This window comes from Babylonia areolata, chromosome 18, assembly GCF_041734735.1.
Source record: "Babylonia areolata isolate BAREFJ2019XMU chromosome 18, ASM4173473v1, whole genome shotgun sequence".
In the NCBI taxonomy this organism is placed as follows: domain Eukaryota; kingdom Metazoa; phylum Mollusca; class Gastropoda; order Neogastropoda; family Buccinidae; genus Babylonia; species Babylonia areolata.
Genome location: NC_134893.1, coordinates 37,933,656 through 37,990,875, shown reverse-complemented (window position 1 = coordinate 37,990,875; position 57,220 = coordinate 37,933,656). Strand labels below are relative to the sequence as shown.

The window sequence follows — 57,220 nt, the reverse complement described above, 5'->3', positions numbered from 1 at the left end:
TTTTGGCCTCCATGGGAGCGCTTGCCATATTGGAGTTTGCCGTACAGCAGTTTCTTGGGGAGCCGGTGGTCTGGCATGCGAACTACATGGCCTGCCCAGCGCAGCTGGACCTGCATCAAGATGGTGTAGATGCTGGGCAAGTTTGCATGAGTGAGCACCTCTGTGTCAGGGATCTTCTCTTGCCACTTTATGCCGAGAAGTTTTCTGAGGCTGGTGGTGTGGAAGTGGTTCAGCTTTTTGGTGTGGTGTTTGTAGAGTGTCCATGATTCACATCCATAGAGCAGTGTGGTGAGAATTATGGCCTTGTATACTTTGAGCTTCGTCTCCAGGGTGATGCCTCTCCTGTTCCAAACGTTCTTATGGAGTCTGCCGAAGGCAGAGCTGGCTTTGGCGAGTCTGGCATTCACCTTGTCGTCGATGACAACTGTGTGAGAGAGTGTACTGCCCAGGTATGTGAACTTGTCCACCGCGTTCAGTCGTTGCCCGCTGATGAAGATGTTTGGTTCAACGTAAGGCTTTCCTGGAGCTGGCTGGTGTATCACCTCAGTCTTCTTTGTGCTGATTGTGAGGCCAAAGTTGTCACAGGCAGCAGAGAACTTGCTGACGCTGTGTTGCATGTCAGCTTTGGAGGCAGCGTTAAGAGTGCAGTTATCAGCAAACAGGAAGTCGTTGATAGTGTCTGTCCTCACCTTGGTTTTTGCTTGAAGCCTCCTGAGGTTGAAGAGTGAGCCATCTGTGCGGTACCTGATGCCAATGCCTATGTCAGTGTCTCTGAAGGCATCAGTCAGCATGGCTGCAAACATGAGACTGAACAGGGTGGGGACAAGAACACACCCTTGCTTGACTCCGTTGGAGACAGGGAATGGTTCTGAAGTCTCTCCGTTGTCTTGGACTCAGGCCAGCATCCCATCATGTAGTTGCCGTATGATGGTGATGAACTTTCTGGGACATCCGTACTTCGCCATGATTCTCCAAAGGCCATCTCTGCTAACAGTATCGAAGGCCTTGGTCAGACCGACATAGGTGGAGTAAAGGTCGGCGTTCTGTTCCTGACATTTCTCCTGGAGCTGCCTGGCAGCAAGTACCATGTCGATAGTCCCGTGTTCTTTCTGGAAGCCACACTGGCTCTCTGGTAGGAGACCTTGCTCAAGGTGTGCTATGAGACGGTTGAGTAGCACTCTGGCCAGAGTCTTGCCTGCCACAGACAGCAGGGATATTCCACGATGGTTGTCACAGGCCTGACGATTTCCTTTGTGCTTGTACAGGTGTATGATGGAAGCGTCTTTGAAGTCCTGTGGAACTGCCTCATGCTGCCAGATGAGCTGGAACAGCTGATAAAGCTTCTCAGTCAGCGTCATACCACCTTCTTTGTAGACCTCAGCTGGAATGGAGTCTGAGTCAGGGGCTTTGCCATTGGATAGCAGATGGACAGCTTTCTGGGTCTCCTCCAAAGTTGGAATGGCATCCAACGACTCACTGACTAGCACCTGGGAGAGTCGGTTCGATGGCTTCATCATTGATGATGGAAGGGCGGTTCAGTACGCTGTCATAGTGTTCAGCCCATCTCTCAAGGATCCCGTCCTTGTCAGTGATTAGGGTAGAACCATCAGCACTGAGGAGTGGAGCAGATCTGGAGGTGGTGGGACCGTAGACTTCTTTCAGGCCGTTATAGAAGTTCTTCATGTCGTTCCTGTCTGCAAAGCCCTGGATCTCATCAGCTTTGTTGCTCAACCAGGAATCCTGCATCTGCCACAGCTTCAGCTGGATGGTGCTGCGTGCACTCTTCAGTATGTCTTTCTTTGACTGTGACTTGGGATCTTCAATGTGGGCTCTGTAGGCTTGGCGTTTGTCTTCCAGCAGCTGCTTGATCTCAGTGCATCAAACCAGTCTTTGTGCTTCCTGGCAGAAGGCCCCAGGCACTCCATGGCAGTGTTGTACACCGTCTCATGCAGTGCGCCCCATGCTGCCTCCACATTCTGGTTGTCCAGCACGGTGGACTCAAGGCGTTCCTCCAGGGTGTCAGCAAAGCTCTGCTTGATGTTGCCTAGCTCCAGCTTGTTGACATTCAGGCGTTTGGGTGCTTTCATGCCCTGAGGCCGTCTCTTGGGCTGGATGCAGAGGTTGAGTTTGGAGGCGATAAGGCGGTGGTCTGTCCAGCACTCGGTGCCACACATGGCCCTCGTGACTCATACGTCCTGCCTGTCCCTCTTCCTGACGATGACAAAGTCGATGAGATGCCAATGCCCAGAGCGAGGATGCATCCATGACGTTCTGTTACGGGTAGGGAGGCAGAAGACGGTGTTTGTGATAAGAAGGTCGTGCTCGGCACATGTCTGGAGAAGTAGTTGACCATTGCTGTTACAGTTACCAACCCCATGCTTCCCAAGCACGCCTTCCCAGGAGGTGCTGTCACTGCCAACTCTCGTGTTAAAGTCACCAAGAATGATGAGCTTGTCTGTGTTGGGAACAGTGGTGATGACAGCATTCAGGTCCTTGTAGAACTTGTCCTTGATCTCATCCAGGTTGGTCATGGTGAGCGTGTAGGCACTGACAATGGTGGTAAACTTCTTCCCGTTACATAAAGGGAGTTTCATTGTCATCAGGCGATCATTCACTCCTTTCGGGGGGCGAGCCAGCTTGCAAACGAGGGTTGTCTTCACTGCAAAGCCAACTCCAGCCTCTCTTCAGGTCCGCGACCACTCCAAAAGGTGGTGTAGCCTGCACCTCACTCACAGAGTTCACCTTCTTCTGCCAGTCTGGTCTCACTTACGGCAGTGATGTTGATGTTGTACCTGGCTAGTTCACTCGCAATGAGTGCTGTGCGTCTCTGTGGTCTGTCTGAGTCGCCTCTGTCCAGAAGCGTACGCACGTTCCATGTGGCAATGGCCAATGGGGTGCTCCTTGTTTTCTTCTTTCTTTCCTTTGTGTGTCGACCGCTTGAGTAGGGTCCCCATCAGCCGCGGTATGCTGACTAGGGTGGTGTGGAGCAGGCAATGTTTAGGGCACCTTTTCTAGCCCCTTCCTCAAGCCATGGAGTTGAGCAGTGCTGTCCTGAAGAGGGCTGCTCAGTTGCTCAGGGGGCTGCCAATCTCCACCGCTGCTCCAGTCAGTGAAAAACGACCATATGACCTGAGCCGCCTGTGTGCAGTGTACCCACACCTGTCGCTTCGTCGCTCGCCTGTTGCCACAGGGCTTGGGGAAAATGATGGTATGGGATGAAGGATGACTGATGACTTGCGCGATGACTTTGTTTATAGTGAGGAGGAGTTGCGCACCGTCGACCTCACTCTCTTGTCTGAGACTGTCTGTATCCAGTGGCAAGACGAGGTCAAGACGATTGGAGATGGAAACGGATGCAGTGGATGACCAGGATGTCCTATGTGCCTCATCCTGCCCTCAGCACTCCACAGTGCTCTACTGCAATCGCCTTCCTCTCCGTTGAACCATAAAGGTTTCTTCCGCAGAGTCCGCTGGATCCAGCCTTCACATGCTTGGGTAGACAAGCCCTAACTCACCGAGGGTTTGAGACCCGTCGGCTACCCTCACCTAGTTTAGCCAGCCTGTCAATGCCGCTGACCGGGGGGTGGGCACTGCTGCATGCTAGCAGCTTCTAGGACCCATAGGTGAGAGCTGGGTGCCGGTGGGGACCAACAGAGGACAAACCACTCCTGGAAGAGCGTGACAAGCCCCCCTCTAGAGGTACTACCCCTCCTGTGCACCCCGTAACCCCCTCACTAAACGCCGACATGGATTATGGAATTTAAAAGTGAAAATTTTATACACATGCTGAGCTGGGAAGAACAGGAAAACAATTCCATTCTTTATCCACAGGCAACAATGTGAGGATTGAACCAAATACCCTCAGATTAAACGTCCAGTGCTTTAACCATTCAGATATTGCGCCCATCAAATACTATTATATAATGATTTACAGTACCATTTAAACTATCTTGGGTCCAAAATACAGAATACAGCTTTTTGTGACTGGTCTATTGTAATTGTGGAAGTGCACATGATTGTTAAAAGCAATTGTGGAAGTGTCCCGTATGAAATGATAATAAATATTCATTATATTAGGTCAGCATAATTAATTTCATCTGAGAGACCTCTTCTATCCACTTTGTGCTTATGCATATATTCTCTCCTTGGTGCTTCTTTTTTTGGAGGGGGTTGGGGGGGAGGGATTGATGTTAATGATCAGAGGCCAGGTGTATCCCAAGGAGACCATTAATATCTACTGCTTTTGACTGCAGTCAACATAAAACATTGTCTCCCATGTTGGGGATTTGGGCACCCTTGGAGCAGGGTTTTTTTTTTGCAAAGCCTTTTCCACTTCCATTCTTTCATTTGAACTGGATGAGGAAGGGGACTCTGGTGATGGAATTTATGTGTTTATGTGTGTGTGTGTGTGTGTGTGTGTGTGTGCGCGCGCGTGCGTGCGTGCGTGTGTGCACATATGTGTGTGTGAGTGTGAGAGAGAAAGACAGACAGACAGACAGGGAGATACTGAGAGACAAAGACAATGACATTTTTGTATTGGCAAATAGTGTTTCACAAAATCCTGGGCCAAGGGGGGGGGGGGGGGGGGGAGGGTAATTCAGCTAAAATGCAACTTTTTGTTGCAAAAACAACGAAAAATGATAAGGGATAATAACAAGCAACTGACGTACAAATTCATAAACAAACAAAAAATCATATATTCACACTAACAAAAAATATATATTCCATTACACTCATGCATGTCAGTCAATTAAACTGACATTCAACAGTACGGACAGGTCACCATCCAACTTAGCAGCTGAACCTCTTTTTTTTGGTTAATCATCTATCTTGTGTTACCTTTTATTTTAATCTACATATTTATATCATGCCAACATTATCTTGAGGTTAATATTTCCCTCTGGTGTTATATGCCTCTGCAAAACATTTGGAAAATGAAAATTTAATGTCTTTATTTCATGATGAAAGAATAGCTACTTTATAATGTCTAAGTGCAGATAGATGTGTATAGAATCAAAAAAGAATTCCAAAGAAATTGAAAACAAACCTCTTTTTGAAAATTCTGGCGACATATAATTTATCATTACCTTCACAATTTTCAACAAATCATGCTCCATTTGCATTCAATTTCAACCAAAGTTCTGGATCAAAATTGGGCAAGAAGACATTGTTGCTGTTTATTTATGACTGAAATGTATTTTCAAATAAGAGAGAGAGAGAGAGAGAGAGAGAGAGAGAGAGATCGGGGGAAGAAATGTGGATATTACTGGAGTTTTTGTTGTTGTTTTCAGATACTGGGTTCTGGGTTCTTAATAGTTAGTTTTAGGTTTAAGACAGAGAATGGAATAATATACCATTTTCAAACTGATACCGTTTTCTAGTTTTGGATGTGCTTATGCCTTGCTACTGCCATCATGTTTCCTTGACAAAAGTGTTAAAAAAAAAAGAGCAAAAAAGCCTACATTATGTCAGAGTGAAAATTAAATTTTAGTTGCTGTTTTTTTGTTTTTGTAATCAACATTTAAATTTTTTTTCTTTTACATGTAGACAAATATGCAACAACAAAAACAACAACAATTTCACACCATATTCTATTGTAATAAACTAAAGACATTAACAATAGTAAGTAAAATAGGATAAAGCAGATAGGGCATAAATCAATGGATGAGTTTTGTTTGAATCAGCAATGACAGTTTACCCCCGAATTAATCACATAAAAAAAAAAAAATTGAATTGATAAATATTACGACAGACATTGACCCGCTGGAACGATTCCAGAGGGGTGCAGTGCACTTCATCAGTGGGGATTACCGCTCTCACACACCTGGTAGCATCCACAGGCTACTGAAGAAGCTAGATCTTCCGACCTTACAAGACTGCAGAAAGCAGCTCCGCCTGTTTCTTCTATGTAGAGGGGCTGGTGCCGGCCATACCTACTCAAAATTTTCCGACTCCTCAAAAATCAGGCAAACTGACCCACTCCACCAGAGACCCGGGGTTTGTGTCCAGGAACGTCATCGACACATACATTAGAAACGACAGGTGCTTCACTATCACGCCCTGTAAAACGGATCAGTACAAAAACTCTTTTACCGTACTGCTGTTGAATGGAACACCCTGGACAACAGTGTCGTTCACGCTGAATCAGCCGCCAACTTCAAGAGGCTGTTAACTAAAAGGCTGGCCACCAACCACCAGTAGGCCAGCTGAGCCCCCACACCCCTTCCCCGCCCCCCTGTGTCGCCACTAACGCCAGTCATCTGGATTCTGCGACATTAATCTACAGATACAAATACAATCTATACACACACACATACACAATATTTGTGTCTTCGGACAGATTTAAACAAGCCTTGCTGTTCTAATCTATGTAGTCATCTTACATACAATGCAGTCTCTGGCTGGTTGAACCAAATTTTCCCGCGAGATTGGAACCGCAAAGCTCTTCACTTCCGAAACACACATTACGTCACTAGTTTCAGTTTCCTGCGGAGGCATGGCGAAGAACCTTCCAAATTTCAAAGACATCATCGCTCGGGCAACCTCTACAGGTATGGAGAAAGTTCCAACCGAAGCGGCAGCACCGATGACAGAAGCGAAAACGGCAATCACCCGTAATGACGTCGTCGCCAAACTGATTTCCACATTCCTCGGGATTGCTGCATCATTCACGATCACCTACTTCGGAGTGAAATGGCTAGTGAATGCCATGGATCCCACCCGGAAAGAAAAGCAGGCTGCTCAAGCCCGGGTATGATTCCAGTTTCATTGATGACAGTATGTTTACAGAGGAATGAAATATGAAATGGCTGGTAAATTGCTAGTTTCCTTCGCGTCTCTGGTGATATGTTTATGGAACCAGTAAGTGGATTGGTTTGTTGCCTTTAGTTAGGTAAACTGTACTGAAGTAGTAGATAATTGTGTGAATGATGAAAGGTCATTCCAGAATTACTTCAGCTGAGGTGTTAAGTGCAGACATTAGAAATAGTACATGCAGGTCCTTGCCTTGTATGTTTTACAAATACACTGAAACCAGTGAGAAAAGTGTTTCTTACAGTAAAACATTGACTACAGTTAATGAGTTATGAACTTAATCATGATATTAATGAAAATGATAGAATGAATTCATAGATGATCATCATATTATTAATGATAATCAGAAAGGCAGTTACTATTTAGATGAATTCCATGTGAACATTTTGATGTAAGTTTCACTGGTTTGTTTCACCTTTTTCACAGGCTCAGAAGATGCTTGAGCAGCTTGGAGTTGACAACGCAACGAAGGTACATGCACTTTTTTTTTTTTTATATGTTCCTCCCAGTCTTGTGAACAGACAGTGCTTCCCAGGATTATGCATACAATAAATTACCCATTCAGTTTTATTTTCGCCTGAAACCATACTGTGGCATACATGTATAAAATTGTCATTGTTCCTTATACTGTTACAGTTCGGCTAACATCATGTACACAGTACAGTTATGTTTTTACCAGTAATTGCATTACATTGTAAAGCCAGCAAATTGTTTTACTTTTAGTATTGAATTCTCACTGTCCACTGCATTTGCACATTTGTGTTTCTCACTCTCTAAGACTGTAACAGTAACAGTGTCAGTGAGTACTTTTTTTCGTTTTCTTTTTTTTCTTTTTTGGATGGTGAGGAAGATGAATAATTTTGATAGTTTCAGTACTTCCTGTTATGAAAATTCTGTCATCACACATTCACTGTTGATGTTCTATAACTGTATAAGTTACGTTTAATTCTGGTGATTGTATTAATTTTGATAGCTGTAGTTTACTCTTTTGTCTTTTGAAAATGCTGTAATCATATGTTTTTTTTTTTAATTTGTAATGATGAAGTGACTATTGCATTTATTGTCTGAAGTAACTTTCTCATTGATTTTAACAAAAACAAAGACTAGAATTTTTCCATCGATAACCCGGTGTTTTTCCCGGTCTGACACTAGTGACAGACAAACGAGCAAACAACAAAACAAAAGCGGGTGGGAGGGGTGGAAAATAAACTTACTGGAATTATTTCTAAACAGACAAATCAAAACATGCTTTCTGTTACACACTGAAAACATAAATGATGTTACCTTGTGTATCATACAAACATCAGTGCATGGTAAGAACTTCACCTTAAAGTTTAACCACCTGGTCTTTATCCATGGCATACCTGTGGTGCAACACTTTGTTTATATCAAAGATTGACATATGCTTTCAGTTGGGCTAACCAGTAACAGCATAGTGAGAGCTATATGATCAGTGGTTTCTCCACTGCAGTAGGAATTCATTTACAGATTAGTCTCATGTGAAGGACTATGACTCTCAAACTAAGAAGCAAGATTGCACTGGCTCTGTGTTGTGTGGCCTTGGGGGGCTATTTGAACCATCCCAGCACCTACAATCCTGAAGCCCTCTTGGCTGAGAGAGTGTGGACATAACTTGGACAAAACACTCTCTTCACTGTATTCATATCTTATCCCAGACAGTCATGACAGTGGCTGCCTCCACTGCTGTTCTGAGGGTAATAGTTAGAGATCATGTGACTATCATATATATCATTAAATGAAAAAAAAACAAACCCACCAACACCTGTGGTGCAGCTGTCAGAGTACGAGCTGTGCATTGCGTCCAACCTGGTGGACCCCCAGTCCATGGAGATCAGTTGGTCCAACATCGGAGGCCTGGAGGACATAATCAGGGACATCCGGGAAACCGTCATCCTGCCCTTCAAACACACTGAACTCTTCCGGCATTCCCCCCTTCTCCAGCCTCCCAAAGGTGGTGTAGTCTTCTTTTCCCTGTTGTGGGAATTGTATGTGAACGAATGTTATGGGTAGGTAGATGGTTGGCTTTATGGATTAGTGAATACATTCATTTTGTTGAGAAAAACTTAATGAACAGGTAAATTTTGTTGAGAGAAACCTTATTCACCCACCTACATCATGATGATCATGCTTACTTAACTCTTTCCAGACGAAGCACAAAACGTATTCGGACGAAGGAATGGAATAGCATTCTCCGAAAGTAAAATTCCATCATGCGCTGTACACGTGATTTTGTGATTAGCCAAGCAGAGTGTGCTATTCTGGGTCACTCCACAATCGAACAGTATGATTGGTCAGCCTGGGATGTGTGGCCCGTCTCGCACGCATGCTGACAAAGTCACTGACCGGTTGTCTGCTCGTGTGCCAGCCTGTTAGCAAAGCGGGCTCTTCTCAGAATGTTGTGAAGTGAACAAGGCAGTGACGGCAACGTTTTAGGGTTGCCGAAGTACTTGAAATGCTACAAACTGAAGGGTCAGACATGGAAGAAGTGGATGATGACAAAGAAGAAAGTGAATTTAATGCAGAAAGCGAGCATGGATATGGTGATTCGGGATGAAAAATCGGCAGTATTTTCTACATATGGCAAAACTGTAAAAATAAGAGGAGAAATTTGATTTTTTTTTATATGTAATAGCTCAACATGTAATAAACCAGTTCTGAAAGTTTCATTTTCTTACACAGTATTTTGTATTTTTTGTAATTTTTTTCAAACCCTTACAAATGGGCCATCAGTGGGGAAAAGCAAGGGAGAAAACTTGTCGTCCCGAGTGAGTTAATGCTTTCTTCTAAACTTAATAGATAAAAGTTTTATTGAAAGAAACCTCGTGCACTCACCAATATAGCATGCTAAGTATATGCTATCTTCTGTTTGTATGGGCCAGATGGTCTGCAAAACTTGGATAGACCATTATTATTTCACACACACACACATGCACGCATGCATGTACATGCACATGCACGCACGCGCGCGCACACACACACATACACACACACCACACGCACACACATTCATATGCAGCCCACATCTTTGCAATACAGTTACACTTACTGACTTAGAAGGATATAAAATAATGAGATTGTGTCTGTATACTTCAGGTGTGTTGCTACATGGACCTCCAGGATGTGGAAAAACAATGATCGCCAAGGCCACAGCAAAAGCTGCTGGTAAGATTTATGTTTAAGATAGTGTGAAAGTATGTATGTACTTGTATGAAAAATTGGGAAGTCTTCTTTTTCTTATCAGAGGGAAAAAAAGGGAAGTGAGAGCGATGGCTGGTTATTTTGTAAGAATTTATGTAGCTACCTTGTAGATTTTGAGTAGTTTCACTGTGGCGTATGATATATGCCTGTATTAGTTCTCATAACATCATTCCCTTGGAAACTGAAATCATGTGTTATGACTAGTCATTGTAGCATAGGACAAGCATGAAGACTTACAATCAACTGATCTTGAAAGTTAATCAGTTGCCTGAACGACCTGTTCATTTCTTACCATCTCTCCAGCTGTCAAAATCATGTCCTCTTGTCATCTAGTGAATGGTCATTCTCCTGGATAAAATGCTTTGTAATGTAAAATGCTGTGATTTATTTATTTGAAAATAGTCTTCACATGTGTATACTGTATGCTTGGAAAGTCATTTTCTACCACACAATACTAATTTAAACATAAGTTTTTAAAGGGAAGTTGTTGCTTTTTTTATTTTTCAGGTGCAAGATTCATTAACTTGCAAGTGTCATCCCTGGTAGACAAATGGTATGGAGAGTCTCAGAAACGAGCAGAAGCCGTCTTTTCTCTGGTGAATTTGATTTATTACCTGTATTTCCTACTTGCTTGTTCTGTCTCTGTGTATGTCTGTCACTCTCTGTGTGTCTTTCTCTCTTTTTCTTCTCTGAGGCTCGGGCTCTGTTTCTGTATGTATGGTTATGGATGAGTGAAAGTACATATTAATTTTATGAATATGATTTTGAACTCCATTTCATTGTTAAACATGTGGGCAAGACTGATGATGTTATGCATCGAAACATAAAATGTTAAGTTGACATGTCAAGAAACACTAATGCAATAATGTATAAACTCAAGAGCATAACAAGTCCGTCATGAAAGAACGCAGAAGTCAAACTCAGTTACTTAGTACATTTATGTATGTCCATGGGTTTGTAACCTTGTCATCCTGTTCTTTGCTTACCATGTATGAGTTCATTGTCATCAGACTTTGTATGACAAATGCATGCTTCATTAGCACTTGAAAAACTTATTTTTAATCAAAGCGATGTTGTTCACCTGACATTTCAGGGAAGATGTATCAGTGTATTTGAATTAAGATAAGGATGATATTTTAGGAAAATAAAACATAACGTTTTATCATTTGAGGAAAATAAAACATAACGTTTTCAACATCTGAGATTTCATGTAAGATGTTTCAATGTATTTAAAGTGAGGAATTGTTTTTGTGGATAACTCTACAATTTTGAAATGAATTGCTTTTTATAACAAACTCCCCTCAACTTGCTTTTTCATTTTATAACAGGAGTATGATATTCCTTACCTCACTCCGGACGATGGAATGCTATAGCGTTCCTGACGTAAGGTAGTGTTCCGGACGATGGAACGCTATAGCAGTTTCAACAGTTAAAAATTTGTCCATGTTTTCCTCATGGGGTAGCATAAAAATCGCAGCTACACTAGGCATTGTGAATGTGTCAAGGGTCGAATGGAAAGTTTCTTCATGAGGTTTCTGTGACTATACACTCTCTGGCCAGCCGTTAACCCTGGTACCCCACATGACAAACGAATCTGCATATGTATTGAAAATGGCGTCACAGGCAATAGAAGTGGAAATTTCTGGAGCAAACTCGATCACGACATCGGTTGTTTACTGCTGCTGAAGTGATTGAAATGCTTCAAACTGAAGGTTTCGACATCGACAAGGATGATGAAGACGTTGAATAAAGTATCTGCAGTGAAGAAAGCTACCAGCAAGAAGATACTGACAGTGACTCAGCTTCTTAGGGCTGTGAAGAGAGGGAGGGGGTAGGGCATACACACAACGGTAGAAGAGGTGTCAGTGGGTCAAGTACAGAGAGTTTCATACAGTTACTTTGTTTTTTGTATTTTTTGTGATTTTTTGCCTAACCCTAACAGATGGGTCGTCTGCATGGGAAAGCAAGGGAGAAAACTGTTTGTCCGGAGTGAGTTAAACATGCACAAGGAAGGTTGCATTTTTGATTCTTTGTTCAAAATGTCTTTTGGTTAGAACACTGACTGCAGAATGAATGGACTTGAGATCAGAGTTAGGATTGTGTTTTCTCTGTTTGCAGGCCATCAAACTGCAGCCAACAATCATTTTCATTGATGAGATAGGTGAGTTAAAACACAACAATGTTATGTAAAATATTGTAATTGCTTTAAAGATGTTGTATTCACGAGAGAGAGAGAGTGTGTGTGTGTGTGTGTGTGTGTATGCATATGAGTTGATGTCTCTGTCCTATGAGTTTTTCATTAAAGAATATCAATTAAGTTGTTGCAAATCAAATCTCTTCTTGAATATTTTGCTGATCTTGCTTTTAATAATGAGATTTATTCTAACTCATATTATTTAACTTTCTGTCATCAAATTTAATTTCTTTTTCTGACATTCATTTTTTTTTTCTTCTTTTTTGTACATTGATTGTGTTAGTCATTATTTGCTGCAACTATCTCTCATGGATATTTTGTCTATCTTGCCTTCAAGAATCAGAATTTCTCTCACAGTATATCAGTAAATCTGATCATCTTCATGTCTTTCATTAGATTCATTCCTGCGCTCACGGACGTCCACTGACCACGAGGCCACTGCCATGATCAAGACTCAGTTCATGAGCTTCTGGGACGGTCTGCTGACTGACCCTGACTGCAACGTCATGGTCATGGGTGCAACCAACCGGCCACAGGACGTTGATGCCGCCATCCTCCGTCGCATGCCCAGCATGTTCCATATCGGTTTGCCGGTGTGTTGTTTATAATTTTTTATTTATTTATTTTTTTTTTTTTTCTTAATTGGAGAATGAGTTGGGGGGTGAAGCTGGTAGGAGGAAGGTAGTGGAGAGGGGTGGGTGTTGTTAGTTATAGAAAAACATCCTTTCTTTCATTATTAAAGTGGATAGCTTGCTTAGAAGAGTGTCTGGCCCCCTTTCCCCACCCCCACGCCAAAAGGTCATTGTTGATACAAGGGAGATGAATGATGTAAACAGTTTTTCAAAGAGTGAAGTGATTTTGGTAATCTTACAATTTTCACTCCATTAAAATTGCCTATTTAGTGATGTCATGTATCTCAGTGACAGTATTTTAATTTTAAACTGTAGTGTTTAGCGATGCAAGTGTTGTTATGTGCATTATTTGCTGCTTGTAGAATAATGTTTATTATATTTAATTCTAATTTCATTCTCATTTTGTTTTGTTATTTTCTAGGGTCTATTGCAGCGCCAGTCTATTCTGCAGATCATTCTGAGCAAGGAAAAGGTAGGCTGTAAAGAAAATCTGGATTTGTGTGTTACATTAAAAGGGCTGTCTCTTGTGAAGATTATTAGCTGTAAGATCATGTTGAGTGAGAAAATTGTTCAGTGGTTTGGGTTTTATATTGTTGCTATTTGAAGAAAAAATATCATAAAACCTTTTTTTTAACATATTGAACACAAGTTTTTAAAGCAAGTTGCAAAGTCAAAACTTAGTCACTATTTATTATATTCATGTTCTCGCAACTGTGCAAAGATTATCGTGGATCATATCTTTATTATTAGATCTGAGTTGATGAACATAGTAAACTTATTGTCACAAAGGTTCCTATTTGATTTACTTTCTTCACCTTCCTTCGTTTGGCAAGATGGCCAAGAAGATTGAGAAGTAGATTAAGAAGCGAAATGTGAGGTCAGTTCAGATCAAAATTGTGAAGGGGCTAAGTACGAGAACTTGGTTTCAAGGTTTTTCTTCATTCCTATTAAACCTCTTACCCCCAGGTCGCCAAGCACTAATCACCCATGAAATCCAATGCCGAGGGGAATGACTCTTGCGATTTTTGATAGTGGGTAATTTTTTTAATTGATGAAGAATATAATTACCTTCTTTTATTGCACATATTAGTTTTTCCTGCATTCTACACAGAATAAAGTTGCAAAAGAATTTTTTATTTCCAGGCTCATGTTGCTTTGTATTTACAACAAAAAAATAAGTGTCAGATTTGTTGGTCAGCTTTGAAAAAAATTCTTTTAATTACAGTATGATTTTCTTTGGAATAAGTTTGTCTGGTCTGCAGTGTCTTCTAACACATCTTCTTTTTTTTCTTTTTCTTACTCAGTTTAAATTGCAATAATGAACATGCTGATTTTTATGTTCTTTTCATTTTGAGGGATGATGTGTTTTCATATGATGGTGGTGAGAAAAACAACAGCAAACAAACAAAAACAAACAACAAACTTACCTCACATGTAATTATTTCATAATGAAAAGAAAAGTATGATCCATTGAACTAGCAAAATCAGGAAGATCATGCAGAACGCCAATAAGTATCAGTGAAATCAACAACTGACAGCATCAATTCCGACTGTCCGGAGATCAGTTCACGAGTTTGGAGGTCCAGCGATCGATTCACAATTTTGAAAGTCTGGCAGTTGATTCACAATTTCGGAGGTTTGGTGATCGATTCATGATTTCGGAGTTCAGGCGATCGATTCACACTCAAAGTACCGACTACACTCTCAATATTGGTGAAACTCATTCAGTCAGTGTCTAGGTCACTCAGTACGATTGACTTTTACGAAATTATCACACATAAATCATCTTCATAGTCGTTCAGATTGCACTACGACTCTCAACAGTCATTAAACTCATCTCGCAACATTGAAACTTCAAAACTTTGGTAAAACTTAACCAAATCAGTAATACAGTCCATTGAACTAGCACAGTAGGGAAGATCATGATGAATGCCAATAAATATCAGTGAAATCAAGACTGACTCACTGACAGTATTGATTTTGGAAGTCTGGTGTTTGACTTTGGAGGGCTGGCAATCAGTTCACTGTATTCAAAGTGCCAACTTTACTCTCATTGTCAGCAAAATTCAGTCAGTCGATATCTAGGTCACTCAGTACTGTTGATTTTTCTAAGATTCTCACGCAAAAATCATTAAAATGGATCAAAATCATCTTCAGAATCGTCGTTCAGATTATGATAAAGCTCTCGGCAATCATCAAACTCATCTTGCAACTCAAAAAATTTGCAACTTTTTCAAAATTCAAGCAAATCGTACTCTGAAAAGTCTCGTTTATGTAAACAACAATGGTTGCGCCCATAGTAAGCACATGTTCAGCAAGCATTACCGGGCAAGTTTGGGTGTTACACTACAAGCCGCTATCGGATGTAAATGTTGAAGGAGGGTTAAATAATTCTCCGTCCATTTCAAGTTTCACAGAAACATATTTTGATAAATGAGAACACCAGGGCTTGCATTGGCAAGTCAGTTTCATATGAAGCAGACTGAAGCATATGAATGACTCAACAGCTGAGATGTGTTTATTACCACTTTCACGCATATGCAGTTTCAAAAGAAGGTCCAGGCCTATCAAGAATGATAAAAGGGCTGAAAATAGGACATATTGCTCAGTGAGCTCAAGATACTGCACACATAGAAACATCCAGTGGCCAGTCCAGTTCCTTAGTCACTTTAATTTATTTTGTTTCTAGTCTGTAGTACAAACTGATAGTGATGCCACACTCAGGGTTGAGGCATATGATTAAGATGTGTAATTTCTGTAGATAAATTTAGATGTCTTCTGCATTCAGGGCTGGTGATTTTCATGTGCTCTGTTATCTATTGCACTGGTATTCTTTTATGTGTAGGACAGTTTTTACCACACTAGACAGCCAACATCCATTTTGGAAGGAGTTATTAAATGTATTTAATTTTATTTGATTTAACAAATACCTGTTTATCCATGAGAAAACACAGACTAACAATTTTTATGCTATGTATTGTATGACCTTCTGCAAAGTGGGTAAAGAAAAATGCCTTCTTCACACTCCTTCGTTAGTGGGCTGCAACTCCCACGTTCACTTGTGTACATGAGTGGGCTTTCATGTGTATGACCGTTTTTGCCCCTGCCATGTGGGCAGTCATACTTTGTTTTTTTGGGGGTGTGGATGGGGGCGATGTGCATGCCAGGTAAGTTCTTGCTTCCAAGAATGCTAACATGGATAACAGGATCTTTACCATGCGTATTTGATCTTCTGCCATGCTTATGCACATGGAGGGGTTCAGGCACTAGCAGGTCTGCTCATCTGTCGACCTGGAATATTAGTAAAGATCTCCACCCTTTACCCACCAGGCACCTTGACAGGGATTTAAACCTGGGAATCTCAGATTGAAAGTCAAACACTTTAGCCACTCAGTTTTTGCGCCCATCATCTTCTTTACACTAAAGCGTTGCATTCAGAGTAAACTCAAGAGAGATATTAAGAAAAAAATATAAATAAGAATAAAGAAAAGAAAAAGAGAGTAGAAGGGAACATATGAGGTACACATAGACTGACAGTCAAGGCAGAGTGTGAATGTGCAGGTTGCATCATTGAACTATGCTGAGCTGAGCGAGCTGATGGATGGGTTCTCTGGCAGCGATCTACGAGAGGTGTGTCGTGCAGCTGCCGTCACTACGGTCCATGACTACTTTCATGGGAGGCCCCACGAGATCCAACAGCACAGGTTAGTTGTCTGGTGAATGTTAGTTTATTCTATAGTGTCTATGCTTTTTGTCATGAATTTGACTGTTTTGCAGGAACTATATGTTTTGAAGTTTGTTTTATAGACATGTCAAACAGAAGCATTTGATAAAGATGATTTAAGGATCACACTGAGTGGCTGTAAGCAAATCATGTCTGTTGGGTTGAATATTTGAGTAATCTGTGTTTGTTGTCAGATGTTTAGTGATAGATTTCTAAATGATTCCTGAACCGATTTACATCGGATTGGTCGCAAAGCAAAGAGCTCAATACCAACTTTCTAATGAGTATAAAATGAAGTGTTGGTTATTTAAGATGAATTTACAATCTTAATTTAAGTCCCTGTAAAGGATCAGTTTTAGCAAGTTCATCACTGAAAATTACAAACTACGAAAGCATTGATTTATAAACATACAATAAAAAAACATTAGATTTTATTAACACATCAAGTAAAAGCATTAGATAGAATTCAAAGATGTTCATTCAAATGATTTCCTTCCATGATAGGAATGTAAAATATAGGGTGTCACTGTGTTGATAAACATGCTGTGTCAGTGTACAATTACTCAGACACACTGTTAGTTTTCCCATCAGTTTTTTTTTCTGAAAAATATTGTTAATATACCTCACCTCTTATTGTTTAGGCATACATATGATATTGAATGACTCTTGACATTGTGTGTGACATTGGCCACATTTCCTGAACATTATCAGGAATGTCTGTAATGGCATATATTTGATATCAAACAAATGATCTTTCCTTGGGCACAACCACAGAATACGCTTTTGTTTTTAACACTTAGAAATACGTGTTGTGCCTTGCTGTTTGTGGACAAGTTTGCACTGGTAGAACGTTTCATTTGATCCAACGTCCATAAGCTTGAAAATAAAAGGAGATTCAGTTTTTACTTTTTTTTTCCTTAAACCAGTTTTTTTCTTCTTTCTTTTGTTAGTATCTTTTTTTTTTCTGTTTGAAAATTGTCATGGATCTTCCTCTTCTATCATGCTTTAATTCACATACATACTTTTCATTTTACCTTCCCCTGCTTACCCCCCTCCCCCCCACCCCAACCACCCCCATCATTCAAGTACCTTTCCTGACAATGAAACTTTTTTCCTATTTTTCTTTTGTTTATTCTTCCCCTGCATTGATTGTTTGCGTTGGCAGTGGCAGCCTTCGTGAGATGACGATGCAGGACCTGCGGGTGGCCATCAACAAAGTGCGACAGACCAAGAGCATCTCCCACGGGGTCCAGCCAGTGATCCAGCTCGACTGATGGCAACTGGAGCGTGTGTAGTGTTGTGTGTGGCAGTGTTTTACATGGTGTGTCTCTGATAGGGAACAGAAGGCAAAGTGAGTGGTTAGAATGCATGTTATCAGCATTGTTTAGGAGGAGTCTGGTGTGGTAACTTTGGTTGGTTGGAATGTGTTGTGAGGTGTTGTTTTTTTTATTGTTGTTATATTCTTTTTCCAGCACTTTTTTTTTTTTTTGTTCCTAGGTTTCCTCTAAAGATGTGTTTTTGGTGAGTGGAAACAGCACTGCTTAGAACATGGCTCTTCAATGTAAGAAAAATGTAGACCGAACAGTGGATATTCAACCGAACAGTGGATATTCAAATTTGTTGTTGTTTTATTTACCATACCCTGATATGGTGGTTTAGAAATGAGAGCCTTTACTGAGATATTGACTGAAGACTGAAGGAGTTGAGGAGAGAGTATGGAGAGTAAAAAAAAAAAAAAAAAAAAAAAAAAAATGGGGGGAATGTGTCAGATGTTTTCATGTTCCTGTAAAGGTATAGGAGACTGACTGGAAACAAGGGTGTTAATCTGAGAGTGTTGCAGGAAGGTACAGTGCAATTTGAGTGGATGGGGGTGAATATGACGGTGGAGTAAATGTTTCAACAAAAGCAGTCTTAACATGAAGAGATGTATAAAAAAAACACCTCAACATTTTACTCACAAAATGTGCTGTCCATGGTCTGTCTTTGGTGTTAAGGATGTGTGTTTCGATCATTTTGCTAGTTTGCTAGCTGCGATTTTTTGTTTTGTTTTGTTTTTTAGATTTTAAAATATGTTGAGTGCTCATGATACTTTTGATGAGTGTGTTTGGGATCTCTTCTTCCATTTTCCATGTATATATATCAGTCTGTATATTTTGTGGGTTTTTTTTATACTTTAAAAGATTATATGTATATGTATTTTGTTGTTTTTGTTTAAAAAAAACAACAGATTGACAGTAAGTCCTGAGATTAAAAACTGGACAATTGGACACCGCACCTAAAAATTTTAATCATGGGATTATAATCCCTTACGATTGAGATTGCGCCATAATTTTAGCTTGATTGACCAAACGAGCTAAGTAAGTTTGTGACCTGATACAAGTCTTTGTCAGATACAAAACATGAGTGTCAAAGAATTGATAGACAGACAGAAATACGAAAAAAAAACTTAGCCGTATGAAGAGCACAGGATCAGGAGTCAAGATGGGTGCTGGAAAAAGGCCGCTGGTCAGGGATGCACAGGGGAGGTAACCTACTTCGGGAGGTTATCGGCCGTAGCTACTTTCGTTTTCTCCGCATAGGCGGGTAGTAGTTTGCACAGGACAGGAATCAGACCCCTGCTGGAGTCTGCACTAGTGGGTCACGGTAAGTATGTTACTTAAACGTAATTTTAGGAAGAAAATTTCCTTTCCTGTCCATCATAGGCTGTGTCTGGTATTTTTCCCACTTAAGATTTCAAGAAAATATTAATTATTCACTCTTTTTTCGACTATATATCTTCATTTTATTTTGCTTTCGCTTTTAGCAGTATTCTGAATGGTCATAGATTACACTCTTTGATGTTTTTTTTTGCCCTCTTTCACTATGAATTCATGGTGGTATTTAAAAAAAAAAAAGCGAAAAAAAAATTAAGAAAAAGAAAAAAGATATGCTTGGCAGTATCTTTAGTTTTCCAAGTAGCTCTTACAAGAGTGTCTACTGATGGATGCTTGGCAGTATCATCAGTAAACATTTCGTGTTTTTTTTTCTACTAGCCCATACTAGAATGTCTACTGGTAAGAGTGTGCTTGAGATTGATGAAATAGTGTAGTGCATCATTAAAGAAGAAATACTTTGTACAAGTGTATGCAGTTGCTTTTATGATTTATGTTTGGCTTTGGTGTAACGACAAGATGTTTCACAGCATTTTACATGGTCAGTCACAGTGCATCTTACAGTTGTACCACATTTCATATGAATTCCAAACTGTCTTTGGACAATAGGTAAATAAATGGGAGATTATTTCATACTCACAAAGGAAAGAAAAAAAGGCAATACTGCAAAAAATATATACATTAAAAACAACAACAACCAAAAACCACACACACAGGGGCTATGCAAAACTGCAGAAATACATATGTATGTGGAAAAATGTCATAATTCTGTTTATATACACACAGAGATAAAAAAAAGTAAATTCATGAGAAAAAGAGTGTGCATGCTGAAAGCAGAGAGATAAGGGTGAGTGGTTCTGATCAGTGGCTTATGAATACATGTACCACATATCGACATGGCCTCCGTTTGGTTTTGCTTCTACCTACCAAGCTCTGTTAAAAATACATGTACTTTTTTTCACTTATAAATAGATGAAAATAGAGCAGTTGCAAATCGCTGCTAATAATAATAGCATTCAACCTTGTAATAATTAACCAAAGTTTTGGTTTATTGAGTGTCAGCAGCAATGCATAATATGATTACCTGTACTGTTAGTAAGTAGTCTTGGAACTATTTAAATTTGCAGAATTATTAATAGAACAAAACATGTGCAGATGGCAGTTTGCTAGTTTGGGTCAGTTGTCATTATTGCAGATTGATCATTATGTTCTGCTTTCAGTGTCATATTATCCTCAAAAGGAAAGTGAATGCTTGCAACAGCTCCAGCAACAATACTATCAGTTGATCAAAGCAAACACAGCAACACGCTTAAATTGTTGTGGTATCATGACTGAAGAGACAAATAAGAGAGTGTAGTCAAAGGGCTTTCGGTGCTTGTTTCATCCATGGTTTTTTGTTTTTGTTATTCTCCCATCAGTGCGTCTGTTATTGCATAAGAGGTAAATACTAATAAACTAATTTTTAAGTGTGGGGTTTGTTACTTCTCCCCTCCCCCCCCCCCCCCCCCCAAAAAAAAAAAATTTGATGGTAATAATTTGCAACTAATTTTAAAGAGATTTGGGAGTGGTCTTTTTCAGCTGGTGATCAAAACATTGGGAAATAATGCAATTTCCTTCTCCCATTCTCAACCGCACATCAAATCAATCTTCAGTAATACAGTAACTTTAGAAACATACAACGGCTGTACATCCCTCTCCCCCCGCACACACCCTCCTCTCTCCATTTTTGTACTCTGTTCCTGAACGTGGTTCCTGTTAGAAGGTTTGTTGCTGTTATCAGAAAGTCATGAACTGGTTGATACTGAAAGCTTGGTAATGTATGTACATATGGATACATATTTGTCTGCAGCAATTTGTTCTTTTATGTTTGATGGATTTTTCACATTCTTGTGAAATGAAGGTTTTTTTCTGAATGAAATAAAAAGATCATGCCTTGTCACATCTTTCTTGTGTTTATGTGCTTTGCAATGATTCAGACATTCTTTTCATTTTCTTTAAGATTCTGTTTATCAACAGCATAATTATTTTTTCAAATAATGTCTGACTTTTCATAATGAGGGAATGGGTGTATCAAGTGCAAGATTGTTTGAACATACTTCAGAGTGAGTTGAGCTGAGCATTCAAGCTTCACACACGTCAAAAGCACTTCACACAGGTCAAAAGCAATTGTCACACAGCATGAGATACAAAACATGATGTTTTTGGATATTTAATGCAAGAAAAACATCATAAAAAATAAGACTTTTAAATTGATATGCAACAAATGTAGTAAGTAATCTCTAGAAGCTCCAGTACCATTACTTATTTTACACAGTTCTATTATTTTAATGGTAGCATCTGCCCGAGTCTTGTCCTGGGAAACTTACTGGAAACAGTAACAATATTGGCACCAATGAACAACAACTGGCAGAGAGAACCAGTCTTACTGCTGCCACAAATTCATAATGCTCACTGCGATACAAATGTACAAATACTGCAACAGTAACATTTGTTGTAGGGAGGGAATGACACTTGTCAGAAAATACATGGAATGTGAATGCAGTCATAAGTCTACTTCCTGTTGCATATTTCCTACAAATTACATCTGCTTGTTCAACACTTTTGTTTACACATATCAACCACCTCTTATACTATTTTACACCAACATGGAGAATGAATGCTTGATAGCTTACCAAGTTTTGTTTCTCTTTTTTCTGTTTTCCTTCATTTTTTCCCCATCACAAAGAAAGACTGTCAGTCAGTGTACAGCAGTTTGCTGAAGTACATTGCAATGTTAACTGTGAACCATTTTCATTAAGCAACATATATGCGTATACAAAAATACTTATGCACCACCACCACCACCCCAAAAGTGCAAATATCATATTGTATTTCTCTTTTTCGTCACAACAGATTTCTCTTCGGGCTGCTCTCCCCAGGGAGAGCATGTCGCTACACTGAGAGCGCCACCCATTTTTTTGTATTTTTTCCTGTGTGCAGTTTTATTTGTTTTTCCTATCGAAGTGGATTTTTCTACAGAATTTTTGCCAGGGACAACCATTTTGTTCCTGTGGGTTCTTTTACATGTGCTAAGTGCAGGCTGCACACAGGACCCTGGTTTATCATCTCGTCCAAATGACTAGCGTCTAGACCACCACTGAAGGTCTAGTGGAGGGGGAGAAAATATTGGCGACTGTACTGTGATTTGAACCAGCGTGCTCAGATTCTCTCGCCTCCTAGGCGGACGCATTACCTCTAGGCCATCACTCCACATTCATTGTAAAAAGCACACTTCCCTGCCAAGACCACAAATGGTGGTTTTCTGTTGCAGTGTGCACCATTTATCAAGACCACTACATGACAATAACAAGTGTAAATTTTTGGTCTGGATTCACACTACTGAAAGTAAAAGGCACATTTCAGTGTGGACAGACCACTCTTGACTTCTTCATACATTAATAACAACTCATTACCAACTGAAACATCGACTGATTCAATGAGAAGTGAAGCACTATGGCTAACATACCATAGAAAACTCAGTGAAATACAGTCAAGAGTGAAAGACATTGGTAAAAATCATCCTGAAAGTGCTATATACATGCACGTTTCCTTGATGCAACAACATAAAAACACACCAGTTGCACCACAATCACATTATATTGAACATTCTCAACGGATTCTGAACAACATTATGTAAAAATACAATCCAGCTTTGGAAGCTTGAATGAACAGTATATAAATCAATACTGATGATGTATTACTTGGTCACTTGTTCAGGAATCTTCCTTCTGTTGGAGTGAATCATCTTGATGTGAGTCAGCTGTCTGGTGAGATTCATACAGGAGATCAGTTACCGTTTCCTGAGAGAATCCTCATGTCAGGAACTGGAAAATTATTGTACAACACTCGGTATTGTTCTCTTTCAAAATACCTGTTGCAGCTGTATGCCATGTCGTACTAGAATGCAACACTGCATGCCTGTCAATTGGACTTGGTTCATGCAAATTCCAAGAAATGTCCACTGCAATGTTAATGTGGTCACTACCACCTCATCCAATACCACCACCACCACCAGATTTTGCCCTCACTAGATGTGGGGGAAAGATGAGCATTCCTAGACACAGGTCCCGTCGGCCTTCCTTCCATTTACTGACGGAGAAAGGTTAATTCAACAGAATAGCCATGAAGGAAACAACAAATTAGTGTGTGACTTCTATACTTTGTCATTTCCATGAAGGAAACAATTTGTCCACTTACAATCATTTTCACTCTGCCATCCTGTGGCCTTCACGACGACCTACAGAAGAATTCCACACTTACATGTCAGAAATTCAAAAGGGGGACTGAATGGGGGTAATTCTTGTGGGTCCCCAACTTCCAGATTCTGTAACAGCATTCTAAAAGCAAAGGGGCATAGATCTTAGTTGCAAATATTACCCATTTTGCTATTTGCCTGACCACCCGTCTGTCTCCCTTGCTGGTTTCACAAACCGATATGCTTATCCACCAACACTACAACACACATGACATCCACCACACTATCTCAACACCCCCTTTTTGCATCCTGGCTTCCACACCATGTTACCAGTTCATGGCATTTCTTTTTAGGAGATAGGAGGAGTTTGTATTATACTCCATGTTTGGTGTTTACATATACTTACCATGTCAAACTGATGCAAACTAGGCCTATGGTTTGCTCTGTTTGGCCAAATTTCGCGCGGCTAACAGCTATAAGCGCTAAATCATTCCGTGGCCATGAACGAAAATGCCCCATGAGAACCACGGCGGAGACGCGGGGACGGACGGGCGGGCATTCGAGTTTGACATGGTAAGTATATGTAAACACCAAACATGGAGTATAATACAAACTCCTCCTTTTGGTGTCATATACTGTACCATGTCAAACTGATGCAGAATTTAAAGCAAATGGAGGAGGGCAACGCCTACTGGTTCGTATGGGGAGCCCTTGAAACTGAGACGGCAGTGTTAGCCGCGACAAAGGAAATCCCCTTGGAACCGTCAGCCCTGGTCATACGGAAATCCCGGAGGTAGAAGTTGATGAAGGGATTCTCAGACCGCCAGAAGGCTGCCTCCAAGACATGCTGCAGTGGTACCGAGTGCTGGAAAGCAGCCGAAGTAGCTATGGCCCGCACTTCGTGTGTTCTGGGATTAAGACAACTGATATCCTTGTGTGCATGAGAGTAGGCTCTACGAATGACTTGGGAAACCCAGCGGGAAATGGTGCCTGCAGTGATATCTTTCTTGTAATTCTCATTGAGGGAGATGAGAAGGCGCCTCTGAGAAGAACGCCTATGGCGAGACCTATTTCAATAGTATTTGAGGCACCGAACGGGGCAGAGATGCCTATCTTCATCATCTTGGGCAAGAATATCAGACAAAGGTCTGACCCTCAGTGAGAGGGGGAAGGGACCTCGGGGTCTTGGTTCTTAGCCAGAAACTCTGGAAGGAAACGAAGAGTGATGGAACCATCTCTGTGGAAGGCCAGATCTTGTGGCATACCACTAAGACCATGAATCTCACTTCTACGACGGCCCGTGGCCAGCAACAGAAGGAAAGTGGTCTTGAGAGTGAGCAGGTCAAAAGGAATAGTCCCCAATGGCTCAAAGGGCTGTTTTCGAATGAAATCCAGCACCAGGAACAAGTCCCAGAGGGGCACTCTTATGGGATTCCTAGCTTCCTTCAGAGAGGCGCCCCTAGCCACTTCTCTGAGCAGGAAATCAGCTTCAAAAGCGGGACCACCTAGCTGTTTGATAGTGGTACAAATGGCAGACCTGTACCCTCTCACAGAACTAGCAGACAGGTTGAGAACCGAGGAGCAGTGAGCCAGAAAGTTGGCCAGCTGCATGCTCGTAGGGTTAGTAGGGGGAATGTTCTGAGCTGTACACCAACTCAGCCATTTCTTCCAGCGAAAGTCATACAAGGTCTCTGTTCCCTCCCTCCTGGCTTTGGAGACTATGGAGAGGAGGTCGGAGGAGGCACCCCCCTTGGTCAGCGAGGCCGACACAGAGGCTGACCGAGGGGTGGAAGACTTCAATGGTGATGCTGACAGTTCCGCCCGCACAGCAGCCACGCGTGCAGGTGGAGCATTTGAGGATTGGAGTGAGGAATGCCCGAACGAGGCTGCCTCAGCAGATGAGGTTTGGTTTCCAGTTCCAGTGGTGGAACATGTGTCAGGGACTGAAGGACCGGAAACCAGGGCTGGGCTGGCCATTTCGGCGCAATGAGGATCATCTGCGGGCGTTCCAACCTGGCTTTCCGTATCACCTTGGACAGGATTGGAAAGGGAGGAAATGCATAGGCAATCAGACTGCTCCAGTCTAGAGAGAGAGCATCCACTGCCCATGCTTCTGGGTCGGCGACCGGAGAGACGTAAGTGGGAAGTCTCTTGCTGACCCTTGTCGCAAACAGGTCCACCATCGGCCGGAACCACTGTTCCCACACTCCTTGCAGGGTGTCCTTGTCCAGGGTCCACTCTGTGTGTATGACACTCTTGGACCTGCTGAGAGCATCTGCCAAAATGTTGTCTTTCCCTGCTATGTGTCTCGCTGAAAGTGCAATGCCCTTGCTGTGGCACCAACGGAGGAGAGCCTCGGTCCGCAGAGAGAGGTCTGCCGAGTGCGCTCCCCCCCCTTTGTTCACGTAACATGCGACTGTTGTATTGTCCGTGAACAAGCGAATGGTCTTGCCGTTGGCCTCCGCCATGAAGTGCTGGAGAGCCCTGCGAACTGCCTCCAGTTCCAGAACATTGATGTGGCATAGGCGCTCCTCCGGGGACCAAGTCCCTGCTGCATGGAGTGAGTCCATGTGGGCTCCCCAGCCCATGGAGGAGGCGTCTGTGAATAGTGCCACCTGAAGAGTAGGTGGGGCTATGGGCACCCCCTGTGTCAGAAGAGGGGTGGTTAACCACTCTGATGTCACCTCGAGGAACCACTCGCCCAGACATATCCGGGTATCCCATGGCTGAGTGCTCTGGGACCACCGTAGCCTGAGTGCCCTCTGAAGAGGGCGCTTGAGAACCCTGCCCAGAGGGATGAGAGGTGCCATGGACTCCATCATGCCCAGGAGGGAAGAAAGTGTCCACGCTGTTGCTAGGGAGGAATGGCGCAAGTGGTTGAGGAGGCCTGCCAGACGGTCCCACCGATCTGGCGTCGGAGAGACTATCATAGACCGCGTGTCGAATCTCATCCCTAAGAAGTCGAAGGACTGGCTCGGGGACAGATCGCATTTCTCCTGGTTCGTGATGAAGCCCAGTTGGGAGCACAGGTCTAGAAGTCTGGCTGTATGACTCTGGCACAGAGCCTGTGACTGGGCCAGAATAAGCCAGTCGTCCAGGTACACACAGAGCCGAATGGACTCCTACCGGACGATTGACACCAATTCCCGCACCACCTTGGTAAACAGGAAAGGGGCAAGGGACAGACCAAATGGGAGGACAGAGAACTGGAACACTCTGTCCCTCCACACGAACCTCAGGTACCGGCGGGATGCCGGGTGGATGAGGATATGGAAATAAGCATCTTTCAGATCGATGGACGTCGCCCAATCGCCCCGTTGCATGGTCTCCCGAATCTGTGCCTGTGTGTCCATCTTGAATTTTATCTTGGGGAGGAATCTGTTGAGGGGGGACAAGTCCAGGACTGGTCTCCACCCTCCGGAGACCTTTGGAATCACGAACAACCGGCCGTAAAAACCGGGGCCCGGGTCCGAGAGTTGAGACATCGCCCCTATGAGGAGTAGGTGCGATATCTCTTTCTCTAAGACGTTCTCCTGCTCCATCGAGCTGGGCACATAAGGAGGAGGAGTGGATCTTAGAGGGGGGCGGTCCCCCACCCAAGGGAGCATGTACCCCGACTCTAGCACCGAAACAATCCAGTCGTTGAGTCCCAGAGCACGCCACTGATGAGCGTGCTGGGACAAGTTTCCTACTTGGAGGGGCTGAACGACTGGCGGTGCTGAATCGGGGCCCAGTCACTGGGGGTGCTGCCTTCTGGCCTTGGGCATGGCCGGACGGCTTGGACGGCCATGAGGTGGTTTGTTCCTCTGCCGCTGATTCTGAGCACGCCGCTTTGACTTAGGAGGCGAGGTATATGGAGGAGCCCTGGTGGCGGGTCTCTTCAATGGCATAGAACCCTGGCGCCCCTGGGAGGAGTGGGCTAAATATGAGGCCACCTCCCTGTTTGTCTCTGCCCTGTGGCTGACAAAATGCGGCGCATACTGGCTGAAGAGGGAGTGCTGCTGTGCTGGGATGGACCGCAGGGCAGCCCTCTCCTCTACTGGAATGTTAGAGAGGCGGAGAACAGCATCTCGCCGCGCTAGCACAGTATTGAAGTGAAGGCTGGTAGCTGCGTCTGCAGCTGCCGTGAGACCAGACGCTACTCGATTGCCAAAAGTGTTTAACCTCGGGTCTGAGAAGAGGCCAGGCAGGCCAGAGGAAGGAGACTCCGTGTCCTGCTGAACTGGACGTCGTTCCCACAGCTCATTGGCTCTGTGGAGGAACGCGTCAAAGAAGGTATAAGCCGTGGAAACCTCGAGGAGGCAGCGGCGGGCCAGTTTGTCCCACTCTGCAAATGTCTTAAAGGGAAGAGTGGCTGAGGTGGGGAAGGTGGTGCGCTGTGAGACCAACATCCTGTCCTGCACGGAGGGCTCTGCTTCCCTGTAGGCAGGGTAGTCCTGTGTGTACCAGGACCACACTCCTCCCTTGGAGGGATCTTTAAGGAACTTGCCTGGGGCAAAAGCGCCCGGGGCAGAGAGGGACTCCCTGCCTGGAGGAGGGATGGAAGCAGCACCCCTGACGGTGCGGGCTGGCTTATTAAGCCACCCCTGAGCCATTTCTGGCACTCTGAGTCGCCTTGTGGTTCTGGAGTTAGAGTCACCTGACCGTAGGAGGGTTAAGGGTGACAAAGTTGCCTGAGGGACTGATTCAGCATGTGTGACCCTACTGGGAAGGGTCAGTTCGAGCTCGGCAAAATCCGAGTTTGGTTCAGGCTGGTCCCTAGGGAGGCGTGGGCTCCATCTGTCGCACTGGGATGGGGGCGAAGAGTGCTCATCCGCTTGTTCGTCCTCATCCGAAGACAGGGGCTGTCCCTCTTGTTCACAGTCCATCCCCTGCTGGGTGCCATCCCAAGTGGATGTACCCACGGGGGCGTCCTGTGGGCTGTGGTCAGCCCAGCGGGATGAGCTGGGGTGATCCCGAGCAGGGACCCTGGTCTCCTCTGTTATGTTCTTGACAGCTGAAGAGGGTGGGGAGTGTGTGGGCCGTAGGTCCAACCATGCTTGGGATGGTGGGTGCCACACCTTCTCAGAGAGAGCGTCCCTGGACGCCAGAGGGACCTACGAGTGCTGTGAGGGGACAAACACCCACTCATCTCCTTTTAGGACCGAGGGCTGGGTAGGTGGGAACGTTAGGCTCCCACGGGCTGAGCGGGGCCCCTCAGCTGCCGTCGGTCCTGAAAAGGAAGCCGTAGTGACCGTGGAGGTCACCTGCGTGCTGACAGAGGACCGATTCGAGGCTGTAGTGTTAATACTGGTCGAGGAGCTCGACCTGCCCGACGAGGAGTCAATCCCTCTTGTCGGGGCTGTGTGTGTCACTCTGTGGTCTGTGCTGGGTTGGGTCCGGTGGGGAGCGGACCAGGGGTTAGTCCCTGGTCCTCCCGGGAACCCAGCATGCACCATAGGTGCATCCCAGTACGGGTAGAATGGGGGATACCACCTGTGGGCACCAGCCATCCCGTGACCCCAGCCCCAAGGGTCACTGGCGTCTTGACCTCGCTGAAGGGAAAAACCTGGCCAAGTCGGAGGGAGGTCAGGTCCGACTTGGGTGTCAGACAGGCCGAAAGGCCGGCGGTCTGACTGCCCGGAACCGCCTGACACGCGTGGGACTCCCCCAGCAGGGGAGACCGGCCAGATAGCGGGAAGACCTGCAGAGCAGGTTGCCACGCGCCCCGAATCCCCTCCCGTGGGGAGACTGGGGTGGCTTGGCCCGGGGTGGGCAAAGTGGAGGTCTCCCCCCGGAACCAAATGTTTTTCTCCCCCAGAAGGAGGTGGGGGAGGGGGGTCGACCTTGGGAGTCCGCACCCAGCCGCGAGTTCCCACCACCAAGAGAGGACGTGCTACTCCCCCCTCCACCTGCCTCGCGCTGGGACACCTCAGGAGGCGACGCTCGTATCCCTTTCCCCCCGGTCCCCTTCATGACCGTTTTATCGGGACGAGCGTCCCCTCCGCGATCTGCGTCTGCAGACGCATCGCCGCGGTCCCTATCGGGAGAAATCATGAGCTTCGGGCCTGGGAGAGTCTCTTGCCGAGTATCTCTCCCAGCATCATGATCCCTGCTTTCGTAGGATGGCATACGAGGCATGGTACTACGCGTAAGCACCCAGCGAACAATTCGATCCCCAACAGAGAAAGGAAAGATAGGATCGACTCAGAAGTAGAAAAATACGAAGGAATCGAGGGGGCCGAGTCGAAACGAGTACACAGAATGTAAGAACAATAAAAAGGCAAGCCGCACACAACAAAATAAAGCCAAATGAAAACGCTTAATAGCCAAAAAAAGCGTTAGACGAGACGGAGCGAAAACCTGACAAGATGGCGTGAAGAGCCTTGGCCAAAGGAATGATTCAGCACTTATAGCTGTTAGAGGCGTTTGATTGGCTAAGAGCGGGCCAGACTAAGAGGAGCGTCTTTTCACTGTTAGCCGCGCGAAATTTGGCCAAACAGAGCAAACCATAGGCCTAGTTTGCATCAGTTTGACATGGTACAGTATATGACACCAAACAATAAAGTTGATGACAAATGGGATACTAGATACAAGAGTCTTTAGAGCAATGAAATGTCAGCAGCCCAGCTGTTGTCTTTCAATTTACAGTTTGAATACTTAAGTTAGATACTGACATGATAACATCTGGTTTGTTGTTTCATATCATGTCATGTTTCAGCTGCTGTCCAGATAATCATACAGTTTGGGTATCTGATATATGCTCCACTTGTGTAATCTTTAGTCAAGTCACTGTTTCATACACACATATATCCACGATACAATGATATGTCTTGCTCCTGCTGGAGTTCATTTACAGTTTGGTATTACAAGAGCAGATGTTGTGTCCTAGCAGTAGTCCTCCATAGTGTGGAATGCACATCATAAGATCAGATGTTGCAGTCCAGTTGTCCTTTGTGGGTGGTATGTGCATTGCAGGTACAGTTGTGGCCCAGTTGTTCGTCCTTTCATTTACAGTTCGGTTATCAGATGTTTTCTTCCTTTGGCTGCTTTCATCTGGCTGTGAGATATTCTGAAAAATGTAACAGTACAGCTACAAAATAACAACATATTTTGTTTTCTATAAATAAGAGCTGATGTTTTTGTTGTTGGTTTTTTTTTTGTCTTTTCTGTAATTTGTTTTTAGCTGATACATATAGACTTATCAGCTCATCACATCACTGCTACAAGGTCATTAAAGAATGTGATACATAAAAACAAAGTGAATAACAATTTTCAAACCATAGATCCAATTGAATGAAACCTGGCCAACCAATATTAGATACGAATAAACACCACCAAGACTCCAGAACTGAACAAGATCACCATTTGCAAATGTGATATATAAATAGAATAAAGAAAACAGCATCTTTCAAAGGATAGATGATTAAAAAGAAGAACGAATCCTACAAAAAGATAAACTATGATACAATGTAAAAACTCAAAATAAGACTTTCAAATCCCTAGTTGACACTTACACGCTCTTACATTTGACATTTAGTTCTTCCTCTTGACCAAGGAAGAGGAAGAGGATGCTGTTGTGTTGTCTTGCAACAATGTGGAGGCAGACGCATCAGCTGGTGATGAAGTAGAGGGCATGTTCTCATTCCCCTTCAGCCCCTTCATCCATCTTGAAAAGTCTGAAAATCATATCACAGCAACTAGACTGAGGTGTCCATTTTTAAAAAAATGAGAAGACGATGATGTCACACCAACTACCACACAATCACATACTGATTATTCTCTCCATACATGAAATTAAATGTCTCTTCTTGAAAGTAACCATTTCAACTGTTGTTTTTTTTTGTTTGTTTTTTTTCCTTTTCTTATCCTTTCTTTTTTCTTTTTCTTTTTTTTCTTTTTCATTTTTGCTGTACAAATAAGAAAATCTTAACATGACAGTTACAAACTTTTTGGTACAGATGAACTGGAAAATGTAGACTTTCTTATGAAATTTCAGAGATATTTTCTACACTTTTCTACAGAGAAATCTTAAAGTAAATCCCATATTTCTCAGCATGGCACTCTAATAAATCAGATCACAAAGGTTTTCACACACTAAATTAACTCACCCCCAAATGACTGTGAGGAGGGCGTCGTGTTTGTCACATCAGCAGTGGGCTCTTTATCACCTGTGGCGTCTGTCAGTCTGTTCACAAAGTCACCCACAGGACTAATTATCCCTTTCAGTGCCAGGCCTTTTTTATGCTCAACGACAACTATTTACCAATGGAGGTTTTGATCACAGAGGGTAATAAAAATGTAGAAAAGCTAATTGAAAAATGCAAACTATTAAAAGAAAGTATATATCTATATCTCTATCCATATCTATCTAAATACACACACACACACACACACACACACACACACACACTAATTTTTTGAAAGGAATATGAACACACTATCCTATCCAAACAATTTCAAATGAATTTATGATTTTGTGATAGGAACAATTCCTAAAATGATTTGGATGGAAACTGCCATTGTGGGGCACTTTTTTGCACACCAGAACGCTTTTCACACATAAGGAATAGAAGAGCGTGTAGGAAAAGACAGGGGGACAGATACACTGAGTGAAAGATGATCAACAATGGTCATCGTCAACTGCCTAACATGTTGTGAAATCAGTGTGTGTGGATGTAAGAATGTGTTATTGAATCAAACATCAATCATCATGTCAAATCTCTGTGTATAAATGTATGGTAAGTAAACAAGCAAGCATGCAGACATGTACATATATGTAAAACAAAGTAACTCTATGGCATATAGATATGGAAAATAGATATGGAAAACAGCTGTAAATTAAAAAAAAAAAAATCACATAAAAAAGACAAAACACAAAACAAACAACAAAACAATGAGAGAGACAGAGAGCTACATACAGAGACAGAGACAGAAATATGCATTCAAACAATGAGAGCACCCCCGAATGAGAGTGAGAGAGAGGGAGCTCTGCATTCAGCTTGCTAACAAATTCTTCCCCTTGTCCCAGCCACAGCCACACCACATTACCTGTAGTGCTGGGTGAGGTAGCACTCTGCGCTGACAGCTGACTTGGGAGGGAGGAGGAAAATGTGCAAGTCCCCCTCCAGACTTGCTACGGCCAGGTGGGGCTTGTCCTCAATGCTGTGGGTGAAAAATCACATTCACATTGATTCCATATATATGTGAGTGTATATATGTGCATATATATATATATATATATATATATGTGTGTGTGTGTGTGTGTGTGTGTGTGTGTGTAGACAGACAGATAGAGAGAGAGAGAGAGAGACTTTTTTTTCAAAATTTTCTTCTGTTAACTTTTGGATCATCATGATTTATCACTGAAACTCATCTGCGTTTAAGAATCTTTGGAGATGGTTTAGAAATTATTTTCTAGAATGCTTTCCCTTGAAGTCAGTTTTCTAATAAATCTTGAATGAATTCTAAGCATTCTTTTTCCTTAAAAAAAAAAAAAAAAAATGTTCAGATTTTTCTGTTTATCTAAGGAGCTTGAGATTACTTGAAAACAGCCAATATTTTCCCCTTTAAATGTGTAGCAACACTGTCTAAGTTTTCATGTTTCCATCAGAACCAAGCACTGCACTGTACACTGAAAAGATGTAATGCAAGAGGCAGCAGTAACAGAGTTTGCATCTCATGAATAGTTTTTTTTTGTTTGTTTGTTGGTTTTTTTGTGTTAAATGTTTCTCATATCTTGTAGTGAAAACCAAAACTACATTGATTACTGTAAATAAATACACACACACACACACACACACGAGAGAGACTTTTTGTTTTTTTGTTTTTGGTTTTTGCTCATGCCAAAAGTTTCTTAAGTCATCTTGTAGTGAAAATGAATGTGTAATTAAATGAAAAATATGCTAATACTGTAAACACAGGCAGACACACACACACGCACAAGAGTGGACCTTGCTACACACCTGACAACAGAGCACACTTTGCCGCTGCCCTCTTTGGGCATGGTGGCAGTGGCAGTGGCTCTCTCCAGGGTTATACATGCCTCCACCATCTTCCCCAGTGACTTCACCACGCTGTTGAACATACAGTCTAACCAGCCAGGCTCCGCCCTGTCATCAGAAAAACAAAACAAATGCAGACATGACGGGCGCAATAGCCAAGTGGATAAAGCATTGGACTTTCAATCTGAGGGCTACAGGTTCGAATCTTGGTAATGGTGTCTGATGGGAAAAGGGTGGAGATTTTTCCGATCTCCCAGGTCAACATATGTACAAACCTGCTTGTGCCTGAAACCCCTTCATGTGTATACGCAAGCAGAAGATCAAATATGCATGCTAAAGATCTTGTAATCCATATCAGCATTTGGTGGGTTATGGAAACAAGAACATGCCCAGCTTGAATGCCTCTGAAAACAGAGTATGTCTGCCTACATGGCAGGGTAAAAATACTCGTTCATGTAAAAGCCCACTCATGTACATACGAGAGAACAATGGAGTTGCAGCCCATGATTGATGAATGAAGAAGAAGAAATAATACAGACTACCTACATGCCTACAACTGATGCTTCATTCTCACTGTCCTAATCAACAAGTATCAATATATATGTCACCTGATGGAGAAATGTCTCATTCCAATGTGTTCTTGTCTGGCATTCTAGTATTTGAGGAGGACAATGTGGATAAGACAGAGAAAGAAAAAAAAATTGCACTTGTCCTCCCACTATCATTTTATTTCTGGTGGATACAAATGAACACCAATACTCCAGCATCCAACAACCTGGCCTTAAGTGCAAATGGTAATAGATAATTAAACTAATGCTTCTGAGAGGCAGAAGAAAGGTAACTAAACACACTTCATCTGTGTCAGTACTCATATGTTTGACAATGGTTTGTTTATAGCACAGCTGATTTGACAACTTAAGCTGTAGGCATGTTTTGACCTCCTACTGGATCCTCAAAGGATAAAAAGCAAAGTTTTTTTTAATGTTTTTTTTTAGTTACTATAAAATTTGTTAAGCAATATATCATTTTGCCATGTCTTCTTATTTTTTTAATGGAAATATATAATACATATCTTTTCCCTTCTTTTCTTCAAATCAGTTAGCAGCTTTTGGAAGTCATTTGATAGTGATCATCATTTTGCACACTGTTGTGTGACTGAGAACATCATTAAATTGAGATGCTACAAAGTAGAGAATTATGACCATTCAAAGATAATTTGGTGAAAATTTTGATTAAATGTCAAGCATGGTTGAAGAACAAAGACACAAAAAACATGAAAGAATACAGTGAAAGAAATATCCAAAATTTGGTCCATGGATATTTTTCAATGATGTAAGACATGTTTTTATGTGATGTATGAATCATTTGCTACATGAAATGAATGAACAATGATGCCAAGAGAACAAATGATTAACAAATATTTAAGAATAGTAAGGGTGGGTCCAATGTACCTTTTATTTACCTGTGTGCTAGCTGAATCGGTAGCATCAGCAGCATTGACTTGATGTACCTTGTGAATGGACAGAGTTACCACTCTTTACAATCTATTAATCATCTGCTACATGGTTAGAACTGCACAGTCTGAATGTTTCTGAATCTTTTTTTTTTCACTTTATTTATTTTATTTTTTACTTTACATGACAGTTAAACAAACACACTTCACTGCTGTCTGACAGAAATCATGGGTTTACCATTTTGTGTTTTGTTTTTCCTGTACAGAAAACCAAGCGTATATATACATAGCATTTTCTCTTGTAAAGAAAACCACATGGGTGTGCATGACATGCATCCTTACCGTTCCAGATAGAAAACATGGACTGTTTCCATGTTGCTGGCCACGGTGAGGAAGGTGTCATTCATGCTGAATGACAAGCATGATATATCCACAGTCCTGGAAAAGAAAAGGATAATGATAAAGTCACAAATTCCCTGTTTTCCACACTTCAGTTTCTAAAACACTTTCTCAAAGCTGATATCCAGCAAAGTGTGTGGTTATGCGACAGACCTATACTGCTGAAACAGCTGTTAAGACTCATACCAAACAGAACTGAAGTGAAATACATTGTGAGACATGCTGCAAGATTATATTTTGGTACATGTTGAGGAGGAAGAAGGGTTTGATAGGCAGAAAGTGAGTTGCTTTCTTGGTTAGTTTATATATATATATTACCTTTTTAATCCTCTGCGGAATTCAAAAATTTTGTCTCCTCTGTTCACACTGAACACTCTTATGACAGTGCCCTGCAAGAAAAACCAACAGTGTTTACTTAACAAGATACCATTTAGTTGGGGTGTTTTTTGGAATGGAAAACCACCACACACATATGGATAAAATTTTCTGAACACCCAAACAGTTGCAATTTCACCTTAGAAGAGGACAAATCAAGGACATATATAATGAAACTGAAACCATTAAAGACAGAAATTTCCTTTTAAAGAAAACTGAGTACTAAAAAAACAACTGGTTATATTGTGTCCATAAAAATCTGAATCATGCAAAACCACTGTACTTTATCTTTCAATAGATGGGGAAAAAACAGGTATAAAGCAATGACTGAACATATGTATAAAGTGAAGCAACTGATCTTGCTAACAACAAAGTTACTGAACACAAGAAAAGAAGAATACTTATGTGCACTGGCAGTTTCCTAAAACATAAAAAATCAGTGTAAAAAACTACATGTTTCTCTTACTGCCTAAAAATAAAAATGAACTAGCTGTAAGCAGCCAACCATGGTTGTTGTTTCAACAAAGAACAGACTTTAATGCTTATTTGACCCCTTGACTGCAGCTGTTAATCATACTTTGTGTAGCCGGGCTGGCTGTAATCTTCAGGAAAACTGGTCACGAGTGAATTACCCCCCCCCCCCCCCCCACCTAATCTTCAGTAAATTGGTCACAAGTGGTTTACCTCCATTTACAGTGAGCATTATTTCTCATCAGTTAAAAAAAATTGAAGAACACTTCCAAATGCATGGGATAAATAGCTTTAAGTTATTAAAATTCAGTAAGATTATATTTTTTTAGTTATACAAAACACCTTCTACCTGTCTTCACCTTACCTGACACATGACCTTTACCATACCATCACATTTGTCAGTGAAGGTTGTCTGAATGGCATCTTACTGACTGTGGTAAAACTGACCTAGACACATTCCAGGTCAGGATATAACGTCAATCAACATTATTTGAACTTCATCCGCTTGGCATTGTATCAATTTTCTAGTTTTGTTCTGCTGAATCATCAGAACATTGTACACAAGAAGAAACTGCACTCAAGATTGATGCCACACTAACATCACATTTCAGCAGTTCAGGGGTTAAGAAGCTCATCACTTACTTTCAGTGATGCTGTGGCGATCTTGTCACCTCTGAGGCTGAAGGTCAAGGCAGCGATTTCTGAATCGTGAGCCATGATGTTCACCACCTCTTTCTGTTGCAGAAGATAAGCATAAAAACAGGTAATTTTTAAAGTGTTCAATTCACAATTAATACATAAGTTAAGTGGGTAAGGGAGATAAAAGAGGAAAAGAATGGAAAAAGATGGCAGGTGTTATGAAAAATACATATTCAACGCATGTTAAGTGTGAACTACAGCAAACACACACACACAAACACACACAGAGTTAACATTTTTCTTCTTCGAATCAATCAGGCCTTGAAAGCCATGCTTCAATGAATACCTCACCCCCCCCCCCCCTCCCCCCAGCCCCCAAAGTATTTTTTGTCCACGTGAATGCTACAAAGTGTGTCAAAGTCCCAATCAAGAAGTGGGGCACCTGAATGAAAGGAACAATATTTTGTGGGGCACCTGATAGAAAGGGACAATATTTTGTGGGGCACCTGAATGAAAGGGACAATATTTTGTGGGGCACCTGAATGAAAGGGACAATATTTTGTGGGGCACCTGAATGAAAAGGGACAATATTTTGTGGGGCACCTGAATGAAAGGGACAATATTTTGTGGGGCACCTGAATGAAAGGGACAATATTTTGTGGGGCACCCGAATGAAAAGGGACAATATTTTGTGGGGCACCTGATAGAAAGGGACAATATTTTGTGGGGCACCCGAATGAAAGGGACAATATATTGTGGGGCACCTGATAGAAAGGGACAATATTTTGTGGGGCACCTGATAGAAAGGGACAATATTTTGTGGGGCACCTGATAGAAAGGAACAATATTTTGTGGGACACCTGAATGAAAGGGACAATACTTTGTGGGGCACCTGAATGAAAGGGACAATATTTTGTGGGGCACCTGAATGAAAGGGACAATATTTTGTGGGGCACCTGAATGAAAGGGACAATATTTTGTGGGGCACCTGAATGAAAGGGACAATATTTTGTGGGGCACCTGATAGAAAGGAACAATATTTTGTGGGGCACCTGAATGAAAGGAACAATATTTTGTGGGGCACCCGAATGAAAGGAACAATATTTTGTGGGGCACCTGATAGAAAGGGACAATATTTTGTGGGGCACCTGAATGAAAGGGACAATATTTTGTGTGCTGGCTTTCATCAATTATCTACAGCATGGTTAACAACTGCAAATTCAGTCTGAAAGAATATTTTGAGGCCAGTTTTTTTAGAACAATATTTTAAATAAAAATTAAGAAAACCCATTGCTTTGTCTGAAGAATGTTTTGAGGTCAGTTTTCTCATTCAATATTGTAAAGTCAGAAACACCTCACTGCACCCATGTTTTGATTTTTCCTACCACATGAAAGGGGTAAGTACTGATCTGGAAGCTATGGTCATTTTCAAACGGCTTTTGTATCACAATTGGTATAAATATACCTTGAGTTAACACAGCATCTTAAATATATCTCACAGAATATGCATTTGAACTTAAAGATAAGAACTCACCTTAGATGCAGTACACACAATTTGTATGTACCCAAGCACATCCATTGTAGGGTATGCCAGATACCTTGTGGATATGCACAGGTCCATGACACTGGATGTGGCCTTGCATGTGATTCTTTGGACCAGTTGCAAGGTGGCCACATCCAGTATTTCCAGCATCTCTTCAAAGTTAAGTATGAGACGCTGCAAACAAATAAAATACACAATGAAAAGATTTGTTCTACTGCATGAAATAGACATATCTCTGATTGAGACTTCTAAGTCAGACTAGACATATAAGCTCTTGTAAAATCTTTGTCAGCAGCATCACAATGCCATTTCATTTTGCATTCAAACAGTTGCACAGCAAAGGGACTTCAATCTATTTGAAAATGCACACTTTAAGATGTCAGATTTTGTGGATGAAAATCTGATTCTCAATTATTGCACAAACAATGCAATTGGAGTTACATTTCTTCCATAATAAATTTGAAAAAACGTCCACTTCTATCTAATCTGTAAGCTTTATTTCCCAATGTAGAAAAATACAGGTGTCATTTTGTAAAACACAGTGCTGCTGTGTTGACAGTTTGACAAGCACAAACATGTATATTGTACACACATTCTGATTCATAATGCTTTGTCTCTTTTCAGATTGTCTGATATTGACAATATGAAGAGAGATGAATTATATAATTATTAAGGGTTATATATATTATATATATATATATGTTTTTGTGTACACACAGAAACGTGTTCACTATTGTTCATACATTCAAATCCTTCGACCGGCACACACAAACATATTGAACACATTCTGCACATAATATTTCATAACTTGTATAGTATTTAACCCAGCTGCAATAATACTTACTCTGGTAACTGGGTAGGCTATGCTGTCAGGCTACATCAATATCATGTATCATCAGTAAATGGTTGAACTAAAATGATAATCAAACAAACCTACACAATATAAACAATAATGTCTACAATTTGTAGTCAAGGTAGAACACAATAGAAAACTTGCATATTAATAAAATATGTATATATGTACTCTATTTTAAAGCCAAAATTTAAAAAGTTTAAATCCATAAATTGTTGTGTACAAATGTTTCTATGAGGAATGGTTAGTTTATCATGAAAATGTTATAGTTTGTTTGCTTATTAATCTGAGTGCACGTGTGTTTAAATTGCCTTCATTTTTGTTATTTCTAGTTTGAACTTTTTATATCTGATACATTATTTGACTTATCATGGCACAATCCCTTTCAATGATCCTCTCTTGTGCCTCAAATTATGTGTATATTTGTGTGTGGAGAGTTTGCGTGAATGCCTTTAGTGCTGCAGTAGACTGGAAACAGATTCAGTATGTGCTATAGTAAGATGTCTAAATAAATAAATAAATAAAAGTTAGCACACAAACACACAACCCTACAATTGTGAACACCATGCACAGACAGTATCAGTTCAGGAAAAACCATAACAATGCCAAACATATGTTGGAAATGTCAATTGTAAAAGAAGACAAATTAAAAGAATAAAACTAAAAGGTGAAAAGATTTGGTTAAATAAAATAGATAATAAAATAAAATAAAATAAAATAAAAGGGGGAATGTGCCCCCTGCCTCCACCCTCCCCATCTATTTTTGCTTGTAAATAAATGTCCTCAGCTGTTCAAAATCCCCCCCCCCCCCCCCCCCCGCTTTTTTTTGTTGTTACTTTTGATATAGAGGTCATTGTTTTTAAGTTAAAGGTAACCATAGTTTAAATGTTTATGTTGTAATGTTATATTTTACATCATCACTGCTACATGACAATCTTTTTGCATCATATAATCTTTTGTTGAAGTGTAAGAGTTTAAACATCTTTTTTTTAAATTTTTTTTTACTCACTTCTTATTCTTTTGATTAACCTTTTTCTATGTTTTAACTCTTGTGCTCATATTATTTCACTTTCAATGTACAACTGTGGGATTTCAGTTTAACCCCCCCTTACTGATGAGTATAGGAAACATAAGCATGATCATTAATAATTCTTCTGCATGCATAGCTGAGCACACCATTGCAAACACACGGTGAATACATTCAGTAGCCCTGTGATCACATGACCAAATAACAGACATCTGTGATGAAAGCAAGCAAATCAATGTTAGACATACATTTTTTTTTTTTTAATATAAAACAGCCCTATTACTGCCTCTGCTGACAAAACCACCACCAATGTCAAAAATCATGCAAAAAAGTATATCATAAATTAATTAGCAGAATTATGTATCAATATCAAAATCATGTATTATAAACCTGTAAGCTGCACTTAATAGAAAACAATCCATAACTGTTTCAACATTGGTAAAGTTCCTTTCTATGGGATCTACTTTATAAGTCAAACATCTTATTGTAGTCTTTTTCAAAATGCAGAAATGTCACTTGCTTGTACTTGTTTCACTCCATTACCACTTGTAGGCACACTAACTTCATTAGTCTAGAAATATTACATATGCTGTTGGACAAGTTTTAACTTTTTTTTTTTTTTTTACTGTGTGCTTGGTTTAAGTTTCTTGGCTAAACAGAGCACACATTTCAATTTATTGCTACATCTTATACTAGATAAATCCAAAGGTAAATAAAATCATGGCATTTTCCCCTCTTGATTTTAGCATTCAAAACAAAATGCCGATATATGTTTATAAGGTTAAAAAAAAAAGAAAAAAGAAAAGAGAGAAAAAAAAAAGAAAAACAAAAGAAAAAAGAAAAGAGAAAAAGAAAAAAGAAAAGAAAAAAAAAGAAAGAAAAAATAAAAGAGAAAAAAAGAAAGAAAAAAGAAAAGAGAGAAAAAAAAAAGAAAAGAAAAAAAAAGAAGGGGGCCCAAGCTTTTCCTCCATTTTGAAAAATGCCCCTCCATTAAAACTGAAGTATGGAGACTGTGGACATTCATTTTAGAATTTATATATCCCCGTTTTTATATTAATATATACAACATACAGTCAAATAACAGCTAATATTCTCAAATTCTAAATAGATTTTAACAAAACAGCAAACCATAAAGTTTATCAATAGCCAATTCTAAATTATAATTTGTTACTGAAAAACTGTTTACCTGTTCCATGCTGTGAGTGTTTCTCATAAATTATGACATGTTTCAGCTTTATTATCATATTTATCATGCAAGTACACATGCAAAAAAAAAAAAAAAAAAAAAAAAAAGCACACACACACGCACACACAAATCTATTGGCTGTTGAACTGCTGAACCAAGCAACCACAAATTCTGGTTCTTGCAGGTTTAGTAGTGACGCTAGTAAAAAAAAAAATAAAAAAAAATTTTTTTTTTTTTAAAAAGGAAGAGAGAAAAGTCCTATTATTTTACCCCCACATCCGATTTAATCCAACCCCTCACAGCAAGGATCGGATTATAGTATCTGTAGCACAACTGGTTTATTTTCTGAAAAGGAAATTCTAGGAAATGTTAATACCAACCACTCATCTTGTGAACCAGGCATATCCTGAACCATCATAACATACACAACTCATAAGCAAGACACAATCAGAATAAAACAAACCAAGATGACAAAGATGGAGAGGATCAAGCTTTCAGTTGTTTATTATAGTAAAACCTGTGTCAATGACCTTGTTTATAAATACACATATCCATCAGCTTGAAATATGTGGGTTAAACTCTTGACAGGCCTGTCAGTAAGAAAAATATGCTATTTTGACATGAGCATGAAAATCAAATGTTACGTAACAAAACAAGAAACCGCGAATAAATGTTTGGACAAAACCTTTTAAAATATTGCATGCCATTAACAAGAAAATATAGTAACAGGTATAAACAAACATCTTCCTAATGCCCTTTGCCAGATTGAAGACCACCTGTGCCATCACAGAGAAAATAAATAGATCAGTGAAAAATCGAATTTCCTTTCAACCATTCGCAAATTGGGCTGGTCAGTTTGATGCTGAATATTCCACATTTCCTTCCACCTCTCCCCCACCCCACTCCTGTTTTAAATTAAAAGAAAAAAGATTATATAAAGTATTTTGCATTTCAGTATAATCTATGTTTGGTTATGTTTTTACATAAGATCTGCATGTCATTGCTATTATTTTTCAACATATCAAGATTCTCACCACCTCTAAAATCATTATCAAGGGAACACAGTTTCCCTGATCCAGTCAACTGCCTGATTTAAAGGACAATTAGTGTCAGAATCACCAAGTACTGTATAATATAATAGAATATGTGATCCATGAAAACAAACTTAAGGGAAGTAAATACACATACACAACAAACAGTTATCTTTCACATTCCCTTTCATCTTTGTGGAGTTTGTTATACTTTTTTGTTTGTGCACTAGTAAATGCTGAAACCTGAATTTAAGAAAAAAAGTCTCATATCACCACTTAAAACCAGTCAATCAACTTGCACTCAACTGCCTGGTTGACAGATCAAAACTTAAATTTGCATGAGATTTGTGGTGTCATAATGGCATGCATGAATAATTGGTCATATCTATATACTAGCCTTGCATGGGCCCACAGGTAAAAACAATTCAAACTTGCATATGCATGCATAGACTTATATCATCAGTGATACAAGAGTAAATTAAGAAAAACATACAGAAAAAAACTGTTCAATGACAACAACAATAATATAATTGCCACAAACATGATACAACTAAATAATACTGCCCCACACAACAAGAATGAGATTACAGAATTGCTTGTTTAACAGTTTTAAGATGAATCTTATCTACCATGAATGTTACATTCTCAATGCAGATTCCAGAGAACAAATCAACCACTTTTCTTTTCAACGATCAACTGAGAAAAGAATTAATTATTAAAAATACCCCAGACACTTACAGCCTTGCCATCCTTGATGCACCATGTTCTAATGGTGCAAGGGCTGTTGAGGAGGACACCAGCCAGCAGTCTGGTGTCAATCCTCTCCAGGATCCTTGCACCTTCTATATCTGTTGACACACAAAAAAGCACATGTGCATAATACTTATTTGACATCAATAAATTATATAGTACCTGTCTTTGGTTAGAGACCAAGTGCTTTTTCTGTGCCAAAGAAGTAGACTTTGGGCATGCTTTCAGACAGATGTGTAACATTTTACGTTTATGACTGTTTTGTTTATTTACCCTGCCATGTAATCCATACTCTGTTTTCAGGTGTGGGCATGCTGGAGTGTTCTTGTTTCCACAACCCACTGAACACTGACATGGACAGGAACTTTATAGTGTGTATGATCTTCTGCTCATGGTTTTACCACACAAGAAGGGGGATCAGACACTATGGACCTATGTGACCTGAAAGATCGCAAAAATATCCACCTGAATTGATCATGTCAGAACAAACACAATTTTGATAAAGTTAATAGGAAAATTGAGGAACAATAGTGATATTTAACATTAAATGTGCTAGTTGATTGTGAGAGGAATGAACAATACTTACTAATTAGGGAAGACTGGAGCATTTTTCCGTCAATTATGATCTCGTGGAGACCTTCTCCATCCAAAAGTGTGATGGTTCTGAAGACAAGAAAGGTTGGAGGTATCATCACATTGTCATCATACACAATCCAGATGAACAGTTCACATCTTTGTTTTTATTATTTCTTTTATTGTTTGTTTATTTTTGTACACTTGCAGGGGACTACAAAATTTCCACTGTTTCACCCAACTTTTAACAATAAATAATGCTGTGTAATTTTTACTGCAATCTTTTTCTTCATTTACCAATAACAGGCAATATCCATCCATATTTCTCTCCCAGTATGAGTAACTTTCTAAATTTAGTTTTCATTCATTTTCTGTAACCTATCTTTTTATATACATAATTTTACATATAATTTATACCGAACTATTTCATTTTCTGCAATGATGCTCATGAATGGCACCCAAAGAAAAGTGTGAAGAATGTGCAAATGGTCCGTCTCCATTGAGGTATGCAATTACTGAGCAAAACTGAGTCCATTTTCGAAGGGATACTCACAGCCTGCTCAAGGTAATGTAATTTCTGTTGAGCATGCATTACTAAGCAAAACTTTCACATTTGAAGGGATATTGATATCCTGTCCAAAGTAATGTATTTGGGGTAATCATTCATCACATCACATAGCCGACCATAAAAGCCGACAAATAATTCTGATAAAAATGGTGCAACTAAAATCAAAAGTCTACCAAACCATACCAAGGCAATTTCTGAATCAAAACATCAGATTAGTTTGTAATACTGCGTTCATGTTTCAATTCCTGTTCAGCCATGTTAGTTCTGCTCCAATTCGGAGGATAATGCCGGTTTATTTTCGTTTGTTCTTCAAGACTTCCTCTTGGCCCCCCACCCTCTTCCAAGTTGAACCTACTCACTTTCAGTTTGAGTATTTGTTTCATTGCAACTTATCCTTGCAAGTTTTCTGATAGCACAACCTCTCCAAACTCATTATTTTGTAGACCTGTCATGGTCAAAAAGTGGATTTAAAAACAACAATGTGTGTCATTAGAAAAAAAATTGGTCTTGTTCACCTCTTTTTGTTTCTTTCTCCATGTGGCTATTGTTATGTTTTTCTCTACCCATTTGTGTGTGTGTGTGTGTGTGTGTGTGTGTGTGTGTGTGTGTGTGTGTCCACAAGTATTCTTTCTCCATGTGGCTATTATGTTTTTCTCTACCCATTTATGTGTGTGTGTGTGTGTGTGTGTGTGTGTGTGTGTGTGTGTGTGTGTGTGTGTGTGTGTGTGTCCACAAGTATGTATTTGAGTGTATTATATTCCACTTTAACAATGCATAACTTTCTCACCAGTTCTATGACCTATCTAAATTTGCTTTCAAATAACATCTCAGTGATAGGGAACCTGGGAGCCATGTGAGAGGGAAGAGAAAACAAAATAGCCACCAAGAACATCAGGTAATGCCCCCAAAATGCCATGTGATGGATACACATCAGTCGACCAGTCGTGTAGACAGGGGCTGAAGTAGCTCTGTGTAAACAGCTGCCAGCAGCAAGCAGCTGGACATAGATGACCACACATAGACGACTGCCTGCTGTTGTTCAGTTAAGAGCTGGCATCAACAACAAGAAACACTGACCTACTGACCCACTGAAACAGCTACCCGTTCAGACACACCACCAGCTGCTGGTGGAACGAAAACTGCATAATTGTACACGGAAGCGAAGCGGCAATTTAACGAAGCGTGGGGTGGGGTTTGGGGGAAGAAATGGAATGGGTAAGAGTGGTGGGTGGGAGGTAAGGGGAGAAGGGGAGAGAGGGGGAATTGGAAGGGGTGGGTGGAGGAGACGGTGGGAGGAGATAAGCTGGACGTGTAAGGCGGGAGAGACGGGAGTTGGGGAGGGATGGTGGTGGGTGTCCCATGACTTTCAAATCGAGAATGGATTGAGCCAGCCTCAAGGCATGTTCTCTGTCCTGTGAAACAATTGCGTAACACGTCTTTGTCTGGGAACTGAGGCTGTGATGCGAAGTCAAGCGTGGGTTGGACGGACAGGGGATGGCTAGGCGGGAGATTTTGTCAGGTGTGTAGTGTACATGTCACGATGTCAGTGAGTGTGTGTGTGTGTGTGTGTGTGTGTGTGTGTGTGGGCGCGCACACGTGTGTTTGTGTGTGTAAGTGTGTGAGAGAGAGAGAGAGAATCTCTTGTATTATGCATACTGTCCCCACAGCTTCAAAAAGAACAGTCGAACTAACACATTTAAGATCTTGATATGTACTCACATTACATCTCAATGGTTTAAAAAAAATTTTTTAAATGAAGTGCTGTTTATCTTCACTGATTTTCTTCACTCGATCTTCATACTTACAGACGGAGAAACATGACTAGACAATGATGGCCACTGTCAACACTGAATATTAATTTAGACTGCACGCTTTCAGTTCAGTTTTCTATCAAAAAATTAAATGGTGCGTGTGATACATTGACTCGAATAAACCTCATATGGAAGAGTGCAGGTTTTTCTGCCTCGACGAATATCACAACCTTACGCCAATACTCAGTGGCTACAGTTCGGGAAGTAGCGCAAACTACTAGAACTCAAGAACCAAATAGTACAGGTGGGAACTGCATGATCGAGTTTGATTCACGCACACGTTTCTTGGTGGCTGACATTTTACTTTTAATCAACTGCTTTCTCATCGACAAAGAGGCCCGCGTATTTCATGCATGCAGAAGCATTATTTGCACAGAAGAACGTTGCACTTTCACGGCCAATATACAGCAAAAAGGCTTCTCTGCATTACATTTGCCTACCAGTTTGGTTCACTCAGCATCTTTCCCGCGATAAGTCTCGACCAATCTTGTGACCAGCTGGTCAAACAGGCTTACCGCTGTGATGACCGACATTTGTTCTTGATAACTGGAAAACTTGACAAGCTGCCGAAATCGGGCAAGTTTTCTGCTGTGGTTGCCTTTCTCTAAAGCTGTCCGAGTCATTGACCTGTAAACATAGGTCTATATCGCATATGTGTGTGTGTGTGTGTGTGTGTGTGTGTGTGTGTGTGTGTGTGTGTGAGAGAGAGAGAGAGAAAGAGAGAACGACGTCTTTATTGCCTGTTGGCAGTTTTCAGTATTGGTTTGGATGTTTGGAGTTGTGTGTACTGGGAGGGGAACTTTTTCGCTTTTTTGGGTGTAGTCAGTTATAAGTACACACATCATAATCATGGAAGTAGAAACAACAACAAAGTGTCAGCAATAAGGCTGTTTGCTGAGTCGACCATTGACCAACTAACAGCCATCCAAACAGAGCCAGCAGTTTTCTTACCAACTGACTGGTAGCGTCAGTCAATCAGTGTGACAGTTTGCCGCCAAAACCGCAAGGAATTAGGTCATTGATGACGTAACACCCCTCAGTCTGAAACCTCACGGGAGAATAACAGCAGCGGTACTAATTTTCCATCAAAGTGCTTTGTATACGTTGAAAAAAGGAAAATTCAAACTGAATCTTATGTGCGCTGGAAAGAAGAGAGCTTTGGACACACACAGACACAGAGAGAGAGAGAGAGAGGAGGAGGAGGGGGGAGAGAGAGAGAGAGGGAGAGAGGAGGGAGGGAGAGAGAGAGAGAGAGAGAGAGGGGGAGGGAGAGAGAAGCAATGTTTACCGACTGATAAATTACATGAAGTGAACGTCATTTGGGTTATTCTTTTCTGGCCTGAGTTGGTATGTATTTTTTTTTTAGTCAGCAGCTGCAATTAGTTTTGTTCTGTTGAGATGATCTTAACTGTTCCTAATTCTTGTCTTTCCACTATAAAAAAAAGAAGAAAATCCAGTAATTCCAGATGCATATGTTAGAAATGCTTTCGTTTATAAAAACAACAACAAAAAAACAACCACCACCACCCAAAAGAACAACAACAACAACCACCCCCCACACCCCCCAAAAAAACAGCAACAACAAAAAAAGTTTGTGTGTATAGTATCAGATAGTTCATCTCTCTTACCTGCAAGGGAAACCCTGAGCAGTAATGATTTATTTGAGGTATTCTATAAGGGCAAAAAAGTTACGTACTTGATAACTGGAGGGGTAAAAACCATCATACATGAAAAAGCCCACTTGTGTACATGTATACGAGTGAACGGGGAAGTTGCAGCCCAGAAGAGATCAAAGGAAAAGGAAACTTAAAACCATTTAAATGGGATCTTCAAAAATCAACAGAAAAACCACCTCTAAAATCTAGAGGGAAAAAAGTAAAACAAATTCATTCCTAATTTCTCTGCTCAAGCTCCCGGTTGACTATAAATCGGTTACAACGTCGATCAAACATTACTACATACATGACCAGCTTTGAAAACCGGCAGAGGGTCATTTTGGAAAACAGAGGATCGTCTGCAATGGAACGCTGGGATGCTCACATACAGTTGTGTTAGAATCGAACAGCTGACTAAAAAAACAACAACCAATCAACCAATTAAAAAAACCCCAATGAACTTATTCTGTATCTGAGGCAAACTTGACGACAAGCAGGTCTGAAGTTTCCATCTCTTTCTCAGTTTCTTTCTCCATTTGGCTGTTATGTTTTTCTCTACCCATTTGTGTGTGTGTGTGTGTGTGTGTGTGTGTGTGTGTGTGTCTCCTCAAGTATGTATTGAGTATATCATCTTCCACTTTAACAATGCATAACTTTCCCACCAGTTCTATGACCTTTTTAAATTTGCTTTCAAATAGTATCTCAGCGATAGGGAACCTGGGAGCCATGTGAGAGGGAAGAGAAAACAAAACAGCCGCCGAGAACATCAGATAATGCCCCCAAAATGCCATGTGACGGATACAAATTAGTCGACCAGTGATGTAGACAGGGGCTGAGGTAGCCCTGTGTAAGCTAGCTGCCAGCAACAAGCAGCCACACGTAGATGACCGCCCGTTGTTGTTCAGTTAAGCGTTTGGTCACAACACCACGCTACGCTGACCTACTGACCTAACAGCTGAGCCACTGTTCAAACACCAGCTGCTGGTCAAAAGAAAACTGCATAACTGTCCACAGAAGTGAAGTGGCGATATAACAAAGAGTGGGGTGTAGTGGGCTTTGGGGGAAGAAACGGAATGGGTAAGAGTGGTGGATAGGAGAGGGGAAGAGGAGAGAGGGGGAATGGAAGGGGAGGGTGGAGAAAAGGGTGGTGAGCAAATCAGCTGGACGTGTAAGGCGGGAGAGACGGGAGTTGGGGAGGGGGATGGTGGTGGGTGTCCCACGACTTTCAAATCGAGAATGGATTGAGCCAGCCTCAAGGCATGTTCTCTGTCCTGTGTAACTATTGCGTAACACGTCTTTGTCTGGGAACTGAGGCTGTGATGCGTAGTCGAGCGTGGGTTGGAGGAATTGGGGATAGCAAGGCGGGAGTTTTTGTCGCGTGGTGTGCGCGTCACAATGTGTGTGTGTGTGAGAGAGAGAGAGAGAGAGAGAGAGAGTGTGTGTGTGTGTGTGTGTGAGTGAGTGTGTGTAAGAGAGAGAGAGAGAAATCTCTTGTATTATGCATACTGTCCCCACAGCTTCAAAAAGAATAGAACAGTCGAACAAAGGCATTGAGATCTTGATATGTACTCACATTACATCTCAATGGTTTAAAAAAGAAAATTAAATGAAGCGCTGTTTATCTTCACTGATTTTCTTTACTCGATCTTCATACTTACAGATGGAGAAACATGACTAGACAACGATGGTCACTGCCAACACTGAATATTAATTTTGACTGCATGCTTTCAGTTCAGTTTTCTATCAAAAAACTAAATAGCGCGTATGATACATTGACTCAGGTAAACCTCATATTGAAGAGGAGGTTTTTCTGCCTTGACGAATATCACAACCTTACGCCAGTACTCAGTGGCTACAGTTCGGGAAGTAGCGCAAACTACTAGAACTCAAGAACCAAATAGTACAGGTGGGAACTGCATGATCGAGTTTGATTCACGCACACGTTTCTTGGTGGCTGACATTTTACTTTTAATCAACTGCTTTCTCATTGACAAAGAGGCCCACGTATTTCATGCATGCAGAAGCATTATTTGCACAGAATGCTGCAGTTTCATGGACAATATACAGCGAAAAGGCTTCTCTGCATTACATTTGCCTACCAGTTTGGTTCACTCAGCATCTTTCCCGCAAGAAGTCTCGACCAATCTTGTGACCAGCTGGTCAAACAGGCTTACCGCTGTGATGACCGACATTTGTTCTTGATAACTGGAAAACTTGACAAGCTGCCGAAATTGGGCAAGTTTTCTGCTGTGGTTTCCTTTCTCTAAAGATGTCTGAGTCATTGACCTGTAAACATAGGTCTATATTGCATATGTGTGTGTGTGTGTGTGTGTGTGTGTGTGTGTGTGTGAGAGAGAGAGGGAAAGAGAGAGAGAGAGAGAGAGAGAGAGAGAGAGTACAATGTCTTTACTGCCTGTTTGCAGTTTTCAGTATTGGTTTGGATGTTTGGAGTTGTGTGTACTGGGAGGGGAACTTTTTCGGTTGTTTGCTGAGTTGACCATTGACCGACTAGTAGCCATCCAAACAGAGCCAGCAGTTTTCTTACTAACCGGCTGGTAGCTTCAGTCAATCAGTGTGATAGTTTGCCGCCAAAACCACAAGGAATTAGGTCATCGAAGACCTAACACCCCTCAGTCTGAAACCTCACGGGAGAATAACTGCAGCGGTACCAATTTTCTATCAAAGTGCTTTGTACACGCTGAAAAACAGACGCATATATTAGAAAAGCATTTCTTTCATTAACTGGAAAAAAAAAACCCAAACCCCCCCAAAGAACAACAACCCCCCAAGCAAAAAAAACAAAACAAAAAACGTTTTTGTGTGTACAGTTTAGTTCTGAGCCCCCTCCCTCTCTCCTCCTCTCTCTCTCTCTTACCTGAATGGGAAACCCTGAGTTGTAATTATTTACTCAAGGTATTCTATAAGGGCAAAAAAGTTACGTACTTGATAACTGGTGGGGTAAAAACAGTCGCACGCAAAAAAGCCCACTCGTGTACATGTATACGAGTGAACAGGGGATGGTTGCAGCCCACGAATGAAGAAGTGATCAAAAGAAACTTAAAAACATTTTAAATGGGATCTTCAAAATCAACAGAAAAAACACCCCTAAAATATAGGGGGGGAAAGTATAACAAATTCGTTCCCATTTTCTCTGCTCAAGCTCCCAGTTGACTATAAAACGATTACAATGTCGATCAAACATTACTGTGTACCGGTGGAGGGTCATTTTGGTACACAAAGCATCGTCTGCAATGGAACGCTGGGATGCTCACATACAGGTGTGTTAGAATCGAACAGCTGACGAAAACAAAAACAACCAACCAACAAACCAAGAAAAAAACCTCCAATGAACTTACTCTGTGTCTGCAGCGAACTTGACAGCGAGCAGGTCTGAAGTTGCCATCTTCTTGTCTTTGTTTGCTGTGTGTGCCGGTCTGGTGGTGAAAGGAAGCAAGTTGACGCAGTCAGTCTACCGTCAAGAATAGAAGGGCTGAAAGAGCCGACACCGAGTCCGTTGCGGTTTATAAAGGGTTCAGAACGAGCTACTGACGCGACGATGCTGTAACTCGTTGACACATTGAACGGCTGTGACGGACCAATGGGATCAAAGTTTACAAAAAATCGTGGGATGTGATTGTACCCGAATGTACCCTAACGAACGATAGGTTTTTTTTAGTTCTTTTTTCAAAACACGTAACTGTAACGTCTCTCTCACCCGTAAATAAAGAGTTATATACATGAGCATAGAATTAAAACGGGTAAGTTGGTATCAGTCAAGTGAATCCATTGTTCCCATTGCGCAATCTCTTAGCTTCATTTGCCTTCATAGTGTGTAGACTTCTTCTGCTGTCCCCCCCCCCTCCCACCCCACGCGCGCGGGCAGCAGTCACTGAACACCCGTACTGTTTGAGTGTGTGTGTGTGTGTGTGTGTGGTCTCGGGCGCGTCAAAGTTTCTGACTGTCCATCAGCTATAGTGGAAGTCCAAGGCGTAGACACTCTCAGTTCGTCAGTCATTTTCGAGGACATGAAACAGCCTAATATATCTACTAGTTGATACACCAAAGTTGTCAGCTTGTGGTGCGGATCCCAAAATGAAATAAAGAAAAAAACTCTATGATCATTGTTATTACCAATTGGTGGCTGTGTGTGTGTGTGTGTGTGTGTGTGTGTGTGTGTGTGTGTGTGTGTGTGTGTGTGTGTTCATCAGTTGAATTAGCGTGTGTGTGTGTGTGTGTGTGTGTGTGTGTGTGTGACACACAGACATTTATATGTAGACTTGTTTATACAGTTATATTTAAGACATGACTATAAACATTCACGTTGCATGAACATATAAAGCAATACATAACATGATGCAGTCAATCCTGAATAGTGCGCAGAATTAAATACTTCTATCTCTCTCTCTCATGTATTAAGTACTAAGTACAACAACATTTATATGCGTACATGTTTGTGTGTCTCATAGAACAACGGCAGATGTGTAAGTCGGCCAAAGTGCTAATGTCTTCACCGTTGGAAAATAAATAAATAAAGATTCGATCATTCATTCATTCTCTCTCTTTCTCTCTCTGTATGTTTGTTTATCTGCCTTTCTCTGTTTGTGCAATCTCCCCAGAACCACCAGTCTGAAAATTATGACACTTGTGTACTCATGTAAAAAGTCTTATCAATTGCCCAGTCAACCACAGACCAATCAGGGTTAACAGCAGATTTAAAAATCAGCTTCAGTGAAGAAACAGAGAAGAGAAAGCTCCTTTGACAAACAACATGGCCCACATCTGAACGCTAACTAACCCATGACATCTGTGTCTATCTCGATCAGTGACAAAAAAAGAAAGAAGGGGGAAAGATGTCTGAAAAACAAAGAGAGTGTGTAAGTAAAAAATCGAGGACTTTCCAGTGCAGAATTTCGCAGGAGGTGGGGTATGCTCTGTGTGTGTGTGTGTGTGTGTGTGTGTGTGTGTATCCCGTGTCAGTGGAAGTCGCAGGGTCATCCTGACGAGCTCAACAGTATTCAGCTCAGTGCTCAGGATTGGAGACACAGTTTTGTTTCTTTAATCTACATTTTTTTTCTCCAAAAATTATATATTTGAGACTGCATGAGGCGCGTGTACGCTGGAACTCATTACCCGTTCGATGAACGCTTTATTTTATAACCTGATGGGTTCTCAGTATTGTAATTGATGTATTTTCTTTGTTCAATTGTAACCTAGCTGACTTCATGTTTTCATATCGTATATACATGAATCAATTATGTATTCTTTACACCATTTTTCTTTTTCCGGTTTGATGAACGTATTACGTTATAACCTGATGGGTTCTCAATAGTGTAATTGATGTATTTTCTTTGTTCAGTTGTAACCTAGTTGGACTTCGTGTTTTCATACGGTATATACATGAATCGATTATGTATTCTTTATACCATTTTTATTTATTTTATTTTATTTTATTTTTTTGGTGGGGTGGGTGGTTTGGGAGTGTAACTTTTTGTTTGGTAATGACATGTGTATATACTTAGCATAATGTCTCTGTGGTTGAGCGCGAGTGCGAACATCCATGTCAGTTGAATTTGAAAAAAATCTTGTCATCTCGTGTGGTCAATGGGAGGTAATTTGTTCGTCTTGACTGACCGCGATCGGTGTCTCGATCATGATGAACATTAAAAAAAAAAGAAAGAAAAAAAAGGTCGGATGAAATATCATTATTAATAATCATTATTGTCGTAATGTCTTAATTTTTTTTTATCAGGGGCCTTTTTGTAGTTTCTGTCAAAACTCGACGTACATGTAAATAGGCCTATGTATTGGTCAGATACAATGAAGTATTGACAAATTTTCCAGTGACTTGATCTGTCATGGTCTATGGGAGATAATTTTGTTGATTCCTCATAAGCCGCTAACATTTCTTTGACCAGTATTTTGTGCAGCCTTTCACACAAAACAAACACTGAGACAGTTCTATTTCTTTTAGTTACAATCTTTCCTGAATTGTAAATTATTCTAGGGGGAAGGCGGCTATCTATCAGAATGTCTGGGAGCCCGGAGACATTCGGTCGAAAATGATCGGTAGTGTGTGTGTGTGTGTGTGTGTGTGTGTGTGTGTGTGTGTAAGTGTGTGTGTGTGTGTGTGTGTGTGTGTGTGTGTGTGTGTGTGTGTGTGTGTGTGTGTGTGTGTGTGTGTGTGTGTGTGTGTAGACCCTGTTCCAGGGCGGGGACTGGATGTAAAAAAGTGCGCATGTGCTTATCTATTATCCTCGAAAATAAAGAATTTTGTCTTGTCTTCTCTCTCTCTCTCTTCTCCTGCGGGATCGACGAGGTCAACGCAAAACCCAGGACCGGAGTCAAGAACGGATCGACAACCTGATGCAGAAGACACATTCAAAGAAATGACGCCAGCCTTCTGTCGGGAGACAAGGAAGACCAAAATCACAAAACCAAGGTGACATAGATAACACAAACAATGCTGCTAGTGACGTTAATGACACAAGTATATCCAGCAGATTCATTCCAGCGTCACATAAAACATGTAGCTAGAAATCATCGACGACTGCATATAACTGTTCATTGAAAAACAATTTTAGCGCAACTAAACATGCAACAAAGACAAATACACAAAAAATCAGGACATTGAATATTCTAAACTGGAATGTCAGAGGTCTCCTTTCAAAATTATGTGTCTAATTTTGATACACCATGTCTCAAACTTTGATATAGTTTGTTTTCCAGAAATATTTCTCGGCTATAAACACCAATTGACTGTTTCCTTAATTACGTTCAGATCATGAGCTCAGCAATAAAACGTTCTCAGCAGGGTCGGTGCAGTGGTGGTGTGCAATTTTTTAGTAAAACGAGCTTTACAGCCATTTATTAAACCAGTTGTCACATCAAAAGAGAATATGGTGATTATAATGTTTAACAAAAATATGTTAAATAGCAAAAAAGCATTAGTATTATATGGAGTGTATGTGCGGCCCCGTGACAGTCCTTATCATAAACAAATCCCATATTCATTTCAGATCGACTATCAGTCTGATTGAAGAGAATCTGTTAAGTTATTTTCAGTCTCAAAATGGTATGTGTGAAGTCTGACTTTGTGGAGATTTTAACGCAAGGACTGGTTCATTAGATGTAATCACACACGAGACAGAGACTGTTGATGAACTGGTGCAGGCAGATGTAAGCAAATGGGAATGTTTCATATGTGGTGTTGTGTGATGATGAGTTATCTGTTTTTCAGTCGTCAAGATTTTTGTACAAAGTGTTTCAGAGAAGGTCAGAGTTGAGAACAGAAGATTGATTCGTGATAATGGAGGATGATAAATAAATATTTTGAAGTCGGGAGGTCTTTTGATGAAAGAAAAAATAGGGTAGCTGGTTCATTGAGTTATTAAGTCAACCCTTGTTTATTATCTATATGTACGGTAACAATCCCGAGTACGAAGCCTTCCACTTTATGCGAAATTGAATTGATTGATAGATGTGTTCTAACCCCTTGAAATGAACATTTTGTTTATTCAATAAAATGTCATGTCATGTCATGTCATCTCTCTCTCTCTGTGGGGGTAAGGGGTCGTGGTGGGGGAGGGGGGGGGGGCGAGGGGGGGGGGAGCGGGTAGCTTTAACAAGGACCCAAAGTTAACACGACAAAGACAGTTAACTTGGCAAACCATTGCTGCTAACACACCTCCCACCGATGAACATGCGTACCGGTGAATTAGGGGGCACAGTGAAATAAACACAGAAGACCAATACTGGAAAGCTCCAAATTTATTCATATAATCATACCTTTCATGTGATATGTAATCATAGCAACGGACAAACGACAAAGAAAAAAAAAATCATGCGAAAAAACCGCATAGCATCATAGCTATTTATCCAACGCTGAAGCAAGAATAGACAAAAACCCTTGGGTCCCTTCAAAATTATGTGTCTAATTTGATAACATGCAGTTCACATTGAAAGTTGTTTACAAAATATTCCGCTTAAACACCAATTGACGTTTCCATTATACGATCAATCATGACACAACAAATAGTTTCAGCAGGTCGGGCAGTGTGGTGTGACAATTTTGTAAAACGAGTTTGAACCCATTTAATAACCAGGTGAAACAGAAAAGATATGTGATTATATTTATAACAATAATATGTTAAATACAAAAAACATATATTATATGGAGTGATAGTGCGGCCCCCTGACAGTCTTATAAACAAATCCCATATTCATATTCAGATCGACTATCAGTCGATTGAAATAATCTGTAATTATTTCATCTCAAAATGCATTTGATCTACTTTGGAGAGATATTACGCAAGGAGGTTCATTAGAGTAACCACATGAACAGAGACGTGATAACAGGCAGCATGTAAGCACATGGAATGTCATATGTGTGTCGTTGAATGATGATTAGTCTGGTTTTTTCAGTTGTCAAGATTTTTGTACAAAGTGTTTCAGGGAAGGTCAGAGTTTGAGAACAAAGATTGATTGGTGATAATGGAGGATGATAAAAAAAACAAACCCATTGAAGTCGGAAGTCTTTTGATGAAAAAAAAAAAAAATGAAAAGGGTATCTGGTTCACTGAGTTATTAAGTCAACCTTTGTTTGTTATCTTTATATACGGTAATAATCCCGAGTAAGTTGCCTTCCACTTCATGCGAAATTGAATCGATTGATAGATGTGTTTCTAACCCCTTGTAAATGAACATTTTGTTTATTTCAATAAAATGCCATGTCATGTCATGTCATGTCATGTCATGTCATGTCATGTCTCCTCTCTCTCTCTCTCTCTCTCTCCTCTCTCTCTCTCTCTGGGGAAGGGGGGGGGGGTAGCTTTAACAAAGATCCAAAGTCAACACGACAAAGACAGTTAACTTGGCAAACCATTGCTGCTAACACCTCCCACTGATGAACATGCGTACCGGTGAATTAGGGGCACAGTGAAATAAACACAGAAGACCAATACTGGAAAGCTCCAAGTTTATTCATATAATCATACCTTTCATGTGATATGTAAACATAGCAACTAACAACGACAAAGAAAAAAAATAATCATGCGAAAAAACCGCATAGCATCATAGCATTTATCCAACGCTGAACAAACATAAACAAGAACCCTTTGGTCCGCAATATACCCCTGACATAATGCAGAAAAACTAGACAAACTTTTTAAATTATTTTTTTTAACCATTGAGGACAAGACAAGACCGTCGTATTATTATCGATCGTCTTCCATCCAGTTCGGGGACGCTGACAAAAGAGTGGGAGCAGTTACAGCGGAACTGATGAAAAAAGTAATACCAGAGGCAATGTGAACGAATCGTATCAACAGAAACGCTGTCCTGATAACAAAAAGCAAGTAAGGACAGACTGCTGAGACTGGAGGCGATGTCAAGAAGAGGAAGAAAAGTGCAGGTTCCATCAAAGGGAAGCAACTCACCC

The 57,220-nt window shown here is 41.0% G+C and overlaps 2 protein-coding genes across 2 annotated transcripts; one reads left to right on the top strand and one right to left on the bottom strand.

Annotated features, from left to right (window-relative positions):
- The first annotated feature begins 6,466 nt into the window (after window positions 1-6,466).
- On the top strand, window positions 6,467-18,334 carry LOC143292733 (outer mitochondrial transmembrane helix translocase-like). The gene is made up of 10 exons (XM_076603270.1): window positions 6,467-6,751; window positions 7,240-7,284; window positions 8,608-8,785; window positions 9,928-9,996; window positions 10,540-10,628; window positions 12,151-12,193; window positions 12,623-12,819; window positions 13,280-13,330; window positions 16,420-16,562; window positions 17,748-18,334. The coding sequence occupies exons 1-10, from the start codon at window positions 6,497-6,499 to the stop codon at window positions 17,854-17,856; spliced, it is 1,179 nt and encodes a 392-aa protein (XP_076459385.1). The 5' UTR covers window positions 6,467-6,496; the 3' UTR covers window positions 17,857-18,334.
- A 12,648-nt stretch (window positions 18,335-30,982) lies between these two features.
- On the bottom strand, window positions 30,983-51,187 carry LOC143292232 (WD repeat domain phosphoinositide-interacting protein 1-like). Its single transcript, XM_076602421.1, has 11 exons — window positions 51,141-51,187; window positions 43,815-43,840; window positions 43,166-43,275; window positions 38,322-38,504; window positions 36,791-36,883; window positions 35,621-35,691; window positions 35,246-35,341; window positions 33,412-33,558; window positions 32,498-32,611; window positions 31,558-31,634; window positions 30,983-31,125 (listed from the first exon to the last, which is right to left on the bottom strand). Exons 1-11 carry the CDS (start codon window positions 51,185-51,187, stop codon window positions 30,983-30,985), a joined length of 1,107 nt encoding a protein of 368 aa, XP_076458536.1.
- Between the last annotated feature and the right edge of the window lie 6,033 nt (window positions 51,188-57,220).

Coding starts and splice junctions, on each gene's coding strand:
- LOC143292733 (XM_076603270.1), top strand. CDS start 6,497: ATGGCGAAGAACCTTCCAAATTTCAAAGACATCATCGCTCGGGCAACC. Junction 7,285..8,607: donor GAGTTGACAACGCAACGAAG/GTACATGCACTT, acceptor CCTGTGGTGCAG/CTGTCAGAGTACGAGCTGTG. Junction 16,563..17,747: donor CACGAGATCCAACAGCACAG/GTTAGTTGTCTG, acceptor TTGCGTTGGCAG/TGGCAGCCTTCGTGAGATGA.
- LOC143292232 (XM_076602421.1), bottom strand. CDS start 51,187: ATGGCAACTTCAGACCTGCTCGCTGTCAAGTTCGCTGCAGACACAGA. Junction 35,342..35,620: donor TTCCGCAGAGGATTAAAAAG/GTAATATATATA, acceptor TTTCTTTTCCAG/GACTGTGGATATATCATGCT. Junction 31,126..31,557: donor CTCCTCACAGTCATTTGGGG/GTGAGTTAATTT, acceptor TATGATTTTCAG/ACTTTTCAAGATGGATGAAG.